General features: G+C 38.7%; 2 protein-coding genes across 2 annotated transcripts in view; one reads left to right on the top strand and one right to left on the bottom strand.

Moving 5' to 3' along the window:
• Positions 1-28,816: 28,816 nt before the first annotated feature.
• On the top strand, positions 28,817-63,749 carry LOC124711465 (ran-specific GTPase-activating protein-like). Its single transcript, XM_047241561.1, has 6 exons — positions 28,817-28,956; positions 29,094-29,233; positions 45,148-45,305; positions 45,406-45,534; positions 62,940-63,014; positions 63,180-63,749. Exons 1-6 carry the CDS (start codon positions 28,942-28,944, stop codon positions 63,374-63,376), a joined length of 714 nt encoding a protein of 237 aa, XP_047097517.1. The 5' UTR covers positions 28,817-28,941; the 3' UTR covers positions 63,377-63,749.
• Positions 63,750-69,154: 5,405 nt separating this feature from the next.
• Positions 69,155-72,089, bottom strand: part of LOC124711443 (endoplasmic reticulum resident protein 29) — a 7,847-nt gene continuing 4,912 nt past the window's right edge. The window contains exon 2 of the mRNA XM_047241521.1: positions 69,155-70,374. Coding sequence (XP_047097477.1) covers positions 69,745-70,374 — 630 coding nt within the window. The 3' untranslated portion in view covers positions 69,155-69,744. The remainder of the gene's footprint in view (positions 70,375-72,089) is intronic.

Here is a 72,089-nt window from a genome sequence, read left to right as displayed (position 1 = left end):
ACGCGATCATGTGTGAACCGTATCATCTTCATCTTTGCCTAGGTGTCATGTGTCGTCTTCCGGAGCCTTGGCTTTCCTCTACCGCGATTGTTCCGTTTGCTTTTAAATTTCGGGGAGAGACCTGCTGACGACGAGAGTATCGAGTGCTGCTGCCGGAGTGAGACGGGGAGTTTAGTTTCCAGTTGTGTGGCAGCGCAATGTTGCGGGAAAGGTGGTATAACTTCCTGTGAACGCACGTGATTGCTACGAGCGTGTGTACTCGGGACGGCGGCAGTCGTTCTGGACGGGCTGTGTGATAAGGAAGCTCGGCGTGGCAACTGTTGACGCGACGTGTCCGCGTTGCTATGGCGGAACTGGGACGATTGACATAACTCGCGTTGGTGCTGGTTGCAACCTGTCGCTGAATGCTTGTCTGCCTTCTGGACTAACGGTGAGAATTTCGTGACTTGATGTGTCTCACTCAATTTCTGCCCATGTCGGCGGGTGTGTTTTGCTCTAAAGTTGTGTGCCATGGTGTTTCGAAATTTTTGTAGGCTCAGGCGTGCCTGAAATCCCAATTCAATGATCTGCTGTTATACTGTCAAGTGTAACTATCATTAGAAAAGAGTGTGCAACCATCTGTGCCTTAATAACTGAACCTAAAATATTATCCGTGGTTGAAATTTTATTCTGACCCAAGTGTTATAACGATGTTGTATTTTACAATTTATTGAGTAGTATTATTATTTAGTACTGGCCGTCGCATTTACTAAGTCGAAGAATTACGAAGGCCAGTGGGCGTCATTAACAGTTCCTGCCTAGATAGGCGTTATATTTTGAACCATGTGTTTCAATGTTTAGTAATTTTTATTTTATGTGTTATAGAGAGTTGCTGTCATGCCCTATGTGGACGATTCTCCACGTTGGTGAAGTTTCTAGTTGTTCTGCTGGTCTGTACCATATTGCTAAAGCAGGCAAACCTAGCACAGCTGATTGTGAATTTTTCCTAGTGGTGAGGAGCACGGGCTGATTTTAAGTGCTAACTCACTAACTTCCACCATTCTCAAATATTTATTACTACTGATATTCAGGCCCTTCAGACCGAGTGGCGACGTTACTACCACTTTTTGGTTATTAATTTTATCTTGTTAGCTTGTTTCACTAAAAAAAACTTTGGTATATGAATTTGTCTTTTGGTCTTTACTGCTCCTTTGGACGAAGTAAATTAACTGTTGGTTTTGCATTCTTGTAGCATTATCAAAACAGCATTTGTGGTTGTATTTGATTGGCCTTTCTGGCTGAATGATTAAAGTCATTCCTTGCAGTAACTTATTGATTGGTCAATAATTAATCAAAAGTGTTGGGTCCTTCAGACTGTAATTATCTCCGTATGTTGAATCTTAAGGATGTCTTTCTGACATTACAGTTGTGAATGTTCAGCGGCCCTTCAGGCCTGGAGTTTAAAAATTTTTATTGTGTTTGAACAAGTGTTTTTTTAATGTTTAGTAAAATTAAATTGTGTTTGAAACTGTAACCTCATTTGGGTCTATGCTTTCACACCCTGCAGCCTTTGAGCTCTGCTTAACTTGCGTTTTGGTTAAGTTTTCCCATACCACGACGTATCGATGTGCTTTCTTTAAAACCTCATCTCTCAGTTACGCTGGCACTACTATACTTGGCCCTGACTTCGTTTCCCTGCACAGAACACTGTCATACATATTAAATTGTGGATGTGTCCTATACAACTTACAATCGTTGTCAGCATCCTGTAATTCTTGCCATACTGCTAGATCATAACATATGATTTCTACTTTTGCCATCTTTCTACTCAGTGCATCCGCATTACAGTGCTTCTTACCAGGCTTGTGCACCATCTTGTAGTCGAATTCACTAAGCCTCACATTCCACCTAGCGAGTCTAGTGGATGGATCCTTCAACCCCAGCAACCACATCAACACAGCATGATCTGTCACTATCCGAAATTTTCCCCAATATAAATAACATTTAAAATATATGATTCCATAGAATACACTAACCATTTCCCTCTCTGTTGTTGAGTCATTCCTCTCTGCTGCATTCAACTGCCTAGATGCATAGGCTACAGGATGTTCTTTCCCATCAGTTTCCTGGCTAAGAACACACTCTAATGGTTGATCAATGCATCACATGATACAATAAATTCCTTTTCAAAATCTGGAAACACAAGAACCGGACTTGATGTTAACACTTCTTTCAGTTTGTCAAGGCTTTCTGACACTCTTCTGTCCACTCACACCCTTCCATAACAATCGCGTCAATGTCTGTGCTAAATGTGCAAAACCCTTCACGAACTTTCGATAGAAATTGCAAATTCCGACAAATGATTGCACTTCCTTAACTGTTTTCAGCTCCCGAAAATCCCTTACAGACTGTACCAACCTTGGATCTGTTTGCACTCCGTCTTTACTGATGATATGACCTAAATATTTCACTACTTCCAATGCAAAATGACACTTCACCAGACTCAACGTCAAACAAGCTGCTCTTAACCTCATAATGACCTCCCTTAACCGCTGTTTATGCTGCTCCATACTACCTGAAAAGACTATAATATCATCCAAACAGACAAGACACTGCCGTGGTTTCAAACCCCTTAACACACTGTCTAGCAATCTCTGAAACGTTTCCGGATCGTTTTTCAAACCGAATGGTATTCTGATGTACTGGTAATAGCCTCCAGGAGTAAAGAAAATCCATAGTAGAGAAGTACTGGCACTGTCCTAATTGATCCAAAGTTTCCAGTTTGTTTCGATTGGGGTATGCACCCGTTACTGCTTATTATAGTGGTATCGGTAGTCACAACAGAGCCTGTATTTCTTAGTTTCATCCATAGATTTTTTAGGCACAACAACAATGCCCGCTCGCCAGCACTATTACTAAGCTCTATAATACCGTCCGCCAACTGCTGTTCAATGAAATCCTCCACATTTGGCTGCAAATACCTCGGATTTCTGTATGGTTTACGTTAAACAGATGCTTCGTTCCTGAGCCGTGGTAAAATGTGCTGTTTTGAAGAGCGCGCCGCAGTGCGTAGTTCAAAGCAGTCGCCTTCCGTTTCTGGGGGTGGCGTCGCTGTGGGAATCGCAGCTTTGGTGTCTCCCTCTGATGGGAAAGGGGGAAAGTTGCCTGTTCACGTGCATTTCAGGGGCGCTATGAGCTTGGCAATGGGTCAGTCTGTCAGTCACGGCGAGTCTGGTCAGTTGGTCAGTCTGGTCAGTGAGGGGCAGTCAGTTCCATTTGTCGTCCGAAGTGCTAGTATGTGTCAGGCCGCCAGTCTGCTCGAGTTTGTTCAGGCAATGGTCATTGGCGGTTAGATCGATCGATTGGTCGCTCGCACACTGGGACACAAGATAACTTGTCCGTCTTGAGCGTCGGCGCATTTGAGGTCGCCACGTCAGTCCAGTGGGCCGCGCTGTATAGCGAGGGGTAGTAGCTTCGCGGCCGACACGAGAACAACAGGAGTCAACCCACGACATCGGTCTGGCCGGGGCGAGCTGCGACGCCCTGAGACGGGGCATCAGCGCGCCTTCCTGCGTCCGTTGAAGCGGCTGGCAGCGGACAGTTTGGGAGCGTGTTGGGGGTGCTGTGCCAGGTCTTCGCTAGACATCACAGTTTATTAGAAGTTAAGTGATTCGTGATATGTTGTTTCATTGTCAAATTCTATTACTTTTCTTGGTCAGTCTCTCGTCACCAGCTTGCTCGTCTGTCTCTCATCCGAATTTGTTAGGCAGTTAGCTTCTGTCTGTCTGTCTGTCAGTCTGCCATACGTTAATAGTTGCCTCTGTCATGTTTGTCGGATTCGGTGCTAACGAATTTATTGCTTGAAGTGTAACAGCCGAATTTCTGAAATATGTTTTTATCTTGCCTATCATCTTGAGAGGCGGTATATGTGTAATGTTGTATATTTTATGTAAGACTGCATTTCATGGGTTTTATTTAAATGATCATTTTAATATATAACGTTGCCATCCTTCCACCATAATAGTTTTTTTTAAAATCAAGTTGCACCTTCAGTGGCAAGTTAATTTTTTAAAAATGTTTTAGTGTTTTGTACCATTTCCATCCCTCCTACGGGGTGCATAGTCTGTGTGCTTGTGTGAGTTGTTAAAATTTTTAGTTTAAAGTAGTCTGGTGTGCTGCAGATTTGCACCAGTGTAGTCTTTCAGAGGTTGTTGTGAGCGGTCGTGACTACGGCCGTGTCAAAAGGTAGTGGCAAGGTTCTCAGCCTGAAAGCTCACACTGTCAATATTTGTTCTTTCTGCCTCTGAATAAAATTGTAACTTGGTACTTTGAGGGTGCTTTCTGATTATAATTTTAAATCTGTTTCAGAAAAAAGGGCTTTTAGGAATAAAATTTCCATTTGTTGAAAGAAATTTAATTTGTTTTCATTAGCTACCCACTGGCAACTACTTCCACGCTCACATAGTGTGATTAAATGTGTTAATGTTCTTAATGAATCACCAGTAAATAAAGTAAATTCTTAAGAAAAGATTTTGAAAGTAAATTCACGGTTCAGTTCCCAGTTGGTATCCTATGTTGAACTAATGGAGTTGCTGGTAACAGCCCTCACGGAAAAAACAAATCCTTAAATTCACACACCAATTCTTCCATATGCTCTCTTTCTCCTTCTTTCAAATGCTTAACTTTGTTAAGCAATGCAGTTCTATCGACAGTTAGTGGTTGATCGCTACGCCTACCTCTCGAACACCAGTCTTCATCATCTGGTACACCTAAATTCGCTACTGAAACTCCTTTTCCCAAATTCACGTCTACAGCTCTAAAATTATCCATGTTCACGGGTACTACTAGCCCGCTGTTTCCCTCTTGAACACATACAATACTACGGTTCACAAAATAACGTAGTGGATCGAAAACTTCATTATCCTCCAATGGTGCAGTACCACATACTGTACCCACTGGTAGACTTGACTCTGAACTTACCCAAAGCGACTTCCCGGTGCCACTAGACAGACACTCACGTGAATTAAGCCTTAATGCTAATGTACGTGTCTTACTTGGTTTGTTCATTATGTTAAACGCCCTTCGCGACAGCTCTGCATCGACAACAGTTTACCCTAGGTGAAATAACATTCCACCACGTTCCATAGATCCACCACGTTCCATAGATCGTTGTGCAGGTTCAATTTTGGCATGATGTTGCTGCAGGACATCTACTCCTAGGATCATGTTGTAGCCCTCCCTTACCTATAGTACTATCTCCATGCATGCATCAAATCGGACTTTCCCTATGCAAAAGTCAACTGTCACTGACCCCAAAGGTGTGACCTCCTTATCCCCCACTCCACGCAACCTATAACGTGGTGGGTCTAATTTCCCTCGTCACATTAAACTCTTAGTAGCCACTGACACTTGCTCCCTTGTGTCCAACAAAATCTTAAACTTTTTAATTCCTATGGATCCTTCCACTGAACATTCCACCTCTGCAGACGTATTTGTAGCATTGAAATTAAACAGGAGCTTCCTTAGGTGGGTCTTGGGCCCCCTTTGCCGTTTAACGATTGTCCACCTCTACTAACTCCACTTCTCCATCGTCTACGCCGCTGATTTCCACCCCTTCCTGTATTTGTCGGTGACTGGGTACATTGCCTCTGCACATGTCACTTACGACCACACTCATAACATTTTAAACCTGATGTTAACACTGTTTGTCTATCATGTACCTCTGTTACCACATCTATTTCCTCACATTGGATTGCTAGCTGAATGGCCGAATACAAATCTTTCGCTATTTTCACGCCATATGCGCCGGTAACTCCCTCAAAAATACATCAAATGCCCATTGCTTGGCCTCCTGCAACAGAACACCAGTCGCTTCATAGCTCTGACCCAACTCGTAAGTAGACTCATTAATTATTCTGTCCACAAATTTCTCTACCGTCTCCCCCTGTCTCTTCGTCATTGTACTCAACCTCTCCCTAAAGTACCGAGCGCTATTCTGTTTCTTGTGCCCCTGTAAAAGACCCTCCTTCAACTGCTTAAACTGTCCTGCCTTCCTTAAGGCCTGAGAACACCATACATACGACTTCGCTTCACCCGTTAATCTAATATTGGCTACATTTAACAACTGTTCATCAGACCAACCATTTATCACAACTGAAGTTTCCAAGTCCTCCACAAACAAATGCACATCCTCAGATGCCTTGCCAGAAAACAGAAGAATCAAACTTGCAGCAACTGGTTCAATCTCCTGCTATGGCACCCTAGGTAACAACGACTGATCAGATGCGGTTTCCCGCTCGCTCCTAGATTTTAATTCACTTCTCAACTGGGTATTGTCCGCTGTTAATTGAGCTACCTTTTCCAACAAAATCCGTACCGCTTCTGGTTCCGACACAGCTTGCGTCCTTGACCCTGCCATTGTGTTGCTTTCATTCCCAGTTAGTCACATTTCAACCTATAAAATCCACAGAAACAAAACATTTAACTACAAAAATAAACTGACTTCCTACAGGTCAGTATCTCATCTTATGTTTTAGGAGGAGATAAATAAAACATCATACTCACCCAATACAAAAGTAATTAAATGCCAAGAAAGGAAAAAAAAACTTTCTGCACCAAACACACTAACACTTGCTCAGACAATAAAAAGAAAGAGAACGTCCAACACTCAAAAAGAAAAACTGGTCAACACTTACCACATCTTGTGACTGTAATGCGTGTGGTGGGCTCAAGCATCATACTGTACAGAAAACGCCCACTATTCTGACACCAAATGTAGCTGTCACTGCCAAATGTAGATGTTGGCATGCACTGGAGGGATGTAAGCCATGGATGGAAACTGTCAGTATGCATCGTATTAAAACTTGGCCATGATCAAGTGTTTTATTATTCCTAGCTACAGTGCTACATTCCTCTCTGTCTACATCACAGAGCCCCGTGATGCTGAGGACGCCACTTTGCTGTCTGCAAAACAGCTTGGCATGGACGGGCTACCTCAGTGACCCGTGCAACTTACTGCGACTTGTCAGTCGTGTACAGCTGCAGTTTTGAAGACGTCAGGATGCGCTGGCAGCTGACTCAGTGGCCTCCATCCCTGTTGCCTCAGCGCCGCTTGCGGGGAGTTACAGGGCGGCCGCCTGCGTGCTTCTTCGCCGTTGTGGTTAAGGTCACGGGCGACAACAAGCCCCTGCAATCCGGCAACCAAATCTGCAGGCCTTGCTTAGGGATACCTTCAGCATGTGTTCTGAGCCAACAAGACTGCCTGCAGTAGCGAGCTGTCGAGTGGCTCACCGCTGGCTGGCTACAAACCCCAGCGACCCACCGTGGACTGGAATGCTGGCGCCCCATCTGCTGCTGTCTGTAGCCGGTGGTGTGACATGCCCCGCCGTCCAGAAGACATGCCACACTTGAATCCCCCTCGTTAGAAAATGGCCACCTACTTATATGAGGCTGTGCGCCTCTGTTTTGCTTAAGTGCCGCTACTCATAACACCTAGGATGCGACAGTGGGGCCCCTTCTGCCTGTAACTTGCGCCATGCAAACCTCTGCTTTTACTCTTTTCAGCAGTTCGTTGGCCATGTGGCCTCCATTCTACTTCACAACCGCTGGGCAGCGTAACTTGCTGATCATGCCTGCGCATGGCTTTAACTTGTGAGCTCAGAAATATTGCACCAAATCTAACTTTCCTATCTTAAACGGTGGTGCCGCTACAATACAATGATACTTAACATAAACTACTGTAATAAAATACTCAAACACATTTTGATTGTGAATTATGATGCTTACATGGTGAGGCGGGAAGTCAAAAGACAAAAGTGAACATTCAGGCTTGTTATTCATTTTAATTTGGTACTGGATTCTTCTGCACATTACCGCTGATATAGTGTTCTGTCCTGGCATAAAGTCATTGGAATTTTTACAGTACAAGACTGACTGTGGCCCCATCTGTGGGTTATAGGAACATGCCTAACTAACCAGAAGACAACGCCAGACGGTGTGACATACCCCCTCATTTTGCTAAAGTATTCCTGAGCTGTCTATTCATGGTACCTGCATCTTGGAATGTGGAGGGGTGTCACTGCGGCAGTGGCATGATACAGTGTTCTTGCAATTTGAGAACTGTAGTGGATGTTACAACATGAAACGTAAGTGTTTCACTTGGAAGCTCGGTCTGGAGTTTCACCAACTGCTCTGGGTACAGTGCAAAAAGCAACTGGATGTAGCACAGGGCAGAGGTAGATAAGCTGCGTGAACTACTGGTAACCATTTTAGCCAACTTGTGGGAAAGTCGCAGTATAGTTGCCATTTAGGTGTTTGATGTTTCCCTATATGCTACAGCTTGGCTGTTTCCATATCTGGGAAGTTTACATCAGGCCATGGGAAACTGAGAGCACAGCAGCAATTGGCTGGCAATATTAAAATTTTTCTGGTGAGTCAGCAAGTCATTGGTTTTCTATTCATTGGTCGGCCTTGTAATATTATAGAGGAGGGAGTTTAACAAGAATTTGTTCATATTATTTAACTCCAATATATTGCCCGGCTGAAGAAAGAACAACTTATCTTTTAGGAAGGGAGTGACTGGTTAGCCTTTGAGATGAGCTGGAGAGAAGTTATGAGCATTTGGTGTGGACTCTTGTTTCTGATTCTGAGTCTGACTAGCATTCTTCTGGCACAAGGCCTGGAATGAGAGATTTGAGGTGCCTTCAGGATTTGGTTCTAAGTTTTGTAGAGTTTTCTGACAAGTAAGGATGCTCTGTCCCATCCAAAATGCATGGTGTGCTTGCCTAATTCTTCAGAGTATTTCTTCTGAGTTCAGGGAATGAAATAGAGACAGTTCAAAAATCACTGGCTTTGGGTCGGTAGAAGCATCCACTTCCTGTCCACATGAGTTGCTTTACAGTAAAACTTGTGACAACCACCAATATTATTAAGGGATAGCTGATCCAATGTGCTTGATATTTTTCATGTAGTGGTCACCAGACCACACTTCCATCTCAAAACTGCAGATATTTGTTTGTTCAGTTCTGTTATTGCTAGCATAACTTCGTTTTTCTTACGTGTATGGCGTATCATCTCTGAGAGACAAATGTGGCAATCTATTTATTTACTATTCTCTCTCTCTCTGTAATACATTCTGATTCATGACTCCCTCTTTATTTAACAGTAGTTCTCTGATCCAGGTTCACTTTTGTTTAGCAATGGCATGCATAGGAGCATACCAAACCTCATAAGCCAGAGCTATGCAACAAATTATTTCAGTTTCTGTTGCATACAATTATTAGCATTGCATTTGAGTTAGTGGCTTCACAATGCAGTGGAACGTGAAATTACATACTATAACTCAAAAATCTTGATGAGTTCCTTATCCATGAATACATTCACATCCCATTAGAGGACACTGTTACCAATCAGGACATCATGTGGACACATTGCCAAGATTAATATTAATTTTACTTTGTGAAATAATTACAATATAATATAATAATACAGTCAATAATATGATAATATGTGATTATAGATAATGATAAGGCATAGGTCTAACATTTCATGTTATCATTCGTCCGCAGCTCGTGGTCGTGCAGTAGCATTCTCGCTTCACGTGCCCATGTTCGGTTCCCGGCGGGGTCAGGGATTTTCTCTGCCTCGTGATGACTGGGTGTTGTGTGATGTCCTTAGGTTCGTTAGGTTTAATTAGTTCTAAGTTCTAGGGGACTGATGACCATAGCTGTTAAGTCCCATAGTGCTCAGAGCCATTTGAACCATGTCATCATTCAGTCTCTTACAATTAACTGATTACTAACACACAAGCTTTCATGGCTATTATCGAAGTTCTGTTTCTGGCAACTATTAATCCAAAGAAGTGTGGTCTTTATTCAGTCAGCTTGGTGCAGAGTATTTATGTATTTTGAATGCTTTTATGACATTTATCAACTGCCACGTTGTCAAGATGAACTTTGGGAAGAGTCTGCTGAATGATAATATGGAACAATAAGAATTATTATAATTTATTTATTCAAAAACTAAGTTCTAGTGATCAGAACCCTTTTACAAGAGTTACATTTCGCTAGTACCCAATCAATATACGCTTATTTGGGTTTTAATCCACAATTATTTTTTCTGAAAAGATGCCAGATATCCATAAGCAAAAAAAAAAAAAAAAAGGTTTTACAGTAATGGGACAGAAAAGCCTACACTGTCTATAAATAAGAATTTTACATGTTACTTGGTATTTAGCAAGAAAAAACGCAATATATTATATACAAAGGCTCTACTTTGTAAATATTTTTTGATATATACAATTTCTGTATTTTAGATAGAAAGGTAATATCAGCATTTGCAATGTTTGAATGACACTTTTCCTGTTTTCCCCCTTCACAGCAATTCATCAAATAAATTTGTCGACAATATCGGTATTTAATATTGATTTGGCCATAAATAAACTTTATCATTACTAATTATTTAACTCTGACACTATATTCCGACTTTTTGTGCCATGGATGGTAACTCATAATCTTACTTTCACAGTTTGGTACTGAACTAACGGGTCTATCCCATGTGAAACACCACCATTTGATGAAGACGTCGTCTTCTGTTCCTTTCAAGTCCGTTAATGTGCTCTGTGAATAAGCTAATATATGAAAACTACGAGGGCTATCCACAAAGTACATTACGTTTTCGTTTGTGTCCGTTAGGGGCGGGGCTAGCGCGGCCATCTTGGTGTCATGGCATTCCGACGCTTAGTCGGCATCCTGCCGGCTAGTGAGAGGTTCGTGCTGTACTCCATTGAGTTACTGTGACAGTTTGAAATGTCAGCGTTAATTGAAAATGCCACGAAGTGTGAAGTGCATGCTGTAATAAGGTTTCTGACTGCAAAAAACTGTACACCGATAGAAATCTATCGGCTGCTTTGTGAAGTGTACGGGGACAACATAATCACTGAAGGTGGAGTGCGTCAATGGGCCATAAAATTTAAAAATGGCCGAACTAACGTTCACGACGAAGAGCGAAGTGGAAGACCCAGGATAGTGACTGCCGAACTTGTCGAAAAAGTCGATGCCGCAGTCCGTGAAAACCGTAATTTCACAATAACGGAACTCGCTATGAGTTTTCCACAAATTTCACGAAGTTTGTTGCACGAAATCATTACCGAAAAGCTTGGTTACCACAAGTTTTGTGCAAGATGGATACCAAAAATCTTGACAGAGATTCACAAAAATCAGCGAATGGCTGCAGCGTTAACGTTTTTGGGCGCTTACGAGAACGATGGCGACTCATTAGTCGATCGCATCGTTACTGGTGACGAAACATGGGTTAAGGATGTGAACTGCGAGACAAAATTGCAGCCAATGCAGTGGGGGCACACAAATTCCCCCCAAAAACCCAAGAAATGCATGCAGACAATGTCGGCAAGGAAGGTGATGGCGACTGTCTTTTGGCACAGAAAAGGTGTGATTTTTGTGCATTTTCTGGAAATAGACACTACAATAAACTCTCAAAGGTATTGCCAAACTCTGCACAACCTCAGAAGAGCAATACAAAACAAGCGCAGGGGAAAGTTGGGCTCAAAGAACTTGCTGATTCACGACAACGCCCGGGCCCACACGGCAAATGCCTCGTGAAGTTCTTGAATCTTTTAAGTGGGAGTTGTTTCCTCATCCGCCATACAGTCCCGACCTGGCACCGAGCGACTTCCACTTATTCCCAGCAATGAAGAAGTGGTTAGCTATGCAGTTTCAAGAAGAGGTAACCACGTGGTTGAAGGGGCAGGCGGCCGAATTTTACGACGAAGGAATTTCCAAGTTTGTCCATCGCTACGATAAGTGCCTTAATTTAAATGGCATCTATGTAGAAAAGTTGTATTTAAGTGTGGCTTTCATCTGTATATAATAAATGAAAATTCCAACACTTTATTTATTTTTAATTCCAAAACGTAATGTACTTTGTGGATAGCCCTCGTATTATATCAGTTTTGCCCTTGCAGAAATCGGCTGTGCAAAAAAAAAACCACACAGTGTATTTCTGTGTTACTTGGAACAGACTCAGTTCCACGTTACGTATACTCTTTGGAATTACAGATGAAGGCCAGTTCACACTGGCCATCACATCAAGTCACATCACATCATCTCTTATCAAAACATTCTGCAATGCATTTAAAGTGGTGGCATCCACACTGGTTGTCCTGTTATGGCACCATCAAGATTTCTCAGCAGGACACATTTGATGGCTGGTGTCATGTGTCCATTGTTGATCACATGACCCCAAGCTCATTTGCTCCCAATATGCAGCCATGTTCAAATCTCCGTTTGTCGGTTTGTCATCGTTTTGTGGCTCATATCAGTTGTTTGTTGTTTGTTGGTTTTGTTATATGTCATAAACTGCTTTGTTTCGTTATTCCTTTTATTAAAATTTCTAATTTCGTAATAAATGATGAAAGATTAATTGGCACATTGAAGCAGCACTCTGAATTGTATGACATGAGTGTACTAAACTACTTGCCCTCTACTACATTTATAAAGTGGAGTTTTTATGTACCAGTACTGTATCTAATATTTTACAAAGAAATGAATTACAATATGGCTTCAACTTGAAGGGAAAAAAGTACTGTGAGTAGAATCAGATCGATCAGTAAGTGTAATTTATTTGTACATTGTTAGGCATTTATAATGTTTTGTAAAGTAATGGACTGAAACCTTCAGGCACTGCAATGACAAAATGTTTTTTTGTGAAGTGTATGTCAAATAATTTACTAGAGTTGTTTGTTTAAAAATGTTTGTGGCAGTCTTATTTATTGTTAAGTAGCTTTCCTTGTTGGTGCGTGAGACAGTTTTACAAGCATCTGCAGTCAGTATTTATGTGCCCCATCAACTACCCCTAGTTCAAATAAGGCACCTCAACCATTAAAATCCAAATACTCGATGTACAGAAGACCCATAAATGTTGAAGGTAAAGGTATTGAGAGAGATATGACGAATATGCAAAAATTTGTACTGGATTGACAACTGAACTTACCCTAAAACACAGATTTTTCACAGGATGTGATGGCAGCTTGTAACACTGTGTCCCTTTTAGTTATTCTGGGTGCAGTTTGATGTAACAAATGAAAAAACTGGTCCTTCAACCTCCTAAAATATTTATAAAATGCAGATCCCTCTTCCTCGACCTCCCTGTACAGAGTGTGAAATTCCACTTATGTACCACATAATGAGATTTTTCGGACTTATAACCTTTTTTGAGTTGTTTTGAGATTCCGTTTTGAGTTCCATACGTGACATTTTTGAACAAATGTGGACTCCAGCATCCACATATATAAGCTGACACATAGTGTGTGTGCACAATATGCGTGTAAAAGCAGTTGAAAATCATCGTGTGCAGATCGAAATTCCTGCGAAAAAACAGTTGAGGACAATGTGAGTTGAGACCATGTGTCTTGAATTGACTTGACATGCCATGGTGTGACAGACAGTCTGGATTCGTCTTGTGGCAATGATGCCATGACATGACTGTGCTGTGAGGGCCACTGTGAATTGGCCATTACTCTTTGTATTCTTGTTGTTTGACAGTTTGTGTAAGTTCATAAGTCACATATTAATAAATTGTATCATCCAAACGTGTCTTTTAGTTAGCTTATTAAGATGATGAATATACAAAAACGGAGAAAAATTCGCAAACAGCAAAGACCAAGCAGAGTCATATGGTATCATCATATCAAGAAGTTAGTCAAGCTCAGGCCAAGTTGCAGTCGTTAAAACTACAAGAAAACTTGTAGGAACACATCAAAGATCTTCAGGCTGCAATAGGAATGCACGATAACAGAGAGACATGTCCATGATTTTAAGAGACGGCAGAAATTCAATAAACAGGCAATCTGACAAATACAAGATAGAAATCCAGCCAATTATGACAGAGCAAACTCCGCAGTTCTTGCCAGAAAACCTGAAATTTTGTTTTGCAATATTAGACTTAGTATTTGAACAGAACAGTGTGACCAACGATCACACATAATTCGCGTTAATGGTAAAGAGTTTGGATTCTAGAGCGACCACTATAGTTGCGGACATAATATTGAAACATCCAAGAACAACAGTACATACATCTGAAGAAAACAGTAATCTACCAGTGTAAGAAAGTAAAGTGACGGGTACAGCAAGTACTGCATAACGAACAGATAGATGACAGAATGTCTTTAGAATTCTGGAGGCGTTTACGAAGCATCATTGAGAAAAAGCTATCGGATACACTACTGTGACATTTATAGATGATGCAGCTGCTAGTAGCAGTAAAACAGCTATAGTTGCATGTGCAAGAACCGACATTAACTCGGTATCACGTTTATAGGCAGAGTATATGCAACAATGGACAAGCCAAATGCGTAGAGTGTAATAGAAGTGGCTGAAGAAATCAACGCACTAAAGACTGTGGCTATCCAAAAGGAACAACACGTGGACGTTAGAAAGCAGTTAAAAGGTGTGCCGGGCTGCAGAACTCAACAAAAGATCCATAACAAGGAAGTGGAAGACGAAGTAGGTCCAAAAACAGTGAGTACCCCAAAAGAGTGAGTACCCAAGCAAGCCTGCTAACATTGTGTGGTGTGCGTACTGTAAGACCTTCAGTACACACACCATCAGATTATTTGACTTGTCGCTCTAACGAAGTAGGCGGGTGTCCGCAATATGTCTCATGGTCTTATTGTGGTATGTTTATCTTCTGCTGTTAGGTCAGACGATAGAAATGCCACTAGCACGCTTAGAGTAGCAGATTGACGGTGACCAACATTAGACAGAACTTGATTAATTTTCACACACATTTATTAAAATAATAACAAGCATAAAAATTACTTAACTTGGTTCTGGATGCTATTTACAATTGACAATCTGAAGTTCCTTTGGTATTGGTACGTGAATCTTATTCTCACATATATCTCTGATACTTGAGAAAAGTGTCTATACATTTATCTTCATGGCTATGTACAGGAATATGGTAATCTTATTAGGCGCAGACTGAAACTTGACTACAGACTGGTACAGACAAATGTAGAACTCGTACGGACTGGTACAGACTAATGCAGACTGGTACAGATGGGGGCAGACAAATGCAGACTGACTAATCGGAGGTCCGTACACTCGTTATACCATGCGCGTTCATGTATCACTGCACGAGTGTGATCCGCTAGGAGAAAAGGTTCTACATTAGCAGCAGTCTCATTGTCTGTGTTACATATTAATACGTGGATCAGCGGAAGCAGAATTTGGTCCGTCTCTATGGCAGCGCCATCTCGTAGTGCGGAGACGGACGAGCGCTGCGTCTGCACTGTTGTGCTTAGCGGAGCGCGCTCTAGTGGGAAAGTTGTGTATGTGCTGACTATACGGAACTACGTACACAAGACATTGTCAGAAAGATAATATGTATGAGATCTTAAAGCAGATCATTACCATCTCGTTAATTCGAGGTCTGATGTTAGTACATTACTGGCTTGTAAAAAAAGAAGCGCAACACCAGCCAAGCCTACTCACCTCGTGGCGACAGTCGGAAATCACAAAGTACATGTTGATTAAGTAGGAAGAGCATATGAAATTGTGTACTAGCAGATGTAGCAGAACCCATTCTGTTTATTTGTAACAGAAGGTCGAGATAAATCTCAGTACAGCACAGATGAAGCTTGACAGAGAGATTTAACAGGATCTTTAGGCTGAAGTGCTGTGAGCAGTGTAGATATCAGCAAAGAGACAAACATGGGGTTGCCTAACACAGTACACCATATCAAAATGGCACCGGGTCAACTGGTCTCACGATAACTGAGGCCAAACGTTTTGCCACAGCAAGACAGAATTTAAGGGTATGCTACAAATGGGTTTAATATGTAGGTCAGACAGCCTGTGGGGGTCGCTGCTGAATTTAGTCAAAAAGAAGGATGAAACCTAGAGATCCTGTGGGGATTACCACATGTTGAATACACTTGGAATTCCAAATTGATATGTGATGCTAAATCTTAAAGATCTCACCAATGTTCTAGAAGAAGGCACAACATTCAGCGCCCAGGGACTGGGCGTTTGTGTTGTCCTCATCATTTCACCATCATGATCATCATCATCATTTGTGACAGTTGCTAGATTGGACTGTGAAAAAATTGGACTGTGTAAAAACTGGGACTTTGTATGGGTGCTGATGACCGCGCAGTTGAGCGCCCCATAAACCGAACATCATCGTCATCATCACGACATTCAGCGCAATCGATTGTAAAAAAAGGGTATGATCAAATACCAATGACAAAAGACGACATAATGAAGATTTCTGTGATAACTCCATTCAGGTTGTTTGAGTTCTTATGGATGCCATTCGTGCTGAAGAATGCTGCACAAATATGGTAGCGTTTTGTGGACAAGGTCCTCAGAGGACTATATTTCTGCTTTGTGTACCTGGATGACATCCTGGTATTTTCCAGGACTGCCACAGTGTATGAGGAACACCTCAGGGCAGTATTTGACCAGGTATGCAAGTACGGCATAGTGATAAATGATATCTGATGTTAAATATTAAAGAGCTCATCAATGTTCTAGCAGAAGACACGATATTCGGAGCCTAGGGATTGGGTGTTTGTGTTGCCCTCATCATTTCATCATCATGATCATCCTCATCATTTGTGACAGTGGCTAAATTAGACTGTGAAAAAATTGGACCATGTAAAAATGGTCTTCGGGACCTGTTGTCAGTTGTCTTGTGGTACATATATATTATGAACGGTACAGCCTCCATGTTCTACTCTGCAGTAGAAGCAAGCGAATTTCTTCAGCTATGCAGTTTCGTTGGTCAGAATCCCCCCCCCTTCTCCCCCATGAAAGAAGAAATTGAAGTCATCATCCAACTGACTTTCATCAATTAAGAAGATCCCTAGGAGTCATAAACTTCTACCACCAGTATTTACCAGGAGCAGCTGAGGTACAAGTCCCACTAATTGTAGCGCTAGCAGGTAAAGATGCCACAGGTCGACAGCCGAGTTGTAACAAGCCTTTAACTAGATAAAAACTAGCTTGCAGAAAGCAATTCTTTTAGTCCATCCTGTGCATGATACAGTGGTGCACTAGTCGTAGATGCCAACCAATAGGCGATTGAAGCTGCATTCCATCAGTATGAGGAAGGTTGTTTGCACTCCTTAAGTTTTCTTATTGCGAGCTCACAGCGTTGAAGGTCGAATGGAGAGCATTTGATCGTGAGCTAGTAGATGTGTATGAAGCAGTGGGGCACTTTCGTCTGAACATGGAGGCTGTACCGTTCATAATACAGGATGATTCAAAAAGAATATCACAACTTTAGGAATTTAAAACTCTGCAACGACAAAAGGCAGAGCTAAGCACTATCTGTCGGCGAATTAAGGGAGCTATAAAGTTTCATTTAGTTGTACATTTGTTCGCTTGAGGCGCTGTTGACTAGGCGTCAGCGTCAGTTGATGCTAAGATGGCGACCGCTCAACAGAAATCTTTTTGTGTTATTGAGTACGACAGAAGTGAATCGACGACAGTTGTTCAGCGTGCATTTCGAACGAAGTATGGTGTTAAACCTCCTGATAGGTGGTGTATTAAACGTTGGTATAAACAGTTTACAGAGAATGGGTGTTTGTGCAAAGGGAAAAGTTCTGGACGGCCGAGAAGAAGCCCTGATCTTACCCCCTGTGATTTTTTCTTACGGGGGTATGTTAAGGATATGGTGTTTCGGCCACCTCTCCCAGCCACCATTGATGATTTGACACGAGAAATAACAGCAACTATCCAAACTGTTACGCCTGATATGCTACAGAGAGTGTGGAACGAGTTGGAGTATCGGGTTGATATTGCTCGTGTGTCTGGAAGGGGCCATATTGAACATCTCTGAACTTGTTTTTGAGTGAAAAAAACCTTTTTAAATACTCTTTGTAATGACGTATAACAGAAGGTTATATTATGTTTCTTTCATTAAATACACATTTTTAAAGTTGTGGTAGTCTTTTTGAATCACCCTGTATATATGTACCACAAGACAACTGACAAGTTGCTAAAGAAATCCAAGTTAACGTTGTGTTAAAGTGTTGTCTGTAAGTTGTGTAAGTGTCACTGAATCACAGTTCATACACAGATTCTATACAACTATTTATTATGATGGAAACAGTTATCTTCAGCAAAACGATCATTAAAACCACCAAATATCAGCTGCGCACAACACTGACGTATGTTACCTGAAACAATATTCTTCGCAACTCGTGCGTAATTAATTTCGGCTCCATACATCAGCTAGAAAAGTTTGTTATAACGATCATGCTATGAGCACTGTTTTTAAAGAATCAATCTGATTCGAATTATTTTCATTAAAATGAGTTTGGGACCACCAGTGCACATTTCTTTTTACACATTTGTATTACCTTCGGCATTTATGTCTGCAGAGTTGCATAATTTGAATTTACCGCTGAGATAATTGTTAAGATGGCGGCAGACAATTAATAGAGACTTTCTATTGTTAGAGCAAATAAGATAAGTATTTGAAATGCTTATTAAACTTTACTTTCGTGTTGTGCACTATTTAGACTTCATCAAGCAAACATTTGATTCTTTTCTAAGGTAAACACAGACAAAAAAACGCGATACAAATCGCTATCATCAATGGCTGGGCTCCTTGTAGCGGAAAGAAATAATTAACACAGATAATGCTTATTGAGTGAGGAATTAAAGTTACAAATAATTATTCACTCATATTTATAATAATAATGAACTCTATTCTCAAGTAATAATTAACAAATAATTACAATTTCTTAACAGACCCCAGTTTTATATGCGTCCGCAACCTACAAAAGCCATCCAACAAAAGATAAAAACAAAAGAAGACAAACGAGGATCATAAAAGGAATTTACAATTATCATTGTCTTTGTATGATACGTATCGATATGTCCAATTACATCATAAAATTTTATATAAATAATTAATATTTATCATCGTTTTCACTGTTTTTTCATATGTCAGATAGATAATGTTTATAACTGTTAGAGGCATAATTTCCTCTCGTCGCACTGTAGCTAAAATTTATCTCGGGGATGTTACAATGCCCCTTGGGCTGAGAAAAAAATTTAGTTTATTTATTGTATTTTTTTTATCAGTCCACGTAATCCATGTAGATTTGCTACTCTCAAGATGCAAATGTTTAGTTTCAGTGTTGTTTTAGACATGATAAAAATATAGTTGAATCGAATACTTTAGATGACTTCAGTGACTGTATTATCTCGGAAATTGCTGCGGATACTTCCCAGATTAACTTATCCCCCCCCTCCCCCATTTGGGTTCACTGGACTCGGAAAACCGGGAATAAAACCGTCCAAGGGGCTTCAAGAAAATACAGACACCTGCTTTTAACAGTCAGGCTTGACAGAAATGTAATAAAATAAGCTAGAAAATGCAGATTTATGACTTTGTTCTAAGCATCTGAGTTAATGAATGTTTTTCCATGGTGGTATATCATAACAATTTCCAAAGTCACTCATTTATCGAATGTCACAAGAATTTGCCGCTGACGTCGTAAGACCGCCCCCGTGTCGAACGGTTGGAACACAGACAGGTAGTGGCTGCTGCTGGACCACCTGCTGCTGGCTAGAAGTCGTGCTGCAGCAGGCCTTGTTTCTCCTTTCCCACGTCCCTCAGTTTAAGACAGGAACATGAAATGTCGAAATATAAGCATCAGTGACAAGATAATTACTCATCCTGTGGAAAAGTTTATTAGTGTCCATTTCACTCGCATTCACATGGATGGAATTAGCCTGTTTTTGGAGTATGTTCTGTATTTTGACACTGTTCAACACAATGTAGTGATTCACATGTAACTTTATAACAATATGTACATTTTGAACACTGTACCATTAATCATACAAATGTCCATAGTGTGCTTCGTTTACTTAAGCATCGCCAACGTTGCATTATTGTTTTGCCGCGAGGCTGGGTGTACAGTCTGTCACATTAAATTTGGCATGCGAAGACGCTTCGTATCAAACTACTAAAGGTCATCAGTTCAAGTTAATTATTAATACAGTCAACAGTACTCAACGTTCATAGCGTTGCTGCTAACTTTGACACTCCAAGAGCATTCATAAAGTTACGTGATCACAGTTCTTATCACTGTTCATCATTATTCACAATATAAATCACAGCTCTTCACGCGTCCACTAGTTCCTGCAAAACACGTTTCACTGTTCTGATTGCTGTCAGTAGTTTTCCACAGTACTTAACAGACAATCTATACGCAAATGACACTTTTCAAGTAATGAGGTATGGTACACTTGCACATAAGTTCATATTACCATGACAATAACAAAATTTAAAATTTTACACTGTCACATAAACATGAGACAACATGAAACTTTCAGAATCTGCTACATTATCTTGATCATGAGATCATTACTGAACTGTCCAGATAACAGTACATTTCCATTTTTATTACAGATACATATATTTATATATTTCTATTTTTTTATTGGGATTGTTATATACTGTGTTTTTGGGACATATTTGTAATTTTTATTTTTTTATTGAGATTGTTATTTACCATGTTTTTGGGACAGATGTCCATGTTCGATTTATATAACGGGAATGTTGCTCTTAAGAGCATTTTAAATGACTTCGTAATGAAACCGTGTACGTAAATCAGTACACATTCAGATTTCGCTTCACTAGTGGTAAAAGCAGTTTATTTTATTTTTTATTTTTTTTCTCAGTCACACAGCAAACATACCACCAACACTCGCTATGTGTGTGGGAATACATGACTCAATCTTATGAAAATGTTTTTGTTATATCCATTCTTACACATGAAGAAATATATTATTTAAGCATTTTAATCATTTCTATACTACTTATAGAAAGGTAAAATTCCTCACATTTAATGCAATTACACTCAAGTGTTTATCAAGTTATTGATCCCTTTTAGAGTAAAAATACATTTGTTATGGAGATTCTCTACTCCTTGTTCAAATAATTCAAGAACATTACAGTGTAATACTTGACATGAAAGCTTATAAACTAATACATACATAATATTATCACATTATTACTGCTAATTACTTTACCATAAAAATTATAATTACAGTTATAGGATAGTGCACTTGCACTTCTGATTGCTCCTTTCCTCTTTCCTGTATTGACATGCTGTAGTATATAGCACCCCTCATGTGGGATATTAGCTATTTTATATGGGCCTTCATACAGTAATTGCCATTTTTTATTTTTTTTCTTGATTATCGATGACTTGGGATATGTCCTCAACAATACTATCTCGTCGATACAATATTGTTGTGTCTTAGAAAGTTTTTTGTCAAACTTCGCCTTGCGGAGCTCTGCTTGGCTATTTATATTCTGTAGAGCTGTATCTAGTTTCTTCTGATAAGTTAATTGTTCCTCTTCGATCTTCGGTATTGGATTAACCCATTCGTCCACTTCATTCTTCTGTTCATTCATTAGTTCACTGGGCGTGAAACCAGTTGTCATATGTGGTAAATTATTATACATTTCCATGAAACTATTTAGGTATTCCACCCACTTAGGGTGCCTATTGTGGGTGTACGTTCGGATGAACTGGTTGAGTTCCCTGGAAGTTCTTTCAACCGGGTTACTGCACAGTGAAGACCTTGAAATTAGAACATGTTTGATGTTATATTCATCCATACGGTTCTTCCACCCCCCTCCAATAAAATAAGTAGCATTATCTGTTATGACAATCGATGGGCACCCAACAGATTTGAGGTAATCGTTTGTCAATCTTTTTGCAGTACTACTGGAAGTCGATGCCCTAAGTGGGTACATTTTCACGTATTTTGAAAATAAATCATACACTGCAAGCACGTATTTCACTCCTCCTCTGGCAGTTGGTAGGTGTCCTGCAATGTCGATGGCTGCAATCTGCCTCGGACTTTTGCAGTAATAGGGTGTAGTTCAATATCTCTGCATATATTGCTCGGTTTGACCTTTTGGCATATTTTACAGGTTCTGATAAGTTCTTGAACTCTTCTTTTTAAATTTGGATAATAACAATACTGACTTATCTTCATAGTACACTTAATAATGCCGAAGTGCCCCCATGCCTGATGCATTAACCAAATTAAATCATCAAGCAGGTCTGATGGAATCCAAACTCGCCATGTACTATTAAGATTGTCAGATTTGTAAAATAAAATGTCATTGTTCAACTGGTAATATTGGTGGAAAGCACTATTATCTTGCTGACACAATGCATCCCTGATGTTCTTCCATATCAGATCCTTTTCTTGACATTGTTTCACCCTTTTCCACAACGCTAAATATTTTTGTCTATTAGCTTTGTCCTTTATAAGAAGAATTTTATATTCTGTAGATCTTTCTACTAGAGCTGCAAACACTGGTAATGCTCGTGGTAGCCTAGATAATGCGTCGGCAGTTACATTATCTGGTCCATGGACATGTCTAATTTCGAAGTCATACTCTTGCAAGGCAATAGTCCATCAAGCTAACCGCCCGTGCAGTAATTTGCATGTTAACATGAAACTCAGAGCTTGGTGCTCACATAAAACATTGACATATTTCCCGTAAACATAGTATCTAAATTTTTTAAAGGCAAATACTACAGGAAGTGCCTCAAGTTCGGTCATGGTGTAGGATCGTTCACATTTGGTTACGATCCTACTTGCAAATCCAATCATCTTGACTTCTAGCTTGTTGTTGATGTTTTCTTTTTGAAACAGGCATGCTCCGATCCCATAATTCGATGCATCTGTTGCAATAAAGAAATCCTTTGACATATCCGGCTGATGTAAAATTGGTGCATTGATAAGTGACTCTTTGATACTGTCAAAATCTTCTTTGCATTTCGATGTCCAGAACCACTGTGCGTTTTTCTTTAGCAAACTCAATAACGTTTCACTGTTAAGCTGTTGAGCTGTTAAAAATCTTCTGAAGAAAGATGCTAAGCCAATGAAACTTTTGAGTTGTTTCTTCGTGCGTGGGTACGGAAAATTTGCATTTGCCTCCATTTTGCTAGGGTCTGGTTTTATACCTTGTGGCGATATTACATGACCAAGGAATTTTATTTCCTCCCTAGCAAACTTGGATTTTTTCAAATTTACTGTGACTCCTCTTGCTAGAAACTTGTCTATCACATTTTGTATTAAATCAAGGTGTTGTTCCCTGGTATCTGCTGCTAGCAACATATGCTGTGACTCGATCTAATAACTGGGGCCCTAGTACGTGATCCAACGCTGCTATGAACACACCGGCACTAATATTTAATCCAAAGGGAAGAACACGAAACTGATAGCTTCGGTCTCCAAACACAAAGGTAGTATATTTTCTGGATTCTTCTGATAAGAGGATTTGCCAAAATGAAGAACGTAAATCGAGCGAGGTTAGATATTTCTTGCCAAAAAACTTCTGGATTTGCTCGTCTAAATTTTCAGGTCTCGTTCGCACTGGCACTATAATCTTATTGATGTCTCGTGCGTCGAGAACTAGCATATACTTTTATCTGCTTTGGTTAGTGCTAATAGGGGACTGCTATATGGCGAATTAGATGTTTCAATAATGTCCCAATCGACCATTTTTCGGATTTCTTTCATCACTTCGTTTTTCTTAGTCCAGGCGACCGAGTGAGATGCTCTGCAACAGGTCTTGTGCGGATATACTTTCATATTATACTGGTAATCTTTTATGATTCCAGGGCGTTCAGTGAATACTTCGAGGTATCCAGATAATAATTCTGTTAATTGTCTAGCCTCTGGAGCATTAATGCAAGTTGCCTCCTGTACTTTCTCTTCTATTGTTGTGACGATATCACTCACGTTGCTGGGTGCATCGTTATTTCGAGTTTTGTGACACATCTGTGAGTGCTGTTTGCTGACAGAAAGATTCATTTTTCTCATCAGTGGAAGGTTCGCACCGAACTCCCGATTCAGCATTAATGTTATGGGTCGCTGTTGGTACTTAAGTGCACATGACCCAAAGGCGAGATCAGTTACAGCTTCCCTTTCCCGAAGGAACTCAAGACCCAGAAGCACCGGTACTGACAAGTCATCCCTTAGTAGGAACGTGCATAATAAGTGATCATTTCCTAAGGAAACTTCCACCTGTGTCTGGTTTTTTATACTCTGTGCCTTTTTTCCCAGTGCCCCTATAACCTTAAAATCTGCAACCGGCAAAATCGCCAATCTTCTTATCTCCGATACCTTCTTGAAAAACTGCGTGTTCATAACTGATACATTCGTACCTGTGTCAAGCAGAATAGTAGTTGTTACACCATTTACAGCTCCTGTGACACTTGCTTGGATATTTTCCCTTTGTGGCTTATCAGAGACAGCAGGTTCCTGATATAGCTCATCTTCGATCCTGTTGCCGTCCTGATACCATATCATGTTTATTTTTTGTTCCATCGACCTATTGCCTTCATTGTTGGCCCCTGGCACCTGGCAAAGGCCTACAGGGACCGAAATTAGTTTGTTGGCTTCTGAGTGCTTTGTTTTGCTTTCGAAGGTACCTCCACTGTTCTAACATTTTATGAGTTTTCAGTCGGAGGAGGCCTGCTTGGATCCCACCATGGTGGATATTGATTGCTTGGTATAGGTATAGCCTGTACATAATTTATTGGCTGTCCTGAATTGATAGAATTATGCTGTGGCTGCCAATGACTTGGCCCTTGCTGTCGCCAATATTCACTGTCACCCCGCATTTTTTTAGGCTTGTCTTTATATGGACTGTCTGACCTGTTGTCATTTCATCTCTTTCGGTTGCTATTATTACTGTTTGGGTTTTCATTGTGGTACTGCCTCTGATTACCATTCGGTTGTTGGTGTTCTTCAGCCTTTTGATAATTACTGTTATTATTATTAGGATAACCAAAATTTTGGTTGTATGGATTCCTACTACCATTATTATTATTGTATTTTCCGTTACTATATGCTTTACTTTTATTTTGCTTTGGACTGCCTTCGCCCCTATTTTCATTATTTCCATTCCATGAATTTTTTCTATTAGGACTATTATTATTGCTGATCACGTCAGAATTTTTTCTGGCATCTTCTTACACTAGATCCAGAGAACCAATTACAGACAGAAATTCTTTCAGATCAGTGTCTGTAACATTAAATAATTTTTCTCTAATATTTATGGGTAATCTAGCTTTTAACACTCACAATAAGTCTCTGGTGGTTACTGGCTCATCCCAGTACCGGGTCATGTTAATATATTTTTCAAAGTACTTCCTTAAGGAACCTGACTTCAGATTGTACAGCCCGCATCTCGTGGTCGTGCGGTAGCGTTCTCGCTTCCCACGCCCAGGTTCCCTGGTTCAATTCCCAGTGGGGTCAGGGATTTTCTCTGACTCGTGATGGCTGGGTGTTGTGTGCTGTCCTTAGGTTAGTTAGGTTTAAGTAGTTCTAAGTTCTAGGGGACTGATGACCATAGATGTTAAGTCCCATAGTGCTCAGAGCCATTTGAACCATTTTTTCGAATTGTACATTTCTGCATTGTAAACAACTTTACGGAGTCCCTCTTGAGCAGACGCTGACCAGAATTGATCAACGAACGCCTTCTCAAAGTTGAGGAAAGTCTTGCAAGTTTCTGCCGCATTTAATGCCCAGAGCGACGCATCACCAGAAATATGTGAACCACAAACTGTATTTTCTGTTCTTCCGACCATGATTTTGGAAGAACACTTTTGAAGTTTCAAATGAAAACTACTGGATGTATGCCAGAATGAGATTTTGACTCTGCAGTGGAGTGTGCGCTGATATGAAACTCCCTGGCAGATTAAAACTGTGTGCCAGATCGAGACTCGAACTCAGGACCTTTGCCTTTCGTGGGCAAGTGCTCTACCAACTGAGCTACCCGAGCACGACTTACAGCGCGTCCTCACAGCTTTACTTCTGCCAGTATCTCGTCTCCTACAATCCAAACTTTACAGAAGCTCTCCTGCGAACTTTGCAGAACTAGCACTCCTGAAAGAAATGATATTGCGGAGACATGGCTTAGCCACAGCCTGGGGGATGTTTGCAGAATGAGATTTTCACTCTGCAGCGGAGTGTGCGCTGATATGAAACTTCCTGGCAGATTAAAACTGTGTGCTGGACCGAGACTCGAACTCGGGACCTTTGCCTTTCGCGGGCATGTGCTCTACCAACTGAGCTACCCGAGCATGACTCACTCCCCATCCTCACAGCTTTACTACCTGTGTTGATTGAGAGTTGTGGGCTGCACTGCTTATATCAAGTTACTCCTGTGTCTCACATCAGTGCAGATACAGATTCGCACAGCAGTTTGGTAGGAAGATGTCAATGCTCATGAAACAAGTAAATATACAATGATTAATAGTTTGTTTTGGTACCACGTACCTGTAACAGATCACAATTTCAATTATTACAATGAATAAATGTGCATTGGTGGCTCCACATTGGGCGCCAGTGTGGCGTTCGCTGTGTTATTCGGTGGTTTGGTATTTTATTAATTTGTAAATGAAAATAATAATCTTATTTTATTACATTGAGTAATTACTAAATAATTTTTCTCCTGGCTAAAGATTTGGTCAAGTTACTAAAGAAATCCAAGTTAACGTTGTGTTAAAGTGTTGTCTGTAAGTTGTGTATTTGTCACTAAATCACAGTTCATACAACAGATTCTATACAACTATTTTATATGATAGAAACAGTTATCTTCAGCAAAATGATCAGTAAATGTTACCTGAAACAATATTCTTCGCAACTCGTGCATAGTTAGTTTCGGCTCCATACATCAGCTAGAAAAGTTTGTTATAACGATCGTGCTATGAACACTGTTTTTAAAGAACCAATCTGATTCGAATTATTTTCATTAAAATGAGTTCGGGACCACCGGTGCACATTTCTTTTTACACATTTGTATTACCTTCGGCATTTATGTCTGCAGAGTTGCGTAATTTGAATGTGCTGCTGAGATAATTGTTAAGATGGCGGCAGACAATTAATAGAGACTTTCTATTGTTAGAGCAAATAAGATAAGTATTTGAAATGCTTATTAAACTTTACTTTCGTATTGTGCACTATTTAGACTTCATCAAGCAAACATTTGATTCTTTTCTAAGGAAAACACAGACAAAAAAACGCGATACAAATCGCTATCATCAATGGCTGGGCTCCTTGCAGCGGAAAGAAATAATTAACACAGATAATGCTTACTGAGTGAGGAATTAAAGTTACAAATAATTATTCACTCATATTTATAATAATAATGAACTCTATTCTCAAGTAATAATTAACAAATAATTACAATTTCTTAACAGACCCCAGTTTTATATGCGTCCGCAACCTACAAAAGCCATCCAACAAAAGATAAAAACAAAAGAAGACAAACGAGGATCATAAAAGGAATTTACAATTATCATTGTCTTTGTATGATACGTATCGATATGTCCAATTACATCATAAAATATTATATAAATAATTAATATTTATCATCGTTTTCACTGTTTTTTTCATATGTCGGATAGATAATGTTTATAACTGTTAGAGGCATAATTTCCTCTCATCACACTGTAGCTAAAATTTATCTCGTGGATGTTACACAACCAATATACTCGATCAGCGAAGGTAGTCCCAATCAAAGGTCTCATGGCAGAGACGGTGGCAAAAATTTTTTTTTAGCAACGTGGGTAGCACGATTCAGCTGTCTGTTGCATGTCACCACAGTCCAGGGTTGACACTATTCCTAAAACTGACTAATCTGTGTGGGTTCTGACATCATCATACAACTATATACTACCTGGCAAGTAATGAAATAGTGAAACACTGGTACAGAACATTGAAAGCTGCGATCATGTGTCACGAAGATAGCTGGACCTCTGCACTTCTCGTGGTATTGCAAGGCCTCTACATTACATATAAGCAAGATACAGAAGCTTCACAGCAGAAGTGGGATACAGGCAGACCTTACGCCTACCATCAAAATTTTTTCGACACAGTCAGAACTGAAAGTGATCAATCTTCCATACTTGTTAGAAGAAGTGCAAAACCAAATTTCCATGCTGCATCCATCACCAGCGTCACAGCTTGGGGAACATAAGTTTTTGTGCACGAAGATCTAAGTACATGCTCGCGTGTAATGTTGAGAACAGACACGGTATGTCCCCCTCTGTAATCACTGTATGCCAGACAATACAGTCCTAAAACGTGATGAACATACGATCCAAATATAGTGCAACGGCAGAAAAATTCCCTAGGACTAGTAAAGCCCGCATATTTATTACCGTTGGGCTACAAAATGATTCAGGAAAAGAAGGGGGAAACCATGTCCACAGCGGCGGAACGGAAAAAAGGAACAGATCAAGAACAGTAAACGCAAACCTAAATACGATAAGCAAACCCAGAGGGGACGCCGATATTTTGCACAAGAGCTGGTCGACGTGTTCTGTACACATACCCAAACGTTCCTGGAGCTCCACTCTTCCGCAGAGAGACTGTGTGTGAATCGCCGCTGGCGGAATAAACCGCACAATGTATTTTTGTGAGGTTTGGAAGAGACTCAGTTTTACATTACGTTTTCTCTTTGGGTTTGGAGATGATGCTCTGCATTTTTGTCGTTTCTTAGTTTCTGCAAGTTCGTAAGTTACGATTTAATAAAACCCAATGTAGCATCCAAAAGCGTCTTGACTTAATACGATGAACCCTTGAGACATTGCCTTTGTTTTTAGTTTTATTACCTCATACCTCTCTTTGTGTGCATGACATTAGACATACACAAGAAACTGTCATATTGAATACTTTGTCATCAGTTTCCGCCGAAAATGCTATACACAGCTTGGTTTAATATCAGAGGAAGATTATTTTTCTTTGGTTAGTACATCGGAGACGAAATTATCTCTGGTCTTAGCAGACACTCTTTGGCATCGTTTGAGTGAGTTTTGTGTGTGCTGGCGGCAACTGTGTGTTTGAGAAGTTGTGTGTGTGGGCACGATTCAAAACATTTAGTATGTCTGAGGACCACGTATGTATTATGCCATACTGTAGAGTATTAGCTTTGAGCAGATGGAATAAACTGATCGTTTACGGTCCAATGTATGTATCACAAAAAAAAAACAAAACCGTACACTGAATTTTCGTGTTTCGGCGTCTTGTCCCCAGGGAGACCATAAGGAAACAACCGAGGAGACAGCACCCGATGAGGCAGTGCAGGAACATGATCCACATTTTGAGCCCATCGTGACATTGCCAGAGGTGAAAATAAGAACTATGGAAGAAGACGAAGTTGAAATGATAAAAATGTGAGCACATTTGTTTTAAGAAATTTTGAGATCTTGAATCAGAGTAGTCCGTTATCAGTGGGGTCCTTCCGTACAACGTACTCGGGGTGTTTTTCCAGTACTCTGAACTGGCTCCGTTGATGAAGCGCTTGGGGTGCATGATATATATATATATATACATAGCACCATTTAAACTTAAAGCTTCCAGCATCCTGATTGCTGAGTTACCTTTCGCCAAGGCATGATAAAACTCTTCCTTGTGTATTTCTCGTCTGATACACGTAACATTTTCTATTCCGATACTGGTAACGGTTAACAGAACTGAAGGAAAAGTGTACAGGAGGTGTTTTTTTGACAGATACGCCAGTATTGTTAATCCAAGGTGAACAATTGAAGGCAAGATAACGGAAGTGCGTGGTGTAAAAGCTGAAAGTGAGAAATGAAAGTCAATTTGAATGACAGTCATCATACAGTCCCACTGACATATTCTTGATCTACTAGTTTTCATTTCATATATTTGCGTGTTACGAGATTATGCTGAAATATGCCCCAATATTAATAAATGAAAATTTGTGAAGCAATATTATATATGTGAAATATATACTCTAGAAATTTGCTGGCTGCTAAATATAGCCACACACGTGTCCTGGACCAATAATACAACTATCTCAACTCTAAATTTCGCCCTTTCACACACAAATGGACTGTGGATGGGACCTGTAGCACACCAAAATTGAAGATAGCATTGTTAATTGCACCCTATTTGACAGTCATTTTATTTGAAGCGTGATATATCAGCATTTGTATGTGACAAATATGACAGACATCTTGGTTAATGCTGTGAAGAACATACTACTTTACATATCCAGTCAATTGCATATCTAGAAGTATCCACTGCTTGTCGATATTTACTGGATTAAGATAATTGAGCTTAGACTTATGGAGAGATAAGCTGTTAGCATCATTTGTCTGTTCATTCACATTGTGGTTCCAACATAAGGGAGGATATTTTGAGTTATTGAAGCATATAATGTCACAGGGGTAAAGTTACTCCAAACTGCATCTCTAGTCATCTGTGATACTTATTGCTGCTGACAAACTGAAGTCATGTTAGTTCATTCATACAGTGTTCTGGAAACACCATCATAAAGTGAAAATATTTGTAGATGTGGAAAGAGTCAGGTTATATGTTTCCATATTGACCCAATATTATTGTCCATTCAAAATTAAGTTTTTTGTGGCCACTTGTTTACAAACTGCCTGTTGGATTGTGTCTCGGGTTCTTTGGCTGATGTTTGTCTGATGGTTTTTCTGATTTTTCACCATCACTGGCATTGTCAAACCACTAGCAATGGAGGGTAAAGCTTTGACAATGCCATCCACTTCTGCTGGCAAATCATTAGAAATCGGCCAAAGAACCTGACACATTGTCAATTACCGTTACTATTGCAGTGGGCACAGAATCATGCAGATAGGACCATGGATCAATGTAAACACATTGCCGGGTCTGGTAATCATGTTGCATATCTACACTGGCTCAAAAGTCAGCCAAGGTGCACACAGTCATTCAGGTGATTGTCTGCTCGAAACGTGCATCAGAGTGCAGATGCAGACGGATGGGGTTAATAGTGTGCTATGTGGGAATTCGTATGGGCTTTCACCTGACCTGTAGTTGTAACCAAAGACACCATGACACCTGTGGACTATAAAAGAAGTTTTGCATCACCTTGGTTCTGAGAGTTCCGGAACCTATACAGAAAATTGGAATAGAGATCAACATAAACATAATTTCCACCCTTGTTATTGCTCATGAAAACTACATATTGCATGTTGTACCACCATATAGTGAGACCTTCAGAGGTGGTGGTCCAGATGGCTGTACACACTAGTACCTCTAATACCCAGTAGCACATCCTCTTGCATTGATACATGCCCGTCTTTGTCATGGCGTACTATCCACAAGTTCATCAAGGCACTGTTGGTCCAGATTGTCCCACTCCTCAACGACGATTCGGCGTAGATCCCATAGTTTGTTTGGTGGATCACCTCGTCCATTAACAGCCCTTTTCAATCTATCCCAGGCATGTTTGATAGGGTTCGTGTCTGGAGAACATGCCACTCTTGTCGAGCGATGTTGTTATCCTAAAGGAAGTCAATCACAAGATGTGCACGATGGGGTCACGAATTGTCATCCATGGAGATGCATGCCTCACCGATATGGTTGCACTATCGATCAGAGGATGACACCATGTATTGTACAGCCGTGACGAGATCTTCCATGACCACCAGTGGCATACATTGACCCCACATAATGCCAGCCCAAAACAGCAGGGAACCTCCACCTTGCTGCATTTACTGGATAGTGTGTCTAAGGCATTCAGCCTGACCAGGTTGCCTCCAAACACGTCTCCAGTGATTGTCTGGTTGAAGACGTATGCGACACTCATCAGTGAAGAGAACATGATGCCAATCCTGAGCGGTCCATTCGGCATGTTGTTGGACCCATGTGTACCGCGCTGCGTGGTTTCATGGTAGGTAGTGGTCATCCACTGCAGTAGTAGCCCTTTGGCAGCCTGGACGAGGCATGTCATTGACAGTTCCAGTCTGTCTGTATCTACTACGGTCGCAGGTTCGAATCCTGCCTCGGGCATGGATGTGTGTGATGTCCTTTGGTTAGTTAGGTTTAAGTAGTTCCAAGTTCTAGGGGACTGATGACCTCAGAAGTTAATTCCCATAGTGCTCAGAGCCATTTGAACCTTTTCTCTGTATCTCCTCCATGTACAAAGAACATTGCTTTGGTTCACTCAGAGATTCCTGGACCTGGACACTTCCCTAGTTGAGATCCCTTCCTGGCACAAAGTAACTATGTGGATGTGGTCGAACTGTGTTATTGACAGTCTGGGAATGGCTGAACTACAGACAATGCAAGACATGTACCTATTCCTGGTGGAATGACTGGAACTGATCGGCTGTCGGACCCCCTCCGCTCATGCGTGGTTGTTTCCATCTTTGGGCGGGTTTAGTGACGTCTCTGAACAGTCGAAGGGACTGTGTCTGTGATACAACATCCACAGTCAACGTCTATCTCCAGGAGTTCTGGGAACCCAGGTGATGCAGAACCTTTTTTGATATGTTTAGAGCAACAAAAAACACACTGGTGAGGTTTGTATTGCATTCAAAGTGTGGTGGCTTACAAAAGTTTTCTGAACACAAAGTATGAGAGGCAAATTGTTAATTATGGAACAGCTCGAGAGTTTATTAGCAAATCCATTTCACTCATTAGAAGAACCCCTTCATATGCCCAGTATAAGTTTAAGGGGTCGACAGAAGCGTTCGATCCAACGCGTCGGCTTTGACCCGTGACGTAAGGGTGTTGTCGTGTGTGACATCATGACGGCGCGGAGTTTGGTTTGAGTGTGGCTGTCTCCAGTTCCGTTTTATCTTATTTTATTTACTTTTCTGATCTGTTCGTTCTATCTCGTGAGTTTTTTTTTGTTTTTAATTTAAAAACACTTATTACTTATTTTAATTATCTGTGTCCTCGAATTTCTGTTTTAGTTTATTATATTTATCTTTCTGATCTGTTCGTTCTATCCCATGAGGTTTTTTTTAAAGACAAAAAACACTAATCAGCTACTGAAGCATCTTTATCTTCTATGGGTTGCAGGGGTTACGACCCCTGGGGAGGTGGGTGGGTATTCATGCATGGCTGTCTTCACTTACACGTTGTAGCTATGCAAGGCATCTAAATTTGTTTATATTTAGTTTGCCCCCACCCAAAACACCCCATTTCCTGCGCTTGTCCCGTTAGTGTCATTAGGCTTCTTGTGGAAAGTGTGTGTGTTTGTTTTTGTTTCCGCCATATTTGTGACGTCATGGGCCAAAGCAGACGGGTGGGATCGGACGCTTCCGTATTTCCGTTTAAGGTTGCAGTAATGTATTTCTGCATATTTAATACTAAGAAATACAGTATACCTAACTTACTGACAAAGTCTGTAGCTTACAGGCCTACTTATGTCAAATGATTAATAAAGAATATGAAGAACTCTATGTTGGCAATCCTGTCTGCAGGTCAACATTATTAGATTGCTAAGTGCAAAGCAGGCAGAAGAGAGCTTCGTGATTAACTTATCCATGTGCTTCAGACACCTAATTTTATTATCCATCTGGTTGCTTAGGTCATCACCAGGTTTCACAGTTTGTAAGAGCTCTCAAGTGTCCCAGATATATCATGTATGTACACCAAGAACGGGAGAGGTATAAGCACATCACCTCACCGAACATATTTTGTTTAATTTTTTTGTTGTTTCACTCCAAATCGTTTATTTCTATTATATTAATTAATAATGTTGTCTATTTTCTATCAATAGAAGACTCCGTGCAAGACGAATGTCTGTAACACCATACCAGTTTAATTTCTATGACAATTTTATGATGTACACTACGGTCATCCCATATCAAGTGGTCTAAAGGTTCCTACTTTACCATCATGTAGTATAACACTTATCACAAATCTCTCTACCAGCGTAAAGTCCCAAGAAACTGGAAAAAAGCGAGAGTGACTCCTGTATATAAGAAGGGTAAAAGACCCGCACAATCAGACAAAGACCCTTAACATTGGTTTGCTGCAGAATTCCTGAATAATTCTCAGTTTGAATATCGTAAGATTCCTGGAGACAGAAAAGCTTCTGTCCACAAATCAGCATGGTTTTAGAAAGTGTTGCTGGCGTGAAACTTAACTTGCCCCTTTTATCACATTATATTGTGCGAACTACAGATGAAGGGCAAGAGAGTGGATTCCATATTCCCAGATATCCAAAAAGTATTTGACTTGGTGCCACACTGGAGACTGTTAATGATGATATGAGCATACGGAATAGGATCCCAGATATGTGAGTGGTTTGAAGCCTTCTCAAGTGGCAGAACCCACTGTGTTGTCCTCCATGGCAGGTGTTCATCTGAGACAAGGGTATCATGAGGAGTGCCACAGGGAAGTGTGATATGACCACTGTTATTTTCTTTATATGTAAACAATCTGGTAGCAATCTGTAGCTGTTTACTGATGACATTGTGGTGTACAGGAAGGTGTCATTGTTGAGTGATTGTAGGAGGGACCTAAATGACTTGGACGAAATTACTGGTTGATGTAAATGATGGTAGCTAGCTCTAGATAAAGAAAAAGGTAATGCAGATGAGTCTGAGAAATAAGCCCACAATGTTTGAATACGGCATTGGTAATGTGTACCCCCCCGCCCTCTTCCTTTTACACACACACACACACACACACACACAAAATGAGTATCAAGGCATAGTATTGCTAAGCAATATGAAATAGAAAGAGCATGTAAGGATTGTAATAGGGAAGGTGAATCATAGACTTAGGTTTATTAGGATAATTTTTTAGAAAAAGTCTTTCTCCCATAAAGGAGACCAAACTAGTAAGCATAAACACTGTGGCAGTGATGAATGAAAAACAGTTAAGAAAGTCAACTGTAAATAGTGCAGTGCAGGAAATTATGCAAAATGCCAAAACTGCCAAGTGCAGATGTGAAATGAAGCCTGTCGACACCAACCACTGCTAGCAAGAGGGGAAGGAGCAGATTATGTAAAGACACACCTTAAGTAGCTTGCAGACCAACTTTATAAAGAAAATGCTGTTTTTAGCCTAAAAGAATCAAAAATAAATAAATGTACAAACATGTGTATCCAGTTTACAGAATACCACAGAAGATGCTTTGTAAATAAAAGTGAAACGTGTCTGGTGTAATTGTTTTTAATTACATTCAGTCAGCTCAAGACAGATAACTTAATAACAGACTTATCTCTATATCTGACACCGATTGAAAGAAGGGACTGTGTTATGATCGACTGCTGTGAAAAGATTTTGGTAGATCGAATTCAATATTTTCGCCTTCTGTCTGTTATCGTCTATTTTGGTGCTAGCATAGTCTGAGTGATTGAATAAATGATTTCAAACTGCTTACTCATTTTATGTAAGACCAAAACCTCTTAGGGTTTTTACTCAGATCAGTTGACAAATTTTGACTTTCAGCAATTAAATACTTCTCTAACTGCTCTCCTTACTCATTTTCATTTTGTTCAGTTTTTGTTTAGCGACTAGGTTTTGACTTACATTGAATCTGAGATGAAGTTCTTTGTTTATGGAGCAGTATTCTAACATGGCTGTTAAACCATGGTGGGTGTGTTGCTAGATGGTCTAAGATGTTACCTTTACTAGGTGGTTCTCCATATGCTTGTAGTAATTTCTAGACAAGACATTCAGAATAATGTCAGATGAATCCCTGTCTCTGGCACCAGTTTGGATCCATTATTTTGTTCAGTATTTTTCTTTACCGATGAGAGGAAAAGTAATGACATTAATGCTCTCAGTGCAGAAGCAAAGCAGATGTATAGCACAAGAATCTGCCTTATTAACTGACCATTGCAAGCTTGCTCTTGCTGTTAATCAGTTGATCAGTCCCATCACAAGGTGCCTTTTCAAGACTTGCTGGCACAATTTGAGAAAATTTTGTATTGGGCACTGGAGCCATTACTGAAATAGAGGATGTGAGAAATATGATCAAACTGTGTATTTACATATATACCTTTGATAGAAACATTAACAGTACTCGTGTCTTCTCAGGACAATCTTCGACAATGCAAAAACTCGTAGCTTCGATCTTCTAATATTGGCAAAATGGACAATTGTTGCTTTATTTTCCCAGTGGAAGCTTTGCACTGCATCCTGAATGAATAATTTTTGACAAATTCTATTAGAATAATATGCTTGTCTCTCTCTCTAGATCACATTTAAGGGCTTTAAGATGCAAGCTTTCAAGTTTGGCAATGTATTGTTGGTATGACAGATTCCAAATTTTTATTCCCATTTTCTCAATAAATTCATCCACTGTCATCTTATTAGTGTCCAGAGTGTCCCATTTGGTATGGATCCATTGATCTTACACAATAATTACTTGTGGATCATGAGATATGAAATAGCTGGCAACTACAGATGCTACAGCTTATGATCCAGGACATTTTTCACAGCATGTGGCATGCATTTTTTAAATTCCAGACTGCATATTGGTGTGCAGAGAAGCTCAAGTGATTACTTCAAATTATTGGAGATACAAAAAAGAGAACACCATCCTTATTATTAGGTTCTTTATGCCCTTTCATTTTTTATAAGAAGTGTTCTAAACAGCTGAATGTTTTTGATATGTAATTTTTAAAAAAGACGATGTTTTGCTGTTTGTTTCTGTGTTTTTCTGATATGAGCTCAGTTCCTGTTCATTAGGACTTGTTTACTTTCCCCATAAACTTCTGAACAGTTGAGAGACATAATACAGGGTATTTATAAATGAATATTGGGATTTTAACACTTGATAATCTTTATTATATTAAACTTACATTTGTAAATGATATGTCAGATGAAAGAGCAATTCAGGTTTTATCAAGAACCTTATAAATGTTCAATGTGAGCACCATTTGTCACACGGCACATGTCAAGTCTATAGCTGACTTCTTCCCAAACGTTGATAAGTGTGTCTTCAGTGATTGTAGCAACAGCTACTTCAATCTGGTTTCTTAATTTAGGCAAGTCTGCTGGTAGCAGAGGCATGTCCACACAATCCTAGATGAAGCCCCAAAGGAAAAAATCACATGGCATTAGGTCGGATGAACCTGGAGGCCATGCAGAGCAAGCCCTGTCATTGGGCCCTTTGCAGCCTTTCCAGCACTTGGCTATAGCATTGATGTGTGTGGTGTGACAAATGGTGCTCACATTGAACATTTATAAGGTTCTTGGTAAAACTGTTTGATTGCTCTTTCATTTGACATATCATTTATAGCTGTAAGTATAAAGTAATAAATATTATAAAGTGTTAAAACCCCGATATTCATTTATAAACACCCTGTACAAACTGTCAGATTTAACTTGAGTACCATCAGAAAATGGGCATATTTTTCCTGCACCTTGACCTTGTCATAGCTTTTTAGGACTTTATATGCTCGCGTTGCAAAATCAAACAAATTTTATTAGGTGTTATAGAACATGGCCTTTCTAATTAAAATGGTTAAAGTTTTGCAGCAAATACTTTCATGTAAAAGTGGGCTAAAAATAGCTGTTTTTGGCATTTTTACAAGAAATGTCAACTTTGCCCTCAATTTTTAAATTATTGGAAAGCAATAGGAGAACAGAAATTTCATATTCTGAGAACTTGTGTTGGTATGCTATTACATGCAATTACTTGCAGAGATATAAAAAGCGTAACTTGATATTTTTTTTTTCAGGTGACTGTAGTTTTTACTGAATTTGTATCAAATTATCTATATATGAAAGCTCACAAAATCTTGTTCTATTATTTCACTTATGAGAGTATGAAATAGTGTACAATGTGGTACGGTTTTTTTCTTTCAAGAAAATATTGCCAGAGATATTTACTCTCAAGGGTGCTCAGAACTATTGTGCACTGTCGAAAGCTGCACTATGTAGTCAAACAAATTTCTGTATCAGTAAGAGTATTAAATTGTTGAAATGAAACTTTATCAGTGTTTATTGGGAACATGTGTGAATGTTTACACAAAATGCCAGCAGAGTAATTTTTCTGTTTACTTCTTCTGAAACTTAGTATGAGAGATTATATATTGCTTTCTCAATGTAAATGGTGCAATGGAAGCCAAACTGAGCAGATGTTAAAATGTTTCCAGAGAGATGGTTCAATATTCTGGTGAGAGTTATCTTCTCAGGTATTTTGAGAACACCGGAAGGAGGGAGATGTGTTTGTAATTACTTATCTCCACTATTAGAAATGGATTTTACTATAACATACTGGTACTTCATCCTCTCACATGTTTTCTTTCCCCCTTTGTTAAGTTAATTCAAGGGAGTGAATACCACATCAGCACAAGATTTTGGTTCTTTGGATAACGTAACAACATAACCAGAAGAGTTACTTCATTCCAATGACATGACGATTGTGAGATCACTAACAGATGGTTCGGCTAAAACCAATAATTGGTAGTGGAGTATACAATGTGTAAGTCTAATGGATGTGCCTTTGATGGTCCTCTTGCCTCCTTTGTGTTTCCTGGCACTGTTAGAAAGAATTTTTTGGATTTAATAACCAATTATTTGAATTTAATATCATCACTCACTGTCATCAAGGATTTGAGTGTGATTTCCCTTTATTGGGTTTATTCACTCATGACTAATAATGCTCCAAATTGCTGTTGCCTGTTTGTAATTTCGAATTTCATGTGCATTGAGCTTTTCCATTTTTGATGATACGGCAAAGAATTTTGCAATGCTGCCTGTGTAAAGGTCTCTTTCGTGGGCACAAGATACTTTTGAGCTGAGTTGGTAGCCATATTTTCCCTTAACTCCCACTAACTTTTCAAGTTGGTTTGTAAAGCAAAAGACTGTATTGACATTGTAATAAGATGTTTTTGAGGAAAGGATAAGATTTCTACTGTACTGTGTGTTCATGGTACTCTACTTCTCATTGTTCAGCTTGTAATTTATCTGAATAATGTGACTGACTCAACATGTATGATTCCTTGAAACTGTAATTTTTACTCTTAGCGAAACTTGATTGATGTGAATGCTTTATTCCTGCCGTTTCACTTCCACAATCAGATAAACCATTTATTATGGGGCTCACATCTATTTTTGGAAAGAGCTTGATTTGCAGATGTTTTATCAAATGCGCTTTCATTATGTCATATTCTTGTTGGAAATGTTACTGTGTTTGTTGCCTAACTCGCAGTGTACGTGCGTGTTTTAGAGCACACCAGGATGAGTTTACAGTGTCTCCCCTGCCCTCTAAACTCCCCAGATTTTAACTTGATTCCATCAGGCTGTTTGGGCACTGCACTCTTATCAAAGAAACCTACAGCAGCTGGCCACAACACAGGAGTTGGCATGGCTCCTCATCTCAGTCAGTACCTTGTAGAACTTAATGTAACCAGACAATGTAGATCCAACCATCATTTTATTTATAAAAACTGTTATGTATATGACCTCATTAGGGTTGAACCACTCAAAAAATATGAACTTCGTATGTTGTTTGAATGCTTAAGATATTGCATCATTGCCTTAGAACAAATTGTGCAAAAATTAGTCTGGCTGTTGACATACCTTACATATTTACAATATGCACAATGTTAGTGGAGACTTTTGGATATGATATACATAGTAGGTGCTGAAACAATTTGAATTCTTCAGTTAAAGTGCACTTCCAGTGTACACCGCTGTTGCAGTGCATGCCGTTATTTGTAACATCTTGCATGTTGGTTGATGGAACTGTATATTATGAATTAGGAATCAGTTGTTGGTAGCCATAGTTCCCATTCATAATTTTCTATGGTTTGTAAATAAAGTTGGTATTTTGTTCTGTTAGGTTAGACTGTAACACCAGAATTTTTGGCAAAATGGGAAATAAGACATAAAAGTAGATTATTGCAGTGATGAATAATGTATACCTCAGGCTTTGCTACACATCAATCTGTTATGGCAATTCTATTTTTGTGTCAATTCATTGGCTTTACCAACTGACAAGTGAATAATCACATTTCAACTTAACATTGGCCTTCATAGGTCAGTCAGTCTTTTTCCTCTCCAAGCAAAGAAATAAAATATGAAAATTGGTAACTGTCCTTAAAATTTGTGATAGTCAGATCAGTGAAAGTTATTCTGGCACTTTCCGTATTGATAATAAATTTAATCAAGTCAAATGTTCACTGAAAAAAATAATTAGATTCAGTGTTACCCTTTGGTTACCGTATATAGTCAACTGAGTGGCCTTGACTGATATCAATGAATTGCCAACATCAGCATGCAATGCATGGGCCACTGACACTGTTGGACAAATTTTCTTCTGTTGATGCTTATGGAATGGAAGGATTGGCCTCTTTTTTTCTAGTGTTGGGTGCCACAGAAGACAACCAAAGTGAGTATCACTGTTTTTGAAGTTGCAGATTCTGTTCTGCAGTTGTCTGTCCTCATCTTTTTGTTCTTAGATGTATTAGGATTCTGTATTCTTTAGTTATGACATGATAAATAAATATGTTAAGACAAACAGAAAAGTTTGCACCACTGAAGTAGTGTGTTCGTGGAAGAATATACTGTATATGGAGCAAACCGTTTATATAAGAAATTCATCTCCTGAGTGCATTGCTGTTGCAGTTTGACTCCTATTTTCTGGTAAGACAGGTCATAACAAAATTTAATAGAAGCAGGAAGAAACTGTGTCCAATACTTATTGTCAAAATATCTTGTTTCTGGAAGAAGATGCTTTATTTAATATAGAGGAATTGTGTGATAAAAAATTGAAACATTCTTAAACAAATCTTATTTCAGTATGATTTGTGGATTATAATGAATGTGATAGTGTGATGTCATTATTTAGGCTGTTACAAAAGTGTCTTTGAGAAATGGTGAAATAGATACAGTTGGTCACTGTCAGCAGGTGTAATTTCATTTTAAAAGTTGTCAAAGATCCCAGATTTTGAAATCATAAGGCTTGAAAGTTTTTAACTTTTGCCAGTCTATTCCTCTTTCCTCTGCGAGGAAAGAATTAATAGTTTTAAAAGCTGGGAATAGTTTTTAGCTTTTAAATATGTGTATTGATAGTTTTGAAATTTAATTTCGCCCTCTGCAGGTGGGTACCGATCAGCAATTCTACCTCTTTGTGATTTTGAAGATTTCTCAAGTGAATTTTTGTTTTGTTATAAATAAATGCAGACACAGCTTAACTTGGTTAACAGTCACACATTGCAAGCAAAATATTGGAAATACATGTGTTCAGATTAAATTTAAGATATGTGACAGTGTTGTGTAAAATTGATATGTCCCCATTTAGCTTTAAATGTCAGGTTTGAATAGGGGCCTACTGAAAAGAGTTCTAAGATGCATTTGGTACCAGATATCCGAGGACAGTGTGTTCTTTTTCTGGACTAGATGGTGCTGCACATACTGACAGCAAACGTTTGTGTCGTAAAGACTTACACACAAAATCATAGAGGTGGCTGTTCAACCTTTGTCAAGAACACAATAAATGAGCTGATAAGTGCATTGGGAAAGCTTGTCAAATATTAACCTATAAGGGAGTACCTTTTCTATGCATGGCTGTGTACCTCTGCATGCTAAGACTGTTGTTGACTTAAAAGGGAATATTTTCGTTTCTAAATTTTTTGTACCCTGAAAGATGTCAGTGCTCAAATGCTGAATGCAACATTACTTCTTTAATGTTCCTCCATGTGTGAGGTTCATTCAAATGAAACCTGGTCAGTGCATCTACCTTTCCCTTACACATAAGGTGGCGCCATCTATTGGTAGAGAGACGGACGCGTGCGCACCGTTTAATGTTGCTTAGCACCAGTGTGGTTTCACACTGAAGAGAAGGTGGTCACACAAGTTAATCGTCCACTATCAAACAGGCAGGCAAGTAAGCAGGGAGAATGAGGAGTGATTTGATTTTTGGCGGTGGAGGGAGTTAGAGACCATGAAATGTATTGACGGATGTAGGCAGTTTATGGTGAGTACAATCTTAGTTGTTAAAGTGTTGTGGAATGGCACAAACGATTGCTTGAGGGGCACAAGTCACTGGAAGACAAATCTCGTCCTGGACGGGCTCATCATCACTCTGGAAATTGTTGCAGAGGTGAATGTTTTAGTCGTGGACAACTGCAGAATCACGATGGACGAGATCCATCGTTTACCAGGTATTAGCATGGGAACCACCTACGCCATAATGCATCAACATTTGAATTTTCGAAAAATCTGCGCGCAGTGGGTTTCCCATCAACTGACCATCGAAATGTGCAATACTCAAATGGCAGTTTTGGTGACTATTTTTGAGTGTGTGTACTGTGTATAACTACATTTTTGAGTTAGTAAAATCGTTAGTTACTTTACATTAGTGACTGGGTTTCATTTGAATGGCCCTTGTACTGGTGAACCATAATCAGTTCCTGTACTCTTGGTTTTAAATGACCTTTGCCAGTTTCATTTTTATCCACAAGACTAGGTTAATCGATCACAACTCTCATGCCCGTGGTTTCAGCTCTGTTGCTGTTTGATTTAGTTGGCTCCTGATCCAAACACTAAATCATAATTGTACACCCGTAAGTCTCCATTTAACTTCGCAACTAGTTCCGTGCATTATCTTTGGACCTCTTAAAATAATTCCTGGGATAGTAGCAATTCTCAAGTAAGATGATCAGTTAACATGGAAACACCTTAGTTTCTATGGCAACAAAATAGTTAATGTTAAAACTGTAATCAGTTTACAGTTTTAACATGAATGAATGCTCTACTAGCACAGATTGTATATATTGAAAATGTAATTAATATTATAATAAGATTACAGTGTGTTGTTCCACAATTTTATCAGCTGACAATAATGATTTTATATTTAACCAATGTGATGCTGTGAATACTTTCATGAACGCCATGATGGTCAGATGACTGAAACTATTTTTATAAATAAAATATTTTACCAGCAGCTCAAGGCAGTAGTAAAACATTTTTCAAATATGTAAGAGCTGTGGGACACCATCTCCCGATAATATGTTGTTACTGTTGATTTTTTTACTGTGTATAGGTCATCCGAGGACCATGTTTCAATTCCAATTATTTGTTCGTTTCTTTTCTTCTAGTATGCTTTCATCTATACACTGTATTTCTTCTTTCTATCTTCAGACCATTTTCAACCAATCGTTTTACCTACCCGTTCTTGGAATTCATTCATTTTCAATACCTTTTCACAAATGGCTTCTCTATTGCTTATATCTCCTTTTTTTATTCTTTCTTTCTGAATCCTTTATTACTTCGTTGACCAAGCTTGTTGGTGACTTCTGTCCCCACACTTATTTTTAAATATTATTAGTTAATCTACAGTCTTGCATTTGAAATAAATGTCCAGAAACATGTCTTCTTTTTCTCATTAGGTTTGAAATATTTTCTATATTTTGGTATATTTCAGAATTATGTTGTGATTTCCAGCCTTCTGCAGTGCTTTGTGGTTCTAATATTTTCCTTGGAATTCACCTTTCTGGTACTTCCAAGTATAGTTTAATGCCAGGCATTCACTTGCATGTAGGCATTATTGTTCACTTTTGAATTGTAATGTCTTATTTTTGCATTTTTGGATAGGCACTTTTTATTCTAGAGGTCTTTGGTGAGCCCATATCCCCTCCCCATTTCAAGCAACCTTCCCTCTTTTGCAGATTGTTCCAAAGTGTTTTCCTGGGTTATCTCCCCTAGATACTTGAATTTTTTTACCCTCTTCATTTGGCCAATATCTGTTTCCAGGAGTTTTGGAACATCCTCAACGTTTGTTACATTTTTTTCCTGCAGATATTCTTAAGCCAGTTCTGGTGGCAATTTTTTCCAGGAGATTTGTGCAATAGCAGATGCTACATTTTCAAAAAGTATAGCAGAATCATGTGCAACTGCAAGACAGTTGATTTCAATCTTCTTGCTTCCTAACCTTATAGGCAAGATATTGAGTTCAATAAGTTTTCATTCCAAATTCTCCCTATTCTCTCTAACACACTATTAAAAAGAATTGGGGATAGGCCATCGCCTTGTCATACACCTGTTTTTGTTTTGAAAGGCTGTGAAATTTCTCTTAACTTTACAGACTGTATTTGTAAGTGTTTCACAGATTAGGTTTGCCAGTTTAGACTTTACACAAAATTCTCGAATTATAACCATAATTTCTTCGTCAATAGAATGAAAAGCCTTTTTGAAATCCACGAACATAATTACAATGTCCTTTGAATTAAGTAACCTGTCATGAATTAATGACTTGGGGTTAAATGTTAATTCTGAACATGACTTTCCCTTCCTAAAACCACCTTGATATTTGCCTAAATGACTCTGCTAAAAAAGGTTGTCTGCACTTGCTTTTACATCCTGTTTCTTACCATTTTTGTGGACTGGATGTATCAAGACAACTTTCCGTTCCTCTGGGATCTTTACTGTTTTCCAGATATCTTCAAAGAGTAAATTTAGCTCATTTGCTGTATTTGATTAGAATCACTTCAAAAAGTTCTTCCATAATAGAATATTCTCCACTAGCATTGTTGTTTTTTAGGGTTTTAATTATTTCAATTTCTTGCGTATTTGGTGGTAAATCTTCTTCCAGATTTTCATTAATATTTGAGAATTCTAATTTGGTATGTTCAGGTCAGTTCAGAAGCTGATGAAAATATCTTGATAGGATTGCATGATTTTCAGTATTGCTTAACTCAATGTTGCCATTTTCATTTTTGAAACAGATATTTGGAGTTTCATACCCCTTTAATTTGTTCTTAAAAGTTTGATAAGTCATGGGTATTATTTTTTACAGATTTTTTGTTTATTTCCAAAAGTTTCTCCTTTCCAAAGTCTCTTTCGGTATTTGTGATTAACTGGCTGTTCAATTGCTTTATTGTTTAAACTGATCATTATCTTAAATTTTCTATGAGCATTTCCTTTTTTATTTTTTGACCTCTCTCCTCTCTGCTGTGGCTGCTTCATATATTTCATTCTATCATATGTTCCTATTATTTGCTATTGCCCCATTATTAATTGCTTTGGATATTTCTTGCCAGTAGTGTGTCGGTATTAAATTTTATTATTATTATTATTACAAATAATCGCAATACTTAAGTGCTGAACAATGGAAACTCCAGGTTGGAATATCAACAATATAAGGAAAAGGATAGATTGCTACTCACTGTAAACATGGCATGAATTGCAAACAGATACAGGGAAAAGACAGTCTTTTCATTGTGCCTGCCCGCAACTCTGTGTCATAATTGCTGTGAGTAGCAGTCTATCTTTTCCTTATATTGTCAGTAAATTTGTGTAATTTTTAAGCTGACTACCAAAAGTAGTCCACTGAAAAAACATTTCAAATTCATGATGTTGGTATAATTTGTTACAGGCGGGCAAAATTGTTTCGCTATGACAAATCAGAATCTCCACCTGAATGGAAAGAGAGAGGTACAGGAGAAGTAAAGCTACTAAGGCATATTACGAAAAATACTGTCAGAGTTGTTATGCGAAGGGACAAAACATTGAAATTATGTGCAAACCACTTTGGTAAGTTACCTGATACTGATATATCACCTTTTATGATACCTCCATCTTTAATCATTTTCAATATTGAATGGTATTGTTAAGGTAGTGTGTTTGTCTGCAGTGACACCATGGATGGACTTGAAACCAAACTGTGGCAGTAACAGATCGTGGGTTTACAGTGTAGATGCTGAATTTGCAGACGGTGAAGTGAAGAAAGAACTGCTGGCAATGATGTTTGCAAATCCCGAAAGTAAGTTCTGTTGCAGCTTGTAAGGGATGAGGCTCCACATGTCAAATTTCTCTCTTCAGGTGTAGCGAGCAGAATATGCAAGAAGTGTTTTTTCCATCAGTTTTTCACACATATTTTTTCTGTCATTTGTGCTTAATAGCACTGGAATTGAATGTAATGTAACACTTCAGACACAAAATATTGTTGAAGTAAGGAACAATAGTTTCTTGGTCTGGAATTATTGTGGCAACTACTTCAGAGTTTTCTAGGCAGATATATTGTCATTTAACAAGAATTGTTGTCACCTGCCTCCTTCCGTGGGTAATGCGATGTGAAAAGATGCAATCTCACCAATAAAAGCAGCAGTGTCATAGGTGATATACTGTGGGACAGTGGTCATAAATGAGCAGTTGTCAGTGGATGTCACTAGATACCATGGTAGCATTGATCTGATAAAAATACCTTAAAAGACATCTCATTCATACTAATACACCATGTTCAGGGAGACTTCAACATCCATACTACCACAAAATGAAAAGCACTGATAAGCCATATTGGATTATCAATAGATGAATCAAAAATCTTTTAAAGCCATTCAGAATGTTATAAGCTGCAGTATGTAGTTGCATACAACAGGCTGGGCTTATTAACAGTGAAGTTGCTCAGTAAGTAAAACTAAGAACTTATATTCTTGATGAGTGGTGTTCAAATGCCCATTCTCCCATCTTGACTTTGGTTTTCTGAAATCATGTAAGAGTCAAATGCTGGGACCATTGCTTTACAAAAGAACATAGCTGATTTCATTCTGCATCCTCTTCCCCTGTGCTCATGTACAGCCTCTTCCTCTTGTAATAAAGTGGATTTGCTTATGTGCCACAAAAAGTTACAGGCCAGCAGAAAAGCCAGATGATACTGGTGTGTTTGTGTCAATTGGTGCATTAGCTCTATGGAAAAAAGATACTTCAGAGATTGCAGTGTATGGCTAATGGACATTCCTTGGTACACCTTAAATTCATTGGGCTTCTCCAGTGTAGTAGTATTTTGGATGCTAGTAACCAGAGAACTTCCTAATGTCACATGGTTAAAACATACTGCTAGTGAAGATGTTTTGGAGTGTTTGTGGCATTACAGTGGCATGTGAAAGTACTTTGACTCAAAAAATCTGTAGAAGGATCCTAGCAACCCTGCCTCAAATTCTCGGTACAAATACTCTAACAGAAACACTGTTTGAACAAGCAGTGCTTGACTAAAATTGTCCCATTTCCTTTGTGTGTAAGGTTAACTACAATGTAATACACATGTAATGTAATTCTATTTGATATGAGAAGTTAAAATTACTGTGGCCATAATGAGGAACACATAGTGAGGAAGCATGTGCGTGTTGTGATAAAATTAGAAAGTAAATCAAATGAATAGAATGAAGTACTAATATTGGTGAAATGAAAAGTACCGATGCACTACACACAGTCTATAATTAAAGGAGCTACACTGCGAGGTAGTTACACCGCGGTGGCGGCTTGCAAGATCAGTGGCTCAATCTCTTGGCGTCCAGTGAAAGTGTAGAGGAAGCCTGGCAAGACAGCCACCATAGACTGGCTATGAAAATGGTGGCACCATCTAACAGGGCAGAACATACTAACGTATATAGTGCTATAACGGTTGCATCTTATATAGCTCATGAATTCTGAGAAATTTCTGGTCATTAAGTGACCAACGCGACTGACAGATGTGATGTGTGTAGATTTCAAATTCTTCCAAACAGTCTTAACAGCCAGCTATGAGAAGCAGCATGTGAAACCTCAAGTCCTTTGGCAATCGGCAACAAGCCATGCTTCTTTGTTTTTAAATGCTATCCCAGAGCACTGGCATTGCTAGGATATGAATACTTTCTCCATCTGGACCGAAATCTCTCCCCCATTCTACCAGTATATAAATTACTGCCATCTCCACATTGTATCTCATATATACCTGGCTAACTCCTTGGTTTCCGTCCTACGTCGTACCATAATCGCATGTGCCAATTACCTCTAATTTTAAATGAAACATTGATATTAGCCTTTTTCAAAACTTGCACAATTTTGTCACGGAGGGGCCATTGTAGATTACTCTAACAAAACGACCTTTTTTTTGGCTACCTGTGTAGAGTAAAACCATTTACAAATGCTTCCAGCTTTATACCCACTTATTACACCCATTTCAACCGATATTATCTATATCAGTTTTATATTTATATTGTACAACACCAGTTATTGGTTGCAAATGTCTTCTATTCTGGTTATTGAGTAAAAACTCCCACTAACATTGTTTATGGTGTTACCTAATGACACACATTTCATGCTTTTGGTATATGAGGTTCTTTTCCATGAAGGTAGCACAAATGTAATTTTGTAAAGTTGTTCACAAGGTTCTGACATGTAGTTATACCGGGTGATCAAAAAGTCAGAATAAATTTGAAAACTTAATAAACCACGGAATAATGTAGATAGAGAGGTAAAAATTGACACCCATGCTTGGAATGACATGGGGTTTTATTAGGATTAAAAAAAAAAAAAAAAAACAAAGTTCACAAAATGTTCGACAGATGGCGCTGGACAGCAAAATGTCAGTGACTGCGCATGACAGTTGTGTATAAAAGGAGCTGTAATGAGAGAGAGAATCAGATGTGCCAGCTGTCGCAGCATGTTGATGTTACCTGAAAAGGTGCTTTTAGTGAAGCTGTGTTATCAGAATGGGGAATGTGCTAGTTCAGCACTATGATCCTATCGCCATAGGAAGGGGATTCGAACGGGTAAAGGTCCGTTGACAAATGCAGCTGTGGTGGGAATGATATCAAAGTTCGAAGCCACGGGTTGTTTAGATGATAGACCCTGTAGTAGCCGACCGAGCACAAGGCGTAATGCTGCTGAGACAGTTCAGGAAGAAATGGAGACTGTAGCGGGTTCGTCTATGCACGGGGAAGTCAGCGATCGTGCGGTCGCACGTTGCACCGGCATTCCATACACTACTGTTTGGTTGGCACCGAGGCATACCCTCCGATGCTATCTGTACAAAATCCATTGGCATCATGAACTGTTACCTGCAATTTAGTGAAGTGGAGGGCATTTGCGGTGAGGGCGTTTCAAAAGATGGCAGATGATGATGATTGGTTGAGTAACGTGTTATGGACCGACGAAGCTCGTTTCACGCTCAGGGGGTCTGTCAACGCCCACAACTGCAGAATTTGGGCTACCGAAAATCCTAGAATTGTCATGGAAACTCCATTGCACGACAAGAAAGTCACGGTATGGGTTGGATTTACCACATCTGCCATTATCGGGCCTTTTTTCTTGGAGGAAATGCATGATTCTGGTTTTGTAACTGCTGCCGTGACAGGTGAGAGGTCGCCGATATGTTACAGAATCACATCATCCCCATCCTGGCTGATAAACACCTGTTGGAACGTACGATGTTTATGCAGGATGGTGCTGCACCCCATATTGCTAGACGTGTGAAAGATCTCTTGCGCACGTCGTTTGGTGATGATAGTGTGCTCAGCCGCCACTTTCGTCATGCTTGGCCTCCCAGGTCCCCAGACCTCAGTCCGTGCGATTATTGGCTTTGGGGTTACCTGAAGTCGCAAGTGTATCGTGATCGACCGACATCTCTAGGGATGCTGAAAGACAACATCCGACGCCAATGCCTCACCATAACTCCGGACATGCTTTACAGTGCTGTTAACAACATTATTCCTCGACTACAGCTATTGTTGAGGAATGATGGTGGACATATTGAGCATTTCCTGTAAAGAACATCATCTTTGCTTTGTCTTACTTTGTTATGCTAATTATTGCTATTCTGATCAGATGAAGCACCATCCGTCGGACATTTTTTGAACTTTTGTATTTTTTTGGTTCTAATAAAACCCCATTTCATTCCAAGCATGTGTGTCAATTTGTACCTGTCTATCTACATTATTCCGTGATTTATTCAGTTTTCAAATTTATACTGACTTTTTGACCACCTGGTATATAAAATCAGGAGGCAAGGTATAAGGAGTTGCAGACAATTGTTGAAGTGGCTATAGCAAATGAGTATAAAGCTAAAAATAGTCGTAAATTGTTTTATTCTATACAGAAGAAGAAACCCAAGGTAGTCAAAAAGGGGATAAAAAGGTTGTTTTATTAGTCTAGCATACAATGGTCCCCACTGTGACAAAATTGCACAAGTTTCCAAAAGGCTATCAATATTTTACTTAAAATGAGGGGTAATTTACAGATGCGATTATGTCATGATGTAGGCCGGGTACCAAGGAGTATTTTTAGTAAACCAGATGTACGTAAGATACAATGTGGAGACTTGATAACTTCTATATCGATAAGATGGGAAGAGATTTCAGTACTAAATACAGAGAGCACTCGTATCCTAGTAATGACATTTTTCTGGGACAGCATTTGAAAACGAAGCAGCATGGCTTGTTGCCAATAGCCAAAGGACTCGAGGTTGCATGTCACCTCTCATTGTCGCCTGTTAGATATTTTGGAAGAATTTGAAATATATACACAATGTATCTGCCAGATGCATTGGTTGCTTAATGAGCAGTTTTTCAGTGAGAACTGGTTCTTAGATTGATTTGAAGACATCATATGAAATGTATCTCGGATTTGACCCAATTGCGCTTTGGTTGCTTAGATTAGCCATAATCATCTAGAATTTGTGAGCTATATATGATGCAACCATTATAGCTGCAGATATGTTAGTATCTTCTGCTCTGTTACGTGGTGCCAAAATTTTCATGACCAGTCTATGAGGCTGTCTTGCCAAGCTTTATCTATAGATTCACTGGACACCAAGAGATGAAGACCTGTTCTCGGAAGCTGCCAGCACGATGTATCTGGTATGCAGTGTGGCTCGTTTAATTACAGGCAGTGTGTAGTGCATCGGTACTTTGCATTTCACCAATATTAGTACTTCATGCTATTCATTTGGCTACAGTTTTATCACTTGCATGCTTCCTCGCATGTGTTCCTCATTATGGGCACAGTAGTTTTAACTTCTCATATCAAGTATAATTACATTACATGTATATTACATTGTGGTTAACCTTACGAATGTTGAACATTAGGGTTTTGCTAGCAATTCAGTTAGATTATTTTCACATATATGGCCCTACAATTTCGTACTGTTGTACATGTTCGCATTGCATTCCGTATAAATCCAAATGTAATCCATTAATTTTTAAATAGTATGACCACTATTTCAGCATTAAGATTGCCTAGGCATCAGTCTTTTGTCAACCAATGATACTGACTTTACATCCTCAACCACAATATGCTAATAGGTTTCTTTTGTATGTCCTCGTGCATATACTAGCTGATCTATTATATATATCTTATATTATACCTTTAAGATTTTTTAATATAAAATAAGGAAAAGAATTGTAATATTTTATTTCAAATTGTTGCCATTTATCTAGGCTTACCTAAATGGTTATATTACACATCATCCACTGTCTATTCGACTAGTGTAATGATTACAGTTGGTTGTGCTCACGTAACATTTCTTCTTGTGATTGCTGTAAACCGATAACAGCTGGATAGTTAGACAACCTAACACTAAATTAAAAAAATTAGAAAAATCCCTTTTATTGTATAATAGTTACTTTCTTATTTCAAGTTGTTGCCACTAATCTGGGCTTGTCTCACTGATTGATATATCATTTATTACATGTTTGTCTATTGTAGTATAACTTCATTTGTAACATTTTATTTAGTGATGATTGTAAACTTAGTCCTTCACAACTTATATTTTCATTATTATCTATATTGGTTTTATACGATACTGTAACACAACAGTTACTGGTTGCAAATGTCTTCTGTTGTGATCTTTGGTTAAAGACACTCTCTGTAATGTTATTCACGGTTTTACTTAATGACGCACACTTCATGCTTTTACTGTATGAGTTTCTCTTCCATAAAAGTAGCACAAATGTAATTTTGTGAAGTTGTTCACGAGATTCTGACATGTACTTAAACAGAAAGCATAGAAGTCTGTAAAATTACTCTTTGATTTCCTTTCTATGGTTAATGCTAGCACCACCTACTGGCCTTTGTTCACTTCTTAGATAGCTTAAATGCTACACTGTTTGGCACTGGTTCTATTCGAATAGACCTCAGCATTGTCAAGTATGCTTAGATGAGATGAAATCTGTGTTACATTTAGTCTCTGTGACCTCTTTCATGAGCTTTGTATTAAAGTTTGATTTTAATGTAAGTAGAATACTAATTGAAATTTCTGTTTGTTGGAATACTTAGATGCATACTTATATCATTATGTACATATTTGCTATAATTAATTTTTCTTGCCCTCTTCATTCCACAGCTTCACTCTGATGAAATTTTGAAACACACAATGCTTAATAAAGAATTGTGTGATCAAGGCCTTTCAATATTTGAAATTTGTGCCTGCCTCTACCATGGGTGTGTGTGTGTGTGTGTGTGTGTGTGTGTGTGTGTGTGTGTGTGTGTGTGTGTGTGTGTGGTTTGAAAAGTTCTTGGAGCTGAATAGAAAAAAAGTACTTACATTGCTGAAACATTTTTTTATTTTTCATTGGAGTCTCCTTGTAGATTAAAGCACTTGATCCAACAATGTTCCAGTGCCTTGATCCCATCTCGAAAATGAGTTTTCTCCAGGCCTGCAAAATAGTTGTTAACTCCTTCTATCAATTCTTGGTTTGAAGTGAATCTTCATCCACCAAGAAAAATTTTCAGTTTTGGTAAGAGATGGAAGTCTGACGGAGCCATATCAGGTGAATATGATGGGTGTGCCAACAATTCATACCTTAGTTCATGTAATTTTGCCATGGCGACGGCACGTGTGTCAAGTGTCGCGGCACCCATCTTGCAGATAATTTTTTCACCTTTAATTCTTCATTTAAATTGTGATATACCCTTTCAGATGCCACCCCAAGGGCAGCCCTGAAACTCTGTCCACTCCTCTTCCCTCTTTGACAAGGCTGTTGGCAGATTATACCGGAATCCGGCTGCCATTGCTGCTGATATTTTTTTTTTTTTTTTTAGTAATTAAAAATTGAAGAAATGGGTAGGTTCAAATCCGGGACCTAGGATGTTTTGATTACTAGTCACACACATTGTCCTTATATTTAGATTTGGATTACTGAAAAAGAAGAAAAATCTTTGACTGGCTGTGCTATTATAAGGAATCTCTGTGTGCTCTAGAAATTAGGCATTTTGAATGTATTGCCAGTATTTGATTTAAGATTTGATAAGAGCAGCAAATTTAATGATAAATTATTCAAGGTAGTAGCATGGTTCAGTGAAGGTCAAATAAGCAAATATATTTTTAGTTCTAATTATGATGTGCTTATTTTTGACAATAAACACATTAATTAAAACTTAAAGCTCAAATCTCTCTTCCCTCTTTCCAAATAAAATTTCATAAAAAGGGGTTTCCATGGAATAAAAGTAAACTTTCGAATACCTTTAAAATCATGGTTGGTGGTAATTATACATCACCCCTTATGCCCTTTCCAAATTGTATCTAACACTGTATTTTGCTGTATCCCTCCCCTATTTAAGAGTTAATCGCTACTAGAATTAAAAACATGTTTGCTTATTTGACTTCATTGAATCTTGCTATGACCTTGAACAACGTATCATTTTCTAAGTAAAATTTGCCACTCTTTCCAAATCCTGAATCAAATATTAAAAAAACAAAAAAAATCCCTTTAATCTCCAAATTGCCTTGAAAATCACATAAAGGTCATGGCCATGACTAGCAATGCGTAACCCTCTTGTTGAATATTTTACCTCTGCATTATAGCATAACTCTGGTATGTGAGAGTAATCTGTGAAATGATAAAACTATACATGAGTAGTTTGGAAGAGCACATAACACAATGTTCTACTGTTCCATCATTGTACAGTATTTAAATTTAAAGAACTTTAGAAGTATACCATTTAAAGATCTTTCGTGTACAGCAATTGGGCAAAGTTGAAATGATGATCAAACAGCAACACTACAGTAGTTCCAAATCAAATACTGTACTGCACAGCATTGTATAAAATACACACATACTTAAAACACTATCTGCAACCTACTGAAGGATCATTTTTCTGCTGCTATGTAGCAGCCATCTTCAATTGACAGGCCATTTCATCTATTTTCTCCTGTGCATGTTGTTTTATGTACGTCATGTGTAACAAATAAATATTGTTTGGTTCACTTTCTTTCCATCCATATTATCACTACTTCATCCTTATCTTTGACCACTTTACCTCTTTCATTTTGAACAGTATCAATACTGTTGTCGTCATGGTTCCTCATGATTGGTAATTGCCCTGCCTTCAGAGTCTTTAAAATCACTATTGCACTGCAGAATACCATGTGGAGATGGGATGTTACTGCTGTTGGAAGCTGGGAATTACCTTCTTCAGCTGTTGCATTCTCTTCAATGGAACACTTATTCGAGATGTTCTTGTCAGTGGCCAGATTTATGTCAAGCATAATGAATACACTGGATTCTGAGGACTTATAAATTCCAAGAACATTTTCTCCTCCTGAATTTACCTTATGGTGATAATGAGCTTCAAATACTTGGATGATACCCTTATACAGAGGCTGAATTAATGCTGTTGTGTTTTGAGGCAAAAATTCATCTTCTGACTACATCAGCAGCTGGATAAGCCTGACAGTGATATTGTATTTGTAGAGCTTCTTCTCAGCTAACTGATCACAGGTGCTTTCTCACTCAGGAACCGAACTGTAAGCATTCTTGAATGCTTGTACGTGAACTGTAATGATATGGTTACATTCTTGAGGCGTCTAGGGCCTTTACTTTAACCTGAACATAGAGACTTCGGCTTACGGCTAACTGATTTATTTTTTTCGAGGAGGAGAGGAATTCTGTCTTCATTTTGAAACCCACCATATTTTCTGAATTTTTTACACTGACTGTTCGGGATGGAATATGTAAAATTTCATGAAATTGTGAAGCAAATTCACCATTGGCAGACCTTCCTTCTCTTTCAGAAGTCATTTGACTAATTCAGTGGCATTCCCAGCTTGAAATCCATCTGTTAATAACAATAAAGTGTGTGTTGCAGTGTAACTTGAAGTGAACTTTTGCAGCCAGCCGCTGTGGCAGAGCGGTTCGAGGCGCTTCAGTCCGGAACCACGCTGCTGCTATGGTCGCAGGTTCGAATCCTGCCTCGAGCATGGATATGTGTGATGTCCTTAGGTTAGTTAGGTTTAAGTAGTTCTAACTCTAGGGGGCTGGTGACCTCAGATGTTAAGTCCCGTTGTGCTCAGAACCATTTTTTTAACTTTTTCAGTTTGGGCCTTAATAATTGGTGAGAAGTGACACAACATGCCACTGTGTCCAGTGTTATCTGAGAGAAGTGCATTGATTTCTTCCCGACAGCCCTGATATAATGATAGTAAGAGAAACCCAGGGTTGGGATTGTTAATACTCTGCTTCGGTTATCTGTACACCTCTTTCTTCTCAGGGCTTGAAGGTTGCAAGGGGTAAATATTACAGAAATGACACATGCAGACTGTAATAAGATTTTCATTCTGCATTACATCAAAATATGTGCTATATCAGATTGCAGTGTATTAGGCTTTTACTGTATTTTATTGCACACATTAAGTTCATGTTCAAAACTCTGACATGTTTGATCTCATACACTCCTACCTCTTAAGTTTCACTATTATTACCATATAATGTAACGTGCAGCTAATGTGGGCATGTCATTAGTAAGCAAACTTGGTGCAGGAAGAGAAAATTAGAGGTGGGGATATTTTTAGTATAACCATGCAAAAAACATCTATTTCCTGCTATTTGATTTATTTGAAGATTTGCTGTTTGGAAGGGTAAGTGGTGCTTGGAAAGAAAAAAAGCCTGTATCACATAAGAGTGACTTTTTGTTTCTCAGAAAGGGAAGGGTCTCACCGTAGTGCCAAATTTTTCAGTAACACATCTCTACACACTAGGCATTCTGGTCAAGCAGCCAAAGATAGCAGTACCACGTGCGTACGAGAGAGAGAGAGAGAGTGGGGGGGGGGGGGGGGGGGGTTGCTGCCTGGACTCCAGCCCTGCTTTACTTTCTTTGTAATCAGAGCACTTCTCTCCTGGTGTTTCAGTACCTTGAGAGTATTTCAAACATCTTGCACCACCCTGCATTGTCACACCTGTTTATGGTTCACAAATTTTATTAAAGTGTCTGGATTTTTTTGTAAGGCTTGTTGCTATCGTCAAATGTATCGTCTGGACTGCCTCATTGGTGCTGTAACCTTTTCTAAAGCGAAAGTAATTCTCTTTTTCATTCTTCTGTATTTAATTCTGGTCAGCAACTTGGAATCATGAACTTTAAAGCTGGTAATGAAATAGCCTCTACAATTATTACCTCTTGCTATCTCCAGAATTGCATGGATGATATTCTTCCAAAAGTATGATATTAAATTTCCAATCTTGCCGATTCTTCATATTATTTTGCAAAGGTGCTTGGCTGTTCCTTCTCCTAATGATTTTGTAAATTCCTAAGAAATGTTGTGTGTCCCTTAAGCCTCATTTTATAACAAGTCTTTCAAAGCTCTGTCAAACTTCAACTTTAATGCAGGATCTCCTTTGTCCTACAAATTGACATCTATTTCTTCTTCTATCATGTTATCTTATGATTTGTTAGGTACCAGTTAAGTCTGGATTTAAATATTGCTTGTATCATACAGTGCAAAAACATTTATCCCAAACCCAAGAGGCATGTTGGATATTGCTGTATGAACCTGCATCTTCACTGTCTAGTTCTTAGTTTCCATCAGTTGTTAAAAGATTTCGTAGACTGTACTTATCCCTGCACTTGATTACAAATCAATCAAAAAATGGATGCTCAAATCATGAACTTGAAAAGAGAACAGGGAACACTTATAACAAAGGCATAGACTACACAGTAATGTCCCTATCAACATGTTTCAGACTAGGTGTTCCTTTCGCAGTGCTTTTGTTGGTGACATTTATTTTTTGGAAAAAGAAAAGAATGCTCCTGACATACATTAAAGTGTCAAAGAAACTGGTATAGGCATGCATATTCAAATACAGAAACAAATAAACAGGCAGAATACAGTGCTGCTGTTGGCAACACATATATAAGACAAAGGTCTGGCACAGTTGTCAGATCAGTTACTGCTGCTACAATGGCAGGTTATCAAGGTTTAAGTGAGTTTGGACGTGTGGTGTTATAGTCTGTGAGCGAGTGAGTGTTGGGACACAGCACCTCTGAGGTAGCGATGAAGTAGGGATTTTCCTGTATGACCATTTCATGAGTGTTCCGTGAATATCAGGAATCTGGTAAAACATCAAATCTCTGACATCGCTGCGGCCAGAAAAAGATCCTACATGAATGGGCCCGATGACGACTGAAGAGAATTGTTCAATGTGACGGAAGTGCAACCTTACTGCAGATTGCAATGCTGGGCAATTAAGAAGCGTCAGCGTGTGAACCATTCAACGAAACATCGTCAGTATGGGCTTTCGGAGCTGAAGGCCCACTCGTGTACCCTTGATGACTGCACGACACAAAGCTGTACGCCTTGCATTGGCCCATCAACACCGGTATTGGACTGTTGATGACTGGAAATACGTTGCCTGATTGGATGAGTTTCATTTTAAATTGAATGCAGATGGATGTTTACAGGTATGGAGACCACCTCTTGAGTCCATGTACCCTGCTTGACAGCAGGGGACTGTTCAAGCTGGTGGAGTCTCTGTAATGGTGTGGTGCAGTTGGAGTGATGTGGGATCCATGATACGTCTATATACAACTGACAGGTGACACACATGTAAGCGTCCATTCATGCCCATGGAGAATTCCGACAGACTTGGGCAATTCCAGTGGGACAATGTGAGACCCCACACGTCCTGAATTGCTATAGAGTGGCTCCAGGAACACTCTTCTGAGTGTAAACACTTTCACTGGCCACCAAACTCTGAAGGCACGAACATTGTTGATTATATCTGGGATGCCTTGCATCATGCTGTTCAGAAGAGACCTCCACTCCTGGATATTCTTACGGGTTTGTGGACACCCCTGCAGGATTCATGGCATCAGTTCCCTCCAGCACTACTTCTGACATTAATCAAGTCTATGCCATGTCGTGTAGTGGCACTTCTGCGTACTTGTGGGGGTCCTACATGATTTTGGGCAGGTGTACCAGTTTCTTTGGCTCTTCAGTGTACATTACATTTACTAATAATTTAATCTCCTTGTACATCACTTTAGTTGGGAGCACAGTCTAGTTCTAAATCAGGGACATGTTGATATTCTACCACTGTTTCATCATCAGATTTCACACCATCTGTGGCTTCTTCTTACTGCATAATTTATTCAGTCTTTCCAGTAGTTTTTCAGGGTTCATTGTCCAAAAAGGGTACAACACTTGTTACACTGAAATCATAAGTATAAAATGAAATCACTATGTGTATTCAGCAAAATTTTGTGCTACACTACACCACATGATGCTTGCTTGAAGTTTAAGGTGTAATTCCTTGTGCTAGCTCTGAAACTTCTCCTCTGTGGTTCATAGGATGGCAAAATGTAAATTTTGTGTAACCAGTGGGAAGGTAGTTATAAGTAACAAGTTAGAGGTTAGAAAAATTTCGAAGAAACGACAGATACTTTAAAAAAATTATGTACCTTGTCCTGTTGTCCCCTCCAAAAAACTTCATCCTTTGGATTTGTAATTTGTCAGTTCCAACAGCTCTCTGTCTGAGACGGATTCAAAACAGATGAAATGAACCCACATGCAGTGAGGAACTCACAGTAGATGGCCCCCTCTTATGCAGGATCTGCCCCGTATTTTTTAATCTTCCTCAACCTACCCTCACTTCTCGCCATTGAAGTGACTAATAATTCTCAGAGCTAGGATACTGTGTGTGTGTGTGTGTGTGTGTGTGTGTGTGTGTGTGTTTGCAATGAAAAGCTGTCTGTGAATTTGGTATGTCACTTCGCTGAATCGTCATCAAACCTGGTGCTGTAAGTTACCTTTCCACATTGCTGGGCAGGCCATAATATAACCACTTGCTTAACATTTCATTTCTCAGTGAAAGAATACAGAGCAAATGTAGTATTTTCACTGCTGCATCACCCCACATTTGGGGTCAGTGGGGTTCAAATTCACATCTGGTTATAGTAATTTGAGTTCCATATGCTTTCCCTGAATTACTTGATATAAATGTCCAGATGATTTCCTTGAAAAGATTTGCCCATTTTGCCTTCGCCAATCTTGAAAGTTTGTTAGGCTCAGTCTCCAGTGATCTCATTGTTGACAGAATGTTAGGGCTTAATTTCCCAACTTAACTGGTGGACAGTTATACTTGCTGACAGCTATCTTCTATTGATCATAGCAGGTACCATCCCATGTGTAAACCTCTGCTCATTGCACATTAGGTCACCGAAATTAACAGGCCAATTGTATTGGATCCTCAAAGCATGAGAAAGTGTCGTTTGGACTGACAAATTGCATTTCAAGACGGTAAATGTCTGCGGCAATGTATGGGTATACTATCTGATCAGAAGTATCTGGACACCCCATATTATCCAGAATTGAATGCTAGACATCATAGGATGTGGACTCACCAGTATAAAAGGAGGTGGGGAGTATTCTGTTGTTTTTAGAGTAGCAGTAACAGCAGAACATGTCGGTCAGGAGAGCTCATTAACTCCAAGCATGGGTGGTGATGTGAATACGAGGTGGAAATGTGAAAGAACAACCATATTTAAACCAACATCAGGCGGACCTAATGTACTGATGGTCAGGGACGGTCAAACGTTGCAGGGGGAGCAGTTGTAAATAATCACATGACATCTGCAAAATGAATCACTTGGGAGTTCCAAAGTGTTAGCAGCTGTCCAGCTAGCACAATGAATATGCATAATGAGTTAAACATCCTGTAGTTGGTGCTAAGTGATGCTAGAGATGGCATAAAGGGTGATGCCAGTAGTCTGTGAATGATTGGATACAAATAATTTCTGCTGTTACTGCTACTCTAAAAACAACACAATACAGTAAGAATGGTTTGGGACAGATCTGTAGGCCACTATGGATTGGATTATTTTGTGACTTCAGAAATGATCAAAGTGCCTTCATTGAGCTCTTTCACTCATCCTGGATGGCAGTGCCAAGAATTTCGGCAAGTTGTTGCACCTGAAGTTAGATATGACCACCTCACAAATCAAAAGGAATTTGAAGCCATGGATTGAATGATTCCTTGAAAAACCAAAGCTATTGACAGAAAGTCAGTGGTGTTGATCTCAGAATAATCAGAATACTGATGGATTTGGCTGGGGAACATTACCTGCCATCATTTGTAGAGCCAACAGTGAAGTACAGAGCAGATGGTGATACAGAATGGGGGATGTTTTTAGGCTGTGGTCCTCTTATTGCATTTAGAAAATGCTAAATGTGGAAGGATATGAACACATTTTACAGCACTGTGTACTGCATACAGTAGAGGAACAGTTTGGAGACAATGATACTGTCAGCATGAAAATGCATCCTGTCATAGGTTTGTGGGCAATAACATTTCTGAAATGCACTGGCGTGCCCTGAGTTCCAAGCTGAAACCAGTGAAACACTTTGGATAAGATTCTCATAGAATGTCAACTCTGCTCCAGACATTTGCGTCCAATATAACTGCCTTTTCTGGTTTCAGCAGCTCCTGGGGAAGAATGGGCTGCCATTCTTCCACGAACATTCAGACACCTCCTTGAAATCGTCCCCAGCAGAGTTCATGCCATTCTAAAAGCAAAGGGTGGGCACACCCCATATCAGAAATAAATCGTGTTTGTCAACAGGGACTGTTGAGGTATTTTTGCAAGCAAGAAGTTTGTACGGAATGAAACCTTGTGTTCTTTCTTCCTACAGTAAGTTTTCGGCAGAAAGACACATCATCACATTGCTCTCAGATTCTCTCAAAATGGTTTAAAAATTACTCCACACTAACATGGGGCTCTGAGTCTTGAAATTAGCTCCAACCAGTCTCTGGAAGTTGTGGACAGCAAATCAGTTTTCAGTCTTCCGGAATCCATACTGTAGCATGTCTCACTACCTTTAAGTGGGGAGGAGGAAATACATGTTACTATATAGTCTGTAATCCGGTTACAGATAAGTATATGTTTGTTGTAATGTCAGTGCTATACCAATGGGTGATGAGCATATAGGCAGTAATTGTTATTTAGGTGGCACACCCCAACTGGAAAAATTTCTGGATTTCCTCCCAGGGACTGAATAGGAATAAAAGTTAAAGAACTAAACTCTGATTATCACTAGGCAAGTTTAAACACTGCACAGGCTGTGTACTTGAACTACTATTATATGCTGTACACTACTAACTGCACCATCCGAACATATCACTGACTTAATGGAAGCTCTAACTTGTCACCAGTTTCTCCCAATTTGGTATTTTCAATCTTTCGGAGGGGTCATTCAGTACCACTGGGAGAAACTCTGCAAAGTTCAAAAGGAAAGGGAAACCTATGAGGAAGTATATCTAAGGCAGTCAGTGAGAGGTGATTGGGTGATGCTATTGATAACACATTGCATGTGTAAGGCAGAAAGAGACTTTAAAAAATCGCTTATTGATAGAACTATAGAAAATGATTGGAATCAATTAATGAAACCTAATTAACTTTTATTTTAAACTGGATTAAATGTTGGTTGATTATATGCAACTACAACATGGAGTGTGCACACTATTTCTTGTTGAGGATGAGCTTGTGTGCAGTAATGTCAAATGTGATATTTGATGACTAGTTTGAGGCAACGTTTCAGCTAGTAATTCCGGTGTGCTTCATCTTGGCAGTAGTACTGCGACCTACACCCATTTGAACCTGCTTATTGTATTCAAACCTTGGTCTCCTATAATTTAACCCCCACCCCACTTCCCCACCTTGCTTCATTATCACATTGCCTCTTCCTAGATACTTCAGGATGCGTCCTATCAAACAATTGCTTCTTTTAATCAAGTTATGCCGTAAATTTCATTTTCCACGTGTTTGGTTCAGTACCTCTTCATTAGTTATTCAGTTTAGCCATATAATGTTCTGCATTCTTCTGTAACATCATGTTTCAAAAGCTTCTTGTCTGAACTGTTTATCAACATATAGCTCTTGTACAAAACTACACTACAGAATAATACATTCAGAAAAGACATATTAACCATTAAATTTATATTCAGTGGTAACAGATCCCTCTTCCTCAGAAATACTTTTCTATTTATTACCAGTCTACATTTTGCATACTCTTTACTTTGGGCATCAGTTATTTTGCTGCCCGAATAACAAACCTTCTCTATTTTAGTGTCTTATTTCCTAATCTAATTGATTGAGTTCAACTACATTCCATTACTCTTATTTTTATCGATGTTCATTTTTACCGATGCTATCCATTCCATTCAACTGCTCATTCAAGTCCTTTTGTCATATCTGATGGAATTACAACCTCATTGGCAAACCTCAATAGTTTGTATTTCTTCCCCCTGTAATTTGGTTCCCCTTCCAAGTTTTTTCTTGGCTGCTCGCTCAGTGTACAGATTGAATGACATCAAGGACAGGTTACGATCCTGCATCATTTCCTTCTCCACTACTGCTTTCCATTCATGTCCTTCAACTCTACAGGGTGGTGCAAAAGTTGCTGGATGCTGGGCATTGTTTTAAACGAAATATAGGAAATGTTTCATTACAAATACAAACAATACTTACAATTATTTTTTATGTTCAGACTGTTTCATTAATACATCTTCGGAGTCTCAAACACTTCTATGTACTCCATTATGGCATAGTGTGCTTATCATTGTCCAAATTATGAAATGTGTCGGGTATGTAATTTCTTAATTCAGCAGTGGCGCCAGGCTTATGAGAATAAACAGAGTCCTTGATGACTCCAGTAGCACCACTTTTTATAAAAAAAATGTTTTTAATGTGAAAATCCTTTCTCCTTCTGTTGACATGGACAATTCAGAAAACTCCAGCTGTAAACACATCTCACTGTAAACACTTCTCACAAATTAACCTTTCAAAATTCATTACTTCTATTATTGTTTGGTTTCTCTGTCATTACATTGTATATCAGCTTGATAAGGTGTAATTATCACCTTTTGGTAATAACAACTTAATGACTTAAAACTTCTACTGTACTATATCTTGATATTACTTTTGTTTTTATTTAACAAACTGTCCAGTGACTTTTGCATCACACTGTATATTACTGGAGTGTCTCCCTCCCCCTCTGATATTATTAGAAAGTAAAATGAAGTACTGTAACTGCAGTCATAGTCAGTGAAGGACATAGGATTATAGTTTCTGAAGTATATGTAGATACTGTCAGTATATCTACATAAACAAGTTTGGTTTTTCTTTATCAACTGTCTGTTACAGATGCAAAGAAATGGAAGGAAAAGTTTGAAGAAGCAAAAATGATTGTGGAGACTCAGCTAAACAAAAGCTCTAGTGGTAAGTTTCCAACAAATCTAATTAAATTTTTGGTTTAAAACCTGCTCATTGTTACAGAATATAACATCATCCGATATTTAAGTATCTCAGAGCTAGTGTTTTGTCTGTAATGTAATGTTCTATTTCATTTATGTTGCCCCTTAATATATTCACAATTCTGTTTAGGAAATGAATCCAACGATCAAATAAATACAGAAAATCACCAAAGTGATGAAAATGAAAGTGATGAAAATCAAGAGATTTGTGTTGCAGAAGATGAAAATCTGAATGAGAAACTGGAGCAGTTAAAAGTGGCTGATGAAAAAACAGCAGATACGAAGTTAGAAAAGCCTGAAGTGGCAGAGGGTGAAACTGCAAAGTAAAGTTGCTGTAGCTATAGATTTTCTATGGGTCTTCGTGAAAGATATTTTTATACGTATGATATGTGGACCTAGAATTATGCTTTTAATGTGATATGGAATCAGATTCCTGTGACTGGTTGAGTAATGTGGAAAATATAAACTTGACATTCCTGATGTTCTCATTATTTTTATTCCTTGTCAACTGCAGATATTCTGATTTCATATTTTTTTGCCATGTGTGGAGATGACTGTATATTGACTATGTTATTCATATTATTATATAGCTTGCTGAGATTATATATAATTAAACATACTATTGAGTTATGTTGCTCGTCATTATTGATTCCTAATTGTCTTGTATGCATGCTAAAATAAAACTTTTGTGGTCCAGTAACATGACGGTAGAACAAAACTTTTTTTCTTTAAATTTAAAGATTCCCCCCCCCCCCCCCCCCCTCCTCTCCTTACCTCCCTAAGGACATGTGCTCCTCTCCTTACCTCCCTAATGACATGTGCATGACTCAAGATTATTTGCTCAAACACCAGCAGACATTACACAGAAACCTGTATTCTGTTGAATTCATACTGGAAAACGTCTTGGGTGAAATGGGAAGATTCTGGTAGTATGTAAACACTTTCTGATTAACTCATTGAGTCATTGGTAGGCATACACAAAAAGGAATGAAACTTCCTACCTTTCAGAGTAATCCTTTTTTGAGATAGAATAAAATACAAAGAGCAGGTGTGTCGGATAGAGGAAGAGGGGTGGAAGGCAGGGGGGAGGAGGATTGGGAGGGGGGTGGCAGTTTGCCAGGTAGAATTGTTAGAGGGAGGAGTGGCAGGTACACGAGCAAGGCATGTGATGCATGGATGTTGGAGCTGGTGCAGAGTAGCACACGCTAAATGTGACGTGTGCAATGTGAGGGGGACAGGTGAGAGAGTAAGGAGAAACTGTTGGGTGGAGGGTGTGGGGAGAGTGGATTACTACAGATTGAGGGCAGGACAATTATGGGAGCAAAGGATGTGCTGCAAGTATAATGCCTATCTATGTAGTTAAAGGATGCTGTTGGTGGAGGGAAGTATCTGTATAGCCCTCATTGTGAAACAGCAATTGAAATTGAGTATGTTGTGCCACCAGTTTGTCAGTGACCATTCATCCACTGGATAACTAATTGTTAATTGCACTGATAAAACTATTGTTTGTGGAAGGATTACTCTGAGAGCTATCGATTTATTTAATTTTTACTGTGGGTGTGCATACTTATTGATGTAACACTTCTGCTTAGTAGTGAGTGATCTTTAATACCTTAGGTAATAAAGGTATAAAGTACTGATCAGTAGTTAAAAGAAACTGCTACAGAGTGAAGTAATGTCATCATTGTAAGTTGGTTTTGAGTGCTGATTTAATATGACTGATTAAAAGTACACTATTCTGTAAGTACCAACAATGACCATGTGGTGATAGCAAATTAAGTTTCCAATACAGGCAATCTGTTGAAATAGCAACAACAGAGGTTTCCTGTTTGTAGAATTCCTTGAGAGTTGCACATTGTTCATAAGTTTGCCAAAATTTCAGTTGTAATTAATGAACATGTCAAATGTTGCCACTCAGCATTACTAAGTGCTGATGAAACCATTAAAAATGGCTGAATCCTTGATTCCAAAAATTTAAAAATTTACTTTCCTGTAAAATGGAAAATCTAGAAAAAATTACCACTGTGGGCAGGAAAAATGTAGCTCTGCAAATGAAGAGAGAAACACACAGCTCCAGCAATGCTGGTAGTATCACTGGGCTAATAATGCTACTCCAATAATGTGCGAAGTATTGTTAATAATCAGAAGGCAAAGTATAGTAGTTATGCCGCCAGTGCTGCTTCAATTGGGACCTTACTTTGTGAGTAAAAGCAAAACTTTGAAAAAAAAATAAATAAAAAAGTGGGCTCCAAAACATTTTGAAGCAATGATACTTGGGTTATTTTAAACACTGTTTTAGATATTGCTGTAACGGGCTTCAATTTTTAGATTGTTCATGTTGATGAAACTTCCAACTGGATGACACATTAATTAGGTCATCAAACAGCTAAGTTTAACAGACTTTGCTCTTTGGTAGTTTATACCAGGATCAGAACAACAAAGTGAATGACAGTCATTACTTCTGTAAATGAGTCCACAATCGTGTTCAGTATGTTCTTCATAAACGTCCACTGTAATTCAATGAAAGTGTATAATTCACAATGACTGGTTTTGGCTTTCTACTGTCCTCAGATTATTAGCAGTCCGATATAAGAATCAATGTCAAATAGTCTGTACACACAAGTACATAAAATACACAGTCATTTGTGTATGTCATTACCATAGCTTCAGCGAGTCAGAGAATGAGTGTGGTCACATCTGTTCTGATTCCTCTCCCTCAAATTTCACTTGCAGACAATGCTGACAGGTGGTAACATAAATGATTCATTTTCATGTGGCATGTTTATTTTACATGTTGCAAAAAATGCAGAGAGTAGTGATAAATCTATTACATCCTATTAAGCAAACAATACTACACCTAAACTAAGGATATGTAAATGTGTCAAGAATGGAAATTTAGAATCTGCTGCTGCAGCCATAATGTATGCACTTGGCCAAGATGAAATACTGCAATCTTCTATGCTCAACTGTCAGTCACTTATGGTTGACCTATAGGAATCTCCCACACTGACACCTTAAAATTTTTTGTATATTTGTACTCAGCAATGTCTATTCTGACGTAGCATTAATGGGAAGATATTTATTACATACTCAAGAATGCAGTTTGTACCCAGTCATTAAGCAACTCGGCATTTAAATATTCGGTCGCAATAAAGCATTGCAGAATCCATAGTTACCACACAGAAATCTCAGGTAGAAAGCTTTGGGTGCACAAGGCCACAGATCCTGTCCATTAACACATCAACCAGGTACTGCACTTTTGTCATACACAATAAATACAACTCTCTAATTCCAAAAAGCACTGCCTTGTTACAAAATACCCAGTAGACCTTTTAATACTTCAACACACTACTTTATTAAGGGTATCACTTTCTGAAATGTGATACTTTCCCCAATGCCCTTCACCTTCTGTTGCCCTTCTTACATCTGTAACATCATTGTAAAACAGGACACTGCCAGTCCATTATCCATAGTCTATGATTATTCCTGCTTTAAGTCACATGTATGCACCCACATAACTTGTGAGCTCCATCTGTAATAAACCCATCAAAAGCAGAGCAACATGTAAAACTATGCATGTTTTCACTCCATTTTTGCATAGGAGTCACAACCATTAAAATGGAAGAGTACATGAACTTGCACAAATAAGAATCTGTTTTGGTGATACCCAGTATCAAGTTGTTGAACATGCTTTCATATGACTCAAATTGGAGTATCTGCTTCACTAAAAGGCCAACTGAATCCTCACTTTCCTCCCAATTCTTAGTATTATACTTCTCACTTTGTTGTCTCATCTCTGGAGTGAAGGTCCTCTAGAGGTCTTACCTTGCTAAGGATGAAGGTAAGTTCCAAAATGATAAATTTGTGTACTTTTTTTGTCTATTGGTAGCCTTGAAGCTTCACTCTTTTGAGGATAAGTGCTGGGTAGCCATTCTGTTTCTTATAATTCTGTGTGTTCATTTTTATTTAGTGTGCTATCTAATGATCTATGCGGAATTCATTAGTTAACCCATAACAAATTTGTTTGACACAAATAACAGGTGATCTCCATGATAAAACTAATTTTAGTTTGTTGCTGTGGCTCCACTGTTGGAGTTAGCTGTTAAACTGTAATCTGAAATAGGATATTGTTTCTAACCTTGAGTGCCCATTTTCAGTGCAGATATCAAGTTGAGATTACGATTTGTAATATCTTATATGAATTGAATAGCAACTTCTTATTGAAGAATTATTGCTCAGTTCAATTATAGATTTGTTGAGGGACAAATGAAGCACTAACCTAGAATTTTATTGAGTGTCAGTGTATTTACTTTGATTGCATCGTAATACTGGATTATTATTATTATTTTTCATACTTCCTGAGAGTGCTAAAAGCAATGTGTTAAGGGTATATTAAGTTTGTCAAAATTCTCCATTTCATTTAAAAGTCTGTCAAATGTATGGACATGTAAGCCAAAAACTGTATGTAGGCAGAGCACATTATTATAATGCAGATGATAGTTGATTAAAAAGTGTAAATTTTAATTATACTGTAGGGAAGTCATTATAGAGGCAGATGTTTGTTTCTGTGGAAGTGCTGCTGCTTGTGGGGAAGCTCTTGCCTCAGATTACCTTAAAAAAAAAATTATGTATATGGAATGTTAATTATTTAAGTATCATGTTACTTCCTCTATATAATAGATGGAAACATTCCACGTGGGAAAAATATATCTAAAACAAAGATGTGACTTACCAAAGGAAAGTGCTGGTAGGTCGATAGACACACAAAATTCAAGCTTTCACAACAAACGGCTGCTTCATCAGGAAAGACGAAAGGAAGTGGGTTGGAGAGGGTAAGGAGTCATTCGAATCCCGGGAGCGGAAAGACTTACCTTAGGGGGAAAAAAAGGACAGGTATACGCGCGCGCCAACACACACACACACACACACACACACACACACACACACACACACACACATTTGTAAAGGCTGTGTGTGTGTGTGTGTGTGTGTGTGTGTGTGTGTGTGTGTGCGCGTGTGTGCGCGCGCATACCTGTCCATTTTCCCCCCTAAGGTAAGTCTTTCCCCTCCCGGGATTGGAATGACTCCTTACCCTCTCCCTTAAAACCCACATCCTTTCGTCTTTCCCTCTCCTTCCCTCTTTCCTGACGAAGCAACCGTTGGTTGTGAAAGCTTGAATTGTGTGTGTATGTTAGTGTTTGTTTGTATGTCTATCGACCTGCCAGCACTTTCGTTTGGTAAGTCACATCATCTTTTTTTTATATATTACTTCCTCTGTTGCTCATGACGATGAATACTGCAATGACACCTCCAGAACCTAATTGATTCCATAATGTCCACTTTGTATATTCGGCAGATTTATTACACCGATAGCATTGTGTTCAGAAAGTATGCAGGGAGGGGAAGTTCCAATATCTTCAAATTTTCAGTGAGTTAACAAAACAGTAGTGAATTTTTGTGTGCATAGTACATTGTCAAGTATGGCGATTATGTGCCGGAAGAAGATCCTAGTAACTGAGGATCAGACTTGGAATACTAAGCCACATACAGGTTACAAGTGCATCTGCCAGTAAATTCTAAGCAAAAAATTCGCATTTTTGCATGTAGACCACTTTAAGAAAGTATATAAAAACCATGGAACAGTTACTTATTAGTTTACATCTGTCTCCAGTTATATTGATGTCACTTTTTAACTACATTTTTGACCTAGAGTTGACTGTCGGCTGTTGCTCACCATAGTTGAGACAGCGTAAGCTGATGTCCGACAGCTCGCAGCAGTGTCACTGGCTTTTAATTGCCAAGTGCTAATGGCTTCAAGTGAAACCAGTTGGTGTTTGCAGAGTTTTAATACCACTGTGGTGTTTCCATAGAGATGTTTACAAAATCACATTACATTACTCGTTGAGGTAGCCCCTCTAAGCTGCGGTACCCAGCCCACCGTAACTGTCAGGGATCAACTTACGCCAACTCAGTTATAACATCAGTCTGACTCGTACTTCATGTTAGAGTCCCCATACCTTCACCACACAGAATTCAACACAGGAGAACACCTGAAAATTACAAATGGGTTCATTCTACTTCTATGAAAAATGGAAACCAAACACGTCTTTTAAATCCATTGTATTTAAAAAACACAAACTGCAACAAAAACAACAAACAGCCAATTTGCACATATTAGACAGCAAATACACATGTCCTTAAAAACAAAACCACAACCATTCCATCTTTGTAGGAGTCTGCTACACACAACAGTAATGGAAAGATACAGAGTAGGCAAAAACACATTCAAATCAGGCCATAATTAAAAGGAAAAGTGTAATGTGTTTTATGGCTTTAAAGAAACATGAAAAGGTGAGACAACATCTTCTGTATTGCACCAAAATTACCTACTAGTATTTACCTTTTAGTTTATGCTATGAGTAGCTTATACAACATAATTTTCTGAACACAATTTGTATCAATAAAAGGCAATGATTTAAAAGTATGATAATTTTATAGAACTTTTTAAAATTTAATTACACCACTGAGCAAGTAACATTTCTGAAGAGTGGTACCATGTTTACACAAAATTTTATCACTACTGTCATACATACAAGTCACTCAACCAAACTATTCACACTCTTGTTTTGTTGTGCTGGAATGTTTGCCTTATCTCAGTCTTTCTGCTGATAGCTGATATCCGAACAAATAGGATATTATAGTTCATCGTGTGTGAATGACTGCAAGATATTAAGTCGATGTTGCATTTCCTCTTTCTTTTCTTTACTCAGCTTGCCTTTTGCCAAATTTTGCACTCGCTTCATTTCGTTGGGAATGAACTCGTCCCCTTTCTCCAGGGCTTTTCGCATCATTTTGACGTAGGTTTCTGCTTTTTGTTGATCTACCTTACCTTTTGTCTTATCCCACTCATCTTCTGCTTCTCTCAAAATTGTTTTCTTTGCTTCTTTATCATTTGTTTCTGAAAACTTTGCTGCTAGTTTGTCAAAAGTTTCCAGACATCCAGGTAATCCTATATGGATTCCTGAATATTTGCGGATGAATTTCTTTATATTGTCTGCAGTGAAATCTGTGTCTGTAAAAGTAACTGGCTCTTCCTTCCCCTGCAGAAATAATTTCACAACTGGAAAATCATCTTTGGTGACTTTGAAACGTTCAGCCAGATCAGAGTTTTCTTTTTCACCATAGTCCTTCACACCAACTTCACCAATAAGCAGGTCAGGAATGTCATGGGTAGCATGGGAGACTTTTGCAAATTCTTCATGCTTTTCACCGTAAGGGTATGCAACATCAAATTTTATCACTGATGCTTTAAACCTCGAAATAATCTGGAGAAAAAATGAAAATCTGTCAGTTACATAAAACAATTACAGGTCAATTATATCAAAATAGACAAAATTGAGCCATTGACAATTATGATAACAAAATTTTGCAACTGTCCTAAATAACACGAGCTTTTACCTTTTAGCCAATATGAAACTAAAAGAGAGAAGGAACATAGTGCCCGTTAAGACATACTAAATTATATGCCCTCAAGGGTGCACATGACAAAAAAAATTTAAGCTTCTAAACACCTGAACATACTTCACTAATGACCTAGCTGAATCATTTAGAAATATTTCTTAAAAAGTATCAATTCTTTGAATATAATAAATACACTCTGTGATGTTTTAACATGGACACTGTTATTGATGTACAAGACTTACACTACTTAGCCATTTGTGTCAACAACTGAGTACCTATGACAAAGCAGAAGAGAAAGATGTGGTAACACACTGCAGTTTCTAGTAAGTATTCAAATCATAGCAACATACAGAGTAATTCAGATGTCTTTTTCTGGTTATAATTTTGACAATCTTTTTATTATGAGAAACTATAGTAAGTCTATGAGTCATTCCATGTCAAATCATGCAGGCCATGTCACCCATCATCTCAAATTTTCATGAAACCTTGTACATTTTCTTATACTTCCAAGAACTTGAGCAAAATCCTTTTGCTCTAAGGCAAACTTTTTTACATCTAATTTTAAATGTGGTGATATTTTGATAACTGGGCTCTGCAAGAATGTCAATGCAAGATGTTACTTATCTATATAATGCCCATAACTCAGGTCTTTACGAAGCTTTTACTTTGGAATTTTTTTCACAAGTTAAGAGAAGCATATATTTAAAACATGTAATTATTTAAGCAGTAAAGTTACAAAGAACAATACAAAAAAAATTTAATGTGTTACTTTCCAACTTCCAGAAAAGAACACACACATTGAAAATACCTGTATAACATTTCTCGAACCTGGTGGGAACTTATTATTGGTCTTAAATAATTCCCAAGAGAGCACACAATGTGATAAAATAAAATGATTAATGGGTTTTTACGAATGGACACACATAAATTTGAAATCAATACTTTGTATTGTGATGGGAAAAAAATTAGTTCTAGGTATGATCATCCATACATGATGCCCACTGCTTCAGATTTTCACAAAACTTTTTCTACTTGTTACTTTTTGCATGGCAATAGTGAATGCAAAATTTCTCCACATACTTCATGTAGTTGGAGGGGGAAAAAAAAAATGGAAATTTTTTTTACAAATGCAAATGCTGCAACTTGAGTTTGTCATTTGGATTGCATTACTCCAGACAAAAATAATAACAACAACAATAAATATCTTATTTTCAACACATCACTCTCATATTTTCCTAGATCAGAGAAGGGATGTATCTTTATTGGAAAAAAGATTAGTAACTATTAGCTGGTTGGTTTGGGGTATAAAGTGACCAAACTATAGGTTCATCAGTCCCTTTTTTCTCATGTAAACGAGGCTCAAGTTAAAACAATTCCCAAAAGGAGTAGAGGAAAGGAAAGGAAAAGTGCAGAAAACTAACAGGAAACCAGACAGAAAGAGGAAAATAAACAAGCTACCCAAATGAGGAAAACATACACTAAAGTTAAAAGTAGCGGGAGGTAGTAAAATAATATAGCAGATGGCCATGGCTGGCTGATTACAAGAACAAAAAAGAATTAACCAGCCACTCTGCAACAC

Source organism: Schistocerca piceifrons, chromosome 8 (assembly GCF_021461385.2).
Source record: "Schistocerca piceifrons isolate TAMUIC-IGC-003096 chromosome 8, iqSchPice1.1, whole genome shotgun sequence".
NCBI lineage: Eukaryota > Metazoa > Arthropoda > Insecta > Orthoptera > Acrididae > Schistocerca > Schistocerca piceifrons.
Note: the sequence above shows the minus strand (reverse complement) of the source record. Positions and strands in the feature narration are given on the sequence as shown.

Coding starts and splice junctions, on each gene's coding strand:
- LOC124711465 (XM_047241561.1), top strand. Junction 29,234..45,147: donor GAAGTTGAAATGATAAAAAT/GTGAGCACATTT, acceptor AATTTGTTACAG/GCGGGCAAAATTGTTTCGCT. Junction 45,535..62,939: donor GATGTTTGCAAATCCCGAAA/GTAAGTTCTGTT, acceptor TGTCTGTTACAG/ATGCAAAGAAATGGAAGGAA.